The following is a 72,089-nucleotide window of genomic DNA, read 5'->3' as shown; positions in this document are numbered from 1 at the left end:
TGATTTTATCCCTCCTTTCTCCCGTATTGACAGTTTCTCCCTCTCTAAAGAATCATTCTCATCCACATAGAAATCGCTTTATTATCTCCCATCTTAGCTGTTGACCCATTTCTTTGGCTTTGTTTATAGCAAAGCTCTTCAAAATAGATGATATGATATGATATGATATGATATGATATGATATGATATGATATGATATATCTGTATCTATCCCCTAACCTCCTATATTCTTTTTAACATTTGTTCTCCAAACTCTATTGAAAATGCTGTGGTTAAGGTCACCAATGATTTCCATCTTGCCAAAACCAACTATCTGATCATATCATACTTGCCCAATTTTTAAACCATTCTGTTCATTTTTGCTGTTCTTCAAAGCTTTCTCCCCCTGCCCACTTGCTACTTTCTTTCCTGAAACCTGCTTCCTTCAGACCTTCACCAGGCTCTCTCCCTCACTTCAATCGAATCTCTGCTCAGAGAAGCCACCCTGATATCCTAGTGGAAAATAATATCTATCACCATCCCCTGTGTCATCTTCAACCATCACTTCTGAAATTCTGCAAACTAATTTATGTATGATTCCTAGTAGACTCCAAGAGCTTAGGGACTTTGTCAGTCTTGTCCCTTCTATATCCCCAGCACCCAGAACACAGTCAGCCTTCAATGAATAGTTGTTGAATGATGAATGAATAATGGTACAACACTGCCCCTAAGGAGATCATGGTCGAATTGGGGATAGTGATGATGATAGTACATAATAGTAAGTATATATAAGTAAGTATATATATACAGATGTATAATCTTTTAATCTTCCCAATAACTATATGAAGTTCGGAAGTAGGTGGTATCCATGTCTGCTTTATAGACAAGGAGACAGAAGCTTTAGAAGTATTCCATAACCTACAGAGGATTATACAGATGGTCAGCATGAAGAGCTGCAACTCAAGTACATCTGAGTCCAGAGCCACTCTCTTCAGCTTTGAGCTCTTTGACTTTGCAGTCTGACAGCATGTGAAAAAGTCACCCCATCTGTTCAGGTTGCCTTAATGTGGATGTGGCAGTTCCGCCTACTTGTGAACAGTGAACACCCGTTTATGCTTGCTTAGTTGAAAAGAATGCTGACTTTACTCATTTTGCTATAAAAGCAGTCTCTGTGCCACAAGCCAAAATACACAGGGTTGGTAAATATTTTGTACTTGGTTACAAGCAAGGACCAAATCCAATTAATGTTGGCTCAGTGTGATATGGTTGTTCACTAGTTTTAGGAAATATGTAGGTAGGTTCATTTCCAATGTGAAGACATTCTTTGGTCATGTTTCAGCTGAGCGTCTAAGGAAATTAAAACCTTTGGATCCATTTGGGCTTGTTTCTGAGTTCAGCACAGTTTGTTCCGATCATGGTTTAGAGTCAGGTTTGGTGCAAGGCCCTGGCTCTTGGGTTCCATGGTCTGGTTTCCTGTATAACCTGTCCTAGTGAATATGGAGAAACCCCAGGAAAGCTCTGCCCAAGACTGTGTGTGTGGACGTGATCTTAACTTGGGTCAAGCCAAGAATGATAGCCTTCTTCTTGACCAGCCACATATGTAATTTTAACATTTTTAGCAACCACATTAAAAAAAATAAAAAGAGACTAGTGACATTCATTTTAATAATAGATTTTATTTAATGCAGTATGCCCAAAATATTATTATATAAACATAAAATCTATATAAAGAATTATTCAATTTGGTCTGTATTTTACACTTACAGCACATCTCAAATTAGACCAGCTACATTTTAAGTAGCCACATGTGGCTAGTGACTACAGTATTGGACAGTGCATCTCCAGAGAGTAAGAATATATTTTTATTTTTTTGTTGATAAAGATGTAATTATTATTAACTCTGATTATGCCACACATTTGGCATCTTTGCTTGTGAAGGGAAGTTAAAATCTGCATAATTTTGTTATCCATTCAATACTTGAATCTTTTCAAAAGTATCCCCTATAAGAAGTCATTCAATATCTGCTTACACAGTGATAGGGAACTCATCCCCTCTGAAGTAACTTATTCCATCTCTAGCCATCTTTTATTACTGTAAAATTATCCTTTTTATTGAGCTGGAAATTGTCCCATTAGTACTTCTCTTGTGGTTCTACACTTTTGAGCCAGAGAGTGAATCTGATTACATTCATGTGACTGTTTTTATATTTGAAGATGGCTGGCTTGTCTTGTTAAGTCAGTCTTCTCCAAATAAATTGTCTTATTGCTTCCATAATTACTCCTGATAGTTTCAAAACTTCTCAACATCCTGTCTCATGAAAAGATTCCAGATTATCAATGTCTCTCTTAGAGTGTGATACCCAGACTTGAACCTAATATCCACATGTGGGCCCACCCCCAACAGAGCGAGACTCTGAACTCTCAGTCCTTCGTATTATACTTCTACTACAGCATGATCACAACTCACTGCCGACTCTACTGAGTGCCTTGGCCACAAAACACCAAAATGTGGTTCCTGTGCACAACCTCCTTATGTTTTTATGTGTACAGTTATACCTAGACCCAAGGGGATGCCGTAAAATGGGCATGGCCCATGTATCACCAACTTCGGAGAGCTGGGGAGAATAAAAGTGAGGAAAGTGACCCAAGGGATGACATGAGAAAAATTTTAAAATTATTGTTCTTTCTTTTTGCTTTATAATCTGAAATACCAAGATATTTTTGACTATGTCATCCAGTGTATTAATGGACTCTTTCAATTAACTACTCATCATTAGTACATGTTGATGAGTAAGTTTTTATAACTTCATACAAGTCAATAAAAATATTGAGCCTGTTATATCCCAACACAAAGTCTTACAACATTAGGGCTTCACTAATTGGTACCTTTTGGGCACGTGTGTTTGACCATTTTAAAACTACCTAATTTCCATTTAACTGGTCTATATTTCTCCATTGTTATGTCCAGGACTTAAGACATATTTTGTTGCTCTCCTGGGATGGTCTTCTCCTTAGCTTTGCCTGCGAAATTTCTGCTCATCCTTTGTGTTTTATTTTAATTACCACCACTTGTTTCAGGTTAGGTACCATTCCTATGGGCTCCTACAGTGCTGTATACTCCTCTCCTCATAGCAATGACCACACTCTTTCGTGATTTTTCTGTGTTATCTGTCTATATCTCCTGCTAGATTGGAAACTGTGTTGGGAAAGGGATTGACACTGTTCTATCCTAAGTGTCTAGCACAGCATAAAGTAGGTGTTCAGTAAATACACTTTGATTAAATGAATAAATCCTCATGACCACGTGTGGAAGTAATTATTATCAACCTCATTTTACAAATGAGGCCACTGAAACTCAGGGGGTTTAGTAAACTTATTAAGGCACAGAGTGGCGGGTGAAGTGTGGTACAAGGCCCACGATTCTGATCTGGATCTAATGCTTTCATTATAAAACCAATTACACATGCTTTCGATATACTCCTGGATGTCTGAAATTCCTTAACAAATGATACTGCTTTTGGTTTTCCTGGAGATAAGACTTAAAATATAAGTAAGAGAAAGAGAGAAGGCACACTAGACTGACCTCTGGTAACACTAAAGTATTAAATACTGATGCCAGATGATCTCCTAGCAATAGATTCTGACTTGAAGAGAGAGTGAACCTACTTTTCTTGTCATGCAGGTTTATAAATCACTTTTTGTCAGTCCCTCAGTTTTCCACAGTAAATACTTGCTGATTATTTCACTCCCAAGTAGTTAGATGACCAAGGTGTCCATACTTTGTTCTTTTTTTCCTGTGAACCACCGTATTCATAAATTATTTTTTTATTTTAAATAGTATTAATTGTTTTTCTGTTCATAAAAATTAGACATGTTTATCGAGAAATTCTGAAAAAAATATTTTTTAAATCCTGCAGAAAAAAAAATTTATACCTAACAACATATGCTTTTTTTCTCTAATTCAGGATAGTTGTACATTTTCTCTAATTCAGGATCAATCACAACATGTTCTTTTTTTATTTAATACATTGAGAATTTTCCTATGTCATTAAATATTCTCTGCTATGTGGTTTACTCTATATATGTTCCATAAATACATCTAGTCAATTTCTTTTTGTAGGTATGTAGGGTTATTTCCAGTTTTAGCTTCTATAAATAATATGGCAGTACTTATCCTTGGACATTAATCTTTGCACACATGACTGATTAGGGAGAGATTTTTTTTCCTTATCTAATTGGTCATATGCTGTGCCGGCCTTATTAGGATAAGAACTCCCCAGAACTGGGCCCTCACTTTAAAGTGCTTATAGGATTTTGACCCTCAGCAGTAATCAGATTGAAACAAGGATTAGAATTCCTGACTCCTGAATATCTAGATTAGATTTGGCTGGTTGGGGCTCCTTCATTGCTCTCCCCATTTTCCTGTAACATCCCGGGAGCTGAGCCCCAGAGTGGGTCTAAGAGGCCTCCCTGTTTTTGAGTTGGACTCCTTATCTCTGCCAGAAGCACCCCCCCCACCCCCCGCCGTGCCACAATGCCAAACTAAGGAAGAAGAGTTAGTATTGAGAATGAGGACAAGCAGAGGTCATCTCTACCCCAGAGGCAGTAGTGAGAGAGAGAGAGAGGGAGCCCAAGTGAGCAAATAAGCAATACACACATATACCCTCTTTTGAGTCTTTTTCTTTCTTTCTTTCTTTTTCTTTCTTTCTTTCTTTCTTTCTTTCTTTCTTTCTTTCTTTCTTTTCTTTTTCTTTTTCTTTTTCTTTTTCTTTTCTTTTTTTAAAGAAAGAAAAGCAACTGCCTCAATTAATACGGCCCTGGGGGCAGGCTGAATGAGCCTGATCTGAACCAGTAGCTTGTCACTCTGCTGCCATTCTGACCCTTGCAGGGTCCAAGAAAATGCATGGATGAACTCACTGGGTTGAACAACATGCTCAGTGTCTTGAGAACAAACAGACTTTTCTTTGGTGTTAGTTACAAACATCTTTTATTTCCACATATTTCAGTTCAGTTCTCCAAAAAGCAAGGGCTAATCTCCTATGAAAGTTCAGGAGAAAGGCATGAAGCAGCTCCAAGCTGCCTTAGCCACATGCCTAGGGAAGGCAGCTATTAGCCTTGTAGGGGCTCTGACTCCTTCCTAGCCCACCTTGCCCTGTGTCAGGAAGAAGTTACTGTTCAGAGTCTTAGTTTTCTCATCTGCAGAATGGAAGTAGAGCGGTCCATCCAACTAACTACACTAAATTTAGAGTTCTTTTATTTTGGGTGGATTCATTCATATATACAGCAGTGGTTTATACCATGCACCAAGTTGGATACTGAGGACACAATGACACATTTCTGCCTTTGAAAGTTAGTGGGACTCCCAGATAATAAGTGCAATGTTAAAGGGATTATGACAGGAGACGTACAAGTGACAACAGCGCTTAGCATGGCCAGTAACCGCAGACTTGGGTAGGAAGCCATTCAGGAAAGTCATCCTTATGAAGTTGGTATTGACACTGAATCCTCGTGGATGAGTGAGTTAGCTAGTCAAGAGTCAGGGACAAAGAGTTACAAAGAACTTACGATGTAGAGAAAGCCTGGTTCCTTTGGAAAACGAGAGGTAGACATGTACGAATGAAGCACCCTGGGAACCAGTAACGTAATGATCAACAGGGCTGGAGCCAGAGGAGGCAGGGCCAACTGGACTGGGCTGATTTTAATTTATGCATAACTTTCTTGGATAGTTTTATTTACCAGGAAAATATGTGTTATAACACATTTTCAGAGATTACAATAAAGATATTAGGGCAAAATCCATATGCTCAACTTTTCTTATATGTTTCTTTTCCTTGAACTCCAACCTTTATCATTTTATGATTCTCATCAGACATACCTTGCTTCTTTCTGTCCTTAATTGTATGTCTGAACCTTTTCAGTATTATTGCTATACACCAATGACATTGAAAAAATGTTATAGAGAGGAATGTGTTTTGTATGACTTTATGTGCCACCCCTACAATTTGGGGGCAATTTACAAATCATAGCATACCAAAGAGCAGATGTTAGGAGGAGGACATTCTAGTGCAGAGATAAAGAGACTTGCCCAAGGTCACATGGTTCCTGAGCAATGCTTGCTTTGGGCTTTTTCTCCAGCACCCACTCCACACCCAAGCACAGACACAATACCTGATAACAGGGCATGTAGTAATTGTGTAGAAAACACATACTGGTTTCTTAATTGAACAATATGTTGGTATACTTGAGATAAGTCAGGCTGACAATCCAGACATATCCATTCAGATATGATCTATTCAGAGTAGGTCTGTTGAAAGGCAAAGAGAGAGCCCAGGAGAGATGAAGGTATATGGTTTATTAATGTTTTTAGTTTGATTAAGTAAGATCAGAAATTTTAATATTGCCAAGAGGTTATTAAAATTAAAGAATGACTTCATTTTAAAGAACCACACAATACTTTCTCTTGAACATTACATTCTTTCTAATCAAGTAATTTCTCCCCTTGAAGAAAGCATTTGGGAACGGTGACTGCTACAGTAGATTTGGTCACTGAGCTTCAGATTCTGTGTCACCTGTCAGCTTGTGTGCTCTTTGCAGAGTAGGAAGAGCAAGAAATGACAACTTTATTTTAAAAACCACTTCTCCTGGATAGAACTAAATCCACACATGCACCCAACGGCACACACACAGGGACTGTTAAACAGCTTCAAAGCATTTGTGCACTTTGCTCCATCATTCAGTCCCTCTCTCTTTTATCTTCCTTCTTTCAGTGTCATCTGACTATATAAAACTTACAAATATGCTCTAGTCTCACCATCCTGAGTCAGTGTTCCCTTGAATCCTCTAGCTACTTTCTAATTGCTACTCTACTTTCTCATCCAGAGTTCCAGAATGGAGCCACTCCTCAGCTTACTGGAATCCAGCCTGTACACCCAGTGTAATACTAGACAACTACTCCATTTCCTCACCTACTACACTCAGTAAAACTTCTAGATAGCCCATTTTACTACTAATGCTCTCTTGAATTCATTGTTCTTTCTTGCCTTCCCCTCTGCCACTGTCTTACTTCAGGTTTTCATCATCTCTTAACTGGACAATTCTAAAAGTTTCTAGTCATCTCCTTATAATGCTGCTTGATAGTCGTTGGACAGCTGGAAACATTTGGATCTTGTGTATTTTCTCAATGGTCATAAAACCCTGTTATACTGCTGGTGTCCAGGCCAAGGTAATAACAGCCCTGTTTAACATGTGACTATAAAGTAAGGGAGGTTCTTTAATATAGTCATGTTAGCTCAAATTTAATTCATTTAACAAATATTTATTAAGCATCTATTATGTGCCAGGACTGATCTAGAGCTGGGAATACAGTGGTGAAGAGGACAAAGACATTCCTATGGTTATGGGATTTCATGAGGCCGCACTGAGAGACATGGGCAAATGCAAGGGCCCTGGGGTCAGATAGTACCATATTCAAGTGTTGCCTCCATATCTTATAAGTTTGTGCAGTCCATTCATTTATTCATTCACTCATTCATTGATCCATCCATTCATCCTTTTAATAAATACTTACTGAATGTCAACAATATATCAGGTGGTATTTCAGTTACTGGGGATACAGACAAAGCCCTGACCTTTAGGAGCTTATGTTCTTGTGGGGAAGAAATAAGTATAATAATAAATATATACATTCATCATAAGCAAGATAATTTCAGATAATGTAATAACTATGAACAAAGTAAAATAAGGTGATACAATTATGATCTACTCTGACTCTTGTTAAGATGAATCTACTTTAGATTAAGTGGTCAGGGAAGACCTTTCTGGAAAAATGGCACTTGAGCTAGAAGTGGCCAGTGAAAACAAAGAACTAGAAGAAAGAGAAGAGAGAACTATAAGTGCAAAAAAAGTGAAATGAGAAAACACATGGGCATTGAGTAAAAAGAAGGAAACCAGGATGGCTGGAGTAGATTGAAAAGCAGAGATAGTTACACAGATATTGTAGAGGTAGATAGGGGCCAAATTATGTGTGGGTTCTGTAGGTCATGCAAAGACACATTTTATTCTGAGTTGATTAATCTGTCTGAAACGTAGTTTCCTCAGCTATATGAAGAAATCTTATAAGGTTGTTGTAAGAAATTCACATGTTATAATCCTTTCCTGCATTACTCAATGCAATGAACCTTAGTTTAAGTGCTTACCACATGCCTAGGCCAGGCCATGAGAATAAAGAGGTGAGGAAAGCAGAGTTGTTCTTAAGGACATTACAGTTGGTATGAAAGATGGACCCTTCAGAAAAAAATTATAACATAGTATGACAAATGCAACAGTAAATGTGTATACTTCTTCCTTTTCTTTCTTATTCCCTCCATCCTAAAATTTGCAACTGAGTTAGGGACACTAGTACCTCTTACATGAATTACTTCTAGAGCTTTCTAACTAGTCCTCCTGCTTGTAGTTCTGCTCTTCTCCAAAGCCTTCACCATACTGCACCAGAGTGATCTTCCTAAAATTAAAATGTGAATTAATTCGTTCAAAAATATTTACTATGAAAAAGAAATTTACTATGTGTTTACAATGTATCAGGTTCCCTATTAAGTACTTGTGAAATATCCATAAACAAATGTCATTTGTGTGACAAAAATCCTTTCTGCACTGTTCCACACTGCTCTCAGGACATAATACAAACTCTTTCGTTTGGTCTATACAGTCCTCAGGCCTCTAGAAGGGCCCGAGATGATAGTAAAATTGGAGGCTAAATACCATCTTTAAAATTAGAAATTAAACTATCAAACTGTTTTTAAATATGCTCTACCTGAATGCCTTAACAAATACTTCATAAGGGCCTGGAGGGGCCTGGAAGGTCCAGTTCAAATTTGGAACTCTTGGACATCTCAGATTTTGGGGCCAGAACAGTGGTAGTAGGATAACTGAAGGTCTCTCCCTGTTCCTTTTCTCTACCCACCTGCAGCTCCATCCCACATTGCAGAGAGACTTGTGCACCAGCATGTGTATACTCCAGCTTCCATGTCCAAGATCTATCCACTGTCCCTCAAAACAGCTGCTCCATGGCCACCTCTCAGGTGTGCACAATCTCTGGAGTCTCAGGGTGTCAGATATCCAAAGCCTGGTGTAGAAAGGGACATGTCTTTCAGATGGGCAAGTCCTTTTGACTCTCTTGAGTCTCATAAAGGAGTCCTCATACCATTGGGGGATAGTTATGGATGAATGAGGGCCCCAAAGGGACCTTTAAAATATGCAACCCAAGGGAAGATCTCTGCTTGCTCAAATCTAAGAGCAATTCTGCTGACCTTTTTCCTTTGGCTGCTGCTTACCCCTCCACTTCAGTCTCATGTACTATAGCTCCACAAAGTGTTTCAAATAACTCATGGTCCATGCTTTACCTGGGCCTGCATTGTTGCCTCAAGCGTCCTTCCCCAGTCACCCCATTGTGTCATCTAATTCCTGATTTGTTGTTGCTTTTTTTTTTTTAATCTCAGCTTAAATATCCCTTTCTGTGGCTGTCTTTCCCTGTGGACACCTGTGGTAGTTTTAAACATGTGAATGAATTCGTTGACACTGCTATTGAGAAATGGTGTCTAAGACTGCCCCCCACCTTAAATCTCAGAGTTTTGTGACTGTTTTGACCAATAGAAAACAGTGGAAGTGACACCATGTGACTTGTGAGTTTAGGTAATGAAAGGGGTCTACCTTGTTTACTGTAATACTTCCTCTTGGAGACTTGGCATTCCATGTAAGAAATCTGGCTACTCTGAGGACTCCATGATGGAGATACCATGTGTAGACACTTGGAATAATAGTTCCAGCTAAGCCTAACTTTCTAGCAATCTCTACTAAGGCAGCTACATGTGAATGAAACTACCTCGGATTCTACATCTTAGGTTGTCTGCCAGATAAATACCACTGCAGGGTCTTATCTCATGCCTCCCATATCCTCTTAGTTTAATGAAAAGTTTCTCTAAGTATCTTAATGATATGTTTCATTGGCCCTCTTACTTAAATTATTGTGTTTCCAAGACTAAAGGGCATGTTCCCACTGTAGCCCCACAGGCAGCCCATGGTTGAAAAGAGCTAATGTTTAATAGATATGTGACTGCAGCTTTTTGTATGCTGAAGTGAATTTTATAGACTGCTACACAAGAAACCCATAAATTTTTTAAAGGAATATATCTACAAAGCCAAATGCTGACTGGCTCCAAGAAAGGGACAGAAAAGTTACAAAAAGAAAATATTTGGATCCCCGAGTCTCTGTGAGCACACTAAGAAAATTACTCAGCTGCAAACATAGGCAAGAATGACTCAGAGAGAAGACCCAAGAGAGCGAAGAATGGACGTCAGGCTTATGGGGAATTCCTAGGAGCAGGATGAAGGCTTAATCAAAGAATAGACAAGTACCTGACTGAATTTCAGTATTGCTTTGAACCAGTGACTGCTCTGTGCCTTCCTTTTGAACAGGACTATATATTGCAGTGTTCCTATTCTTTCCCACCACTGTGGGGAATAGGGATTGAAAAATGTCCCTTTAAGTCCATAGATCTTCAGATTGAGAGGATCTCTGAGAACTGGACCTGAGAAAACTTCTGTTTATGGATCTAATTTGGACAATGACATCCTGTTCATCAGGCCTGAACTCATCGCTGTAATAGGATGAGGCTTACAAAGGAGGAAGAAGTGAGTATATTTTACATATATGAAAAATGTAAATAATTTATGTTAAGAGATGACTGTGGCAGTTTTAAAATACAGCTACAGATTCTTTAACAGTCCTACTGAGAGAAGGGGTCTAACTCCTCTCCCCTTGAACCTAGCAAGGTAACAGACAAGCTAGTGATGCCATCTTATATCTTATAGACTAATCAATCTTCCAGGTGAATATTACCAAGTGATGTCTAGCAACACCACATGAAAGAAGAGACTCACCTAGCTGACCCCTACCCAAATTCCTGACCCTTCAACTAATGTGGTGTAAATAAGTGGCTGTTGTATTAAACCACTAAGTTTTAGGGTAGTTTCTTACGCAGCAATACGTAACTGGAACATCACTCAGAACTGGCTTTAAATGCCCTGCCTGTGCTTCTATGGAACCCTGTCCTTTTACCACATTGTAGTATAATTATCTGTCCACTTGTCTTTATCACCTTCCTGGAGAAACTTCCCTGAGAATGGGGATGGTATCCCCAGCATGAAGAACAGTGGCTTGCATAGGAGGACCCAAGTTGGTATTTTTTTTCTCTTACTTTTCTTACCAAAGACTTGCTATAAATAAATAAACAAACAAACAAACAAACAAACAAACAAATAATAATCTCCTATCACCACTGTTGTTCAACATTGTACTAGAAGTCCTAGCCCTAGCAATCAGACAACAAAAATAAATAAAAGGCATCCGAATCAGCAAAGAAGAAGTCAAACTCTCACTCTTCTCAGATGACATGATATTCTATGTGGAAAACTCAAAAGATTCCACCCCCAAATTGCTAGAACTCATACAGGAATTCATCAAAGTTGCAGGATATAAAATCAATACACAGAAGTCATTTGCATTTCTATACACTAACAATGAGACAGAAGAAAGAGAAATTAATAAGTTGACCCCATTTACAATTACACCAAAAACCATAAGATACCTAGGAATAAACCTAACCAAAGAGGCAAAGGATCTGTACCTAGAAAACTATAGAACACTCATGAAAGAAATTGAGGAAGACACAAAGAAATGGAAAAATGTTCTATGCTCATGGATTAGAAGAACAAATATAGTTAAAATGTTTATGCTACCTATAGCAATTTATACACTCAATGCAATCCCTATCAAAATACCATCAACTTTTTTCACAGAGTTGGAACAAATAATCCTAAAATTTGTATGGAACCAGAAAAGACCCTGAATAGCCAAAGGAATGTTGAAAAAGAAAACCAAAGCTGGTGGCATCACAATTCCAGACTTCAAACTCTATTACAAAGCTGTAATCATCAAGACAGTATGGTACTGGCACAAAAAAAGACAAATAGATCAATGGAACAGAATACAGAACCCAGAAATGGACCCTCAACTCTATGGTCAACTCATCTTCGACAAAACAGGAAAGAATACCCAGTGGAAAAAAGACAGTCTCTTCAAAAAATGGTGTTGGGAAAATTGGACAGCCACATGCAGAAGAATGAAACTGGCCCATTTCCTTATAGCATAACAAAAGTAGTCTCAAAATGGATGAAAGACCTAATTGTAAGACAGGAATCCATCAAAATTCTAGAGGAGAACACAGGCAACAATCTCAATGACCTTGGCCTCAGCAACTTCTTGCTAGACAAGTCTCCAAAGGCAAGGGAAACAAAGGCAAAAATCAACTATTGGGACTTCATCAAGATAAAAAGCTTTTGCACAACAAAGAAAACAGTCGACAAAGCCAAAAGATAGCCAACAAAATGGGAGAAGATATTTGCAAATGTCTTATCAGATAAAGGGCTTGTATCTAAAACCTGCAAAGAAGTTATCAATCTCAACACCCAAAGAACAAATAATCCAATCAAGAAATGGGCAGAAGATGTGAACAGACATTTCTCCAAAGAAGACATACAAATAGCCAACAGACACAAGAAAAAATGCTCCACGTATTTGGCATCAGGGAAATACAAATCAAAACCACAATGAGATACTACTTCACATCAGTCAGAATGGCTAAAATTAACAACTCAAGAAACAACAGATATTGGTGAGGATGCGGAGAAAGGGGAACTCTCCTATGCTGTTGGTGGGAAGGCAAGCTGGTACAGCCGCTCTGGTAAATAGTATGGAGATTCCTCAAAAAGTTGAAAATAGAACTATCCTACAACCCAGCAATTGCACTAATAGGTACTTATCCCAAAGATACAAAAGTAGTGATCCGAAGGGGCACAGGTACCCCAATAGCCAAACTATGAAAAGAGCCCAGATGTCCATCAACAGATGAATGGATAAAGAAAATGTGGTATATATTTACAATGGAATACTACTCAGCCATTTGCAACAACATGGACGGAACTAGAGGGTATTATGCTGAGCGAAATAAGTCAATCAGAGAAAGACGATTATCGTATGATCTCACTGATATGTGGCAAAGAAGCAAAAACAAAGAAACAAAACAGAAGATCATAGGGGAAAAGAGGGAAAAATAAAACAAGACAAAATCAGAGAGGGAGACAAACCATAAGAGACTCTTAATCATAGGAAACAAACTGAGGGTTGCTGGAGGGGAGGGGGGTGAGGAGATGGGATAACTGGGTGATGGGCAGTAAGGAGGACGTGTGATGTAATGACACACTGGGTGTTGTATGCAACTGATGAATCACTGACCTCTACCTCTGAAACTAATAATACATTATATGTTAACTCATTGAATTTAAGTTTTAAAAAAGACAAAAAACAATCTCCAAGATTAGAGTAAATAGAGATTCTTAAACATGTTTCTTTGCTGTTGTTCTGGTCTCACTAGGCTGGGTAGGCCTGGTCTGTCTGTGGATAACACACTAAAATAAGAAACAGGTCCAGGGTAGTTAGTTCCCCTAGAAATACACATGGACTTGAAACCAAAGTGGATAATTGCTGTGTAGAAACATGTTTTGAGTTTTGCCTCTCCCAGAACCTTTGAAAAATAGGACACACTGTGTAGCCAAATCCCCAGCACCACTGGGTTTGCACATCTCTACTAATCCCATCCAGATACATTGACTTTCACATGGTGGATTTCTGGTTCCAAGACTTTTCCAGGATGAAAACAACTTCTAAAGAGAATTGCTCTTCCGTGAGCAGCAGCCTGCCCGATACTCCCACAGCTTCACAGTCACCCCAGAAATTTTAGGCCTAACCTTCAACCTTCCTGTTTCAAAAATACTCACTTTATTGAAATGCATGTTAAGTCTACCTACTGAGAAAGCCTGGGATCAGCCGGGCTTGAATCCCAGCTCTGTCACTCACCAGACATGTGACTGTCACCAAATTACTTAATCTTTCTGAGCCTGTTTCCATATAAGTAAAAGGAAGTTAATACTAGTGTCTGCTTACGGGGTCGTTGCAAGCATTAGACAAGCTGATGCAAGTAAACAATCAGCCAAGTTCTGACACATACAAGCTCTAAATGAATTAATGTATGCTAGTTGTTCCTATTATTATTATATCCTCCCCTTCTCAACTCTCTCAATAGAAAATGATCAGACTGAAGGGACTGAAATCTCCTCCAGATTGCCTGACTCTGTTCAGAGACATTGGATTGGTCACGATCACCCTGGAAACCTATTATCTTGCTTCTTTTCTTTAGAGGAAAGTGCCAAACCAATGCTTGGTGTGTAAACTGTGAGGGGATCAATATCATAGAGGAAAAAAATAAGTATACCAGGGTTTTTTTGTTTTGTTTTGTTTTTTGTGTTTTTTTTAGTTCATGACCTGCCCCATTTTCCTGTGATTTCTACCTTTACCCTGTCAGATACAGACTTCTGTAGTTACAGGACCGTATTTTCTAAACTACAAAGAAGAATCCATGGTCTCACAAATACAAGTGTTTTCAAGGGGGCAACATGACTCAATATTTTAAATTGGGACTTCTCTAGACAAAATGTAGGACATATGGTGACCATACCCATAGTTCTCAAAGCCAGATGCCGACTGGCTCCAGGAGAAGAAAACCAAAACAATCAGAAACCTCTTCTATTTGCCAAAACAAATCTTGTGTCTCTCCCAATGTTATTCCTGTAGATATCTTTGTTTGAATTGGGTCTGTTCACCAGTTCCATTTCTGCTACCATCTCTGGGGATGAGGGAAAGAAAACACCTTTATGTTCACTCATGTGGCAAGGATTTCTTTTTTCGGTGGATTATAGGAGCAAAGGAAATTGGAAAACCTTTATTTTATTTTATTTTATTTTATTTTATTTTATTTTATTTTATTTTATGTATTAAGTTCCCTCCCCTTTTTTCACTTATAGAGTCTTCTGCTACAGCTTTCCCATCTGATCCTTCACTAAATAATAATAATCATAATAACAATAACACTCATAATAGTAAAAGTTACTATTATTAAACACATTCTGTGTAATAGGCACTTATACATTTGCTCCTAAGTATGAACTTGCACAGTAGATAACATTGTCCCCAGTGATTGGAGAGCATAGTAAACTTGTCCAAGTTCACACAATTAGTAAGTGCTAGAATAGAGATTTGAATCCCAAAATGTCTAATTTACAAATTTTCTCCAAACTGTGTGTTGCCTCTTACAGACTGCCTTTCAGAAATGAGGTTTAGATTCAGTGAACATATACTGAACATCTACCAGGTGCTGTGCTAAAATATTTAGTAAACTATTTCATATCCTCACAGCAACCCCATGAGATAGGAAATGTTATCACCATGTTTGAAGGTGAAATACCAAGAGGTTAAGAAATTTTCTCAAGGTCATCTAATCTGTCATTAGTGGAGCCAGGAATCAAATGTCCTCTTGTGTTGTCGTTGTTTTGATTGCAAGTTCAAAACTCTTTCTAAATCCTGATATGGCCTCTGGTAACAGAAGTACAAAATGGCGTATATTTAGAAACTTGAGCACTGGAAGGATATTGAATGAAGAAAGCAGGCATGAAGGGAGGGGTCCAATCCCTTCACGGAGACCTACACCTTAAGATGAATGAGTTTATCTTTGATAGGTCCTGGAAACAGAGCTGGGTAGTATAGAAGAGAGTGAAAGGGCCAGAAAATTAGGGAAAAGAACACTGGATACCATTTCAGTATTACTTAAGTCTTAGCACTGTAGAAAGCCATTGTCATTTTAAATGATCTGCGTTTTAACCAAGAATATTTCTTAGAAAAATCTTCAAGTAACTCTGAATTTTTGAAACAGAAACACAGAGTAGAACCAAGAAGCAGAGAAAGAAATTGGTATCAATTGGGTAAATGTCAGAAGGTAAAATAATTTTGATTTTGGTCTAAGAAACAGAGTACTTCTTAAGTGATTCTGCTATAAATAAGAAAAAGCAAAGCATTTAAAGTTAAAATCTTAAATAATTTCAAGCTGAAATTCTAGAGCTATCTCACACTTCAGTTTATCTTCTCCAACATTCAAGTTGCTCAAGTACATTCAACTTGGTGTGGAGGAAGAGTGGGGGAAACAGTAACATGCCTATTGTTCATTCTGACCTCAGAGTACTTACTTTTTATTTTCTCAACCAATTCCCATCAACATCAGTTAGAAAGGTACTTAGTGTATGCTCATCAGAGTAAATGTGGAATATACATAAAAGGTAACAGATCAAAACAAAATCTTACACAGTCCCACCATGCTGACACTGTTAAGATTTTGCCATATTTCTAATTTGTTTTTCTTTTTTTAAAAGATTTTATTTATTTATTTGAGAGAAAGTGAGAGTGAGAGAGATCACAGAGGGAGAGGGAGAAACAGACTTGGGGCTGAGCAGAGAGCCCAATGCAGCGCTCGATCCCAGGACCCTGATCACGACCCGAGCCAAAGGCAGACGCTCAACCAACTGAGCCACCTGTTTTTCTCTCTTTGATTCCAAAATTGAGACTATAAAAAATATGTCTTTTTACTGAAAGCATCTCATAAGCATTTTCCCATGTCATTAGTGTTTGAGGACATGGATTTTAATTACAGTAATAAATATGCATCTATATAATGTAGTATATTTAACCAATCCTCTGTTGTTGGATATTTAGATCAATTTTAGATTTTCACCATTATAAATGTGGTGTTCATCTTTGTGCATAATCATTCCACGACCTATACCTCTTTTAACATACCCTTTCTTTATGTTTCTCAGGGTTTTTTTTCCCCTCACAGACGTGACTGGTGGTATGCATATATGAGACTTCTCATAGAGTTATGTCTTAGACTTACCCAAGCTTATATCTGATTTCTAGTGTTTTAAATGAATGTAATACCTTGACATTTTTCTTCTCCTCAAGAAAGCACAGAAGAGTAATGTAAGGGATTTCCATGAGTCCTCTATATTTTATAAAATAATGCTGTTTAAATTTCACTACTTTATTAGTAGCAATAATTTATTTCAAGCATATCTTATAGTTGATTGCACCATCAAAATGGAGAAGTACTCTTTAGCTGGCCTTAGCAAGCACCCTATACTCCCTAAGTGGCTTGGCATGCATTTTCTCATTGGAGACACCACATATAGCTATGATTTCTTTCTGTCTTTAGGGATCAATGGACTCATAGTAGTAAGTTGTAAGCTGCAGACAGAGTTAGATCTTCATTTTGAGCAGGGAGTAGTGTAAGCTTTGGAAAGGATGAGTAAATGAAATGGATACTTCTTGTCCATCCCCATTCCACTTCTATCCAGAGATTCTGATGCTGTGTTCCTGCAGGTGCCCCTTTCCCATGGCCCCTTACTCTAAACCACTGCAATATTCTAAACAAGACTTTTTGTTCTCTCAGACCAACATCTGGGGTCTGAAATTCTAGCTAATTCAGCTGCCTATCTCTTCAGCTTTGAGTAAAGCCAAAACAGATTTTAGGTTGGGAGACATGTGACCATTTAAGGGAACCAAGGAGTAGATGAGTTGTGGCACATGGGTGGTAACTTGATATTATCTCCTCCAGGAAAGGTGTTCTACTTGGAACATTTGTAGGATGTGACCTTTCCACAGTTGAGAAGAGCACTGCCATCTAGGTGTGGTACTGGGAACTCAGCCCATCTTGATGGGTCTGAATATTGTATCTTAGAATAATCTAATCTAGGTAAAAAGTATTTGCCTGCTAGAAGCTTTTTAATGCTGTATTAGTTGACCCCTTTGGCTGCAATGATAGCACTAACTCTTGAAGTAATTTTTTAAGGGAATTAATTTTGTTCACCAAATTATGGGAAGGACAGGGATGCTACTGGACAAGGAAACAACTAGACCCCAGAGACACAGATAATGTCAGAACTCTCCTCTCCAACTCCCTTGCCTTCTTTCTCCCCCTTTCTCTCCAACTCTTACCTGGGCTTATCCACACAGGGACCTCATTCTGTGTCACTGCAAATTAGTTCAGCTGAAAACATGAGACAGAGTGGGACTGGTACTTGCAGGTTTTATACCTTACAGTTTCTACCTCTCAGGAGGACTGCCAGACTATTCTACCACCTCAAGTCCAAAAGTACAAGGAAAAGTTTCATTGGTTACTTTGGGTCAAGTTTTCATGCAAGTACCAATAAATTGCAAGCAAGGAAATACCATAAGAAAAATGTTGAAGAAATTGAGAAGGAAAATTTCTCCTAGAAGTGTTTACTCACTCAATCAGGCTGCATGGAAGCCTTCTATTTTCAAATATTTTGCTGAAAAGGGGAGAGAAAAGGGAGAGAAAAAGAAAGAGAATATTATACAATCCACATTCAAATCACTTAATTTTCCTCGTGGTCATGAATTTCTTCTCTTAACTTTCTCGCACTGAGTTTCACAGAGAGAGAGAGAACAGAGGTCATCTTTTCTGGCTTAGGGAAGCAGGAGCTGGGCGTGTTTTGCAGGGTGTCAGTTTTCTCTGGTGAGTTCCTGCTGCAAAACAGCAGAATTGTTTGGTCTTTCCCACACCCTGGCATTCAGCAGATGGCTACCTTCTACTGCAGCAAATTGAAAATTGTACCCTGATAAGAAACATACATATAAGCAATCAAACCAGGTTTTTATTAAATGAACACAATACTGGTTGGTATTCATTTAAATAATTTTCTGGGATCGTCTATGGACTATGCGTTTGTGCTAAGAGTTTGCAAAGCATGTCACACTGCTACAGAATTCTCAGCTTGCCACACAATTCTGTTTACTGCAGAATCCAAACAGGGTTCTTCAGAACATTGGAGGGTAGATGGGATACTCAGGCCTTCAGTGTCAATTCACTGGGGCATATGATTATGAAAGAAGAATGGATACCCTAACATGTATTCATTTTTTTCTCATATATCTCAAGGTTCCATTGTATGCCCTGATGGTCAGGAATTACCCAGAAAAGCCACAATGTAAAGAAGCAATAGAAATTGGAACAGGAACATAAGAGACAAGTCTTTACTGGTCTGCTCCATTTACACCTGAGGTTTCAACATGAGAAGTGTTAGTTGACATGTTCGCAGTGTTTCCTAAAGAAGCACCTTGTCCAAGTCTATGCTAAGTAAAGTAGGTGTGACATGGATGCAGGGCTCTGATCAGCCTATTTTTGGATCTGTGCTTTGAGTTCTAGGCTAATAAAATTTGTTTGTTTTAACTTTTGCACTTGGTGGAGATATCAAACTAAAGGCTATAGATGCCAGGTAAGTTACATTAAAAAACGTTGCAGATGGGATGAGTAAACCCCATCTAAAACAGAGAGCTTATACTTACTTCCAGTAGGTTATTGTTATTATAGGCTTATCATTGTCCAAACTTCCTTTTTTTTTTCTTTTGAAAGAAACTATAAATTCAGCCCTTTCAAAAAATGATTAAATATGGCCTATCCAAATGTATGGATAGACTGTTTTGGGGCCCCTTCACCCTATAGGTTGCAAAACTTTCTGCCTATTTTTGGAGTTCTGGCCTTTGGACCACATTTGGCATTGAACATTTCTATACTTCCTTTGGTGAACAGAGAGGTTTTCTTGTTTCTGAATAAGGCCACAGCTTTTTGCCTTCCATCCTATATTTTATCTTTCTTTGTGGTGTTTGAACATGGAAGGGACTTCATAGTGTCATTTTGACAAAAACCCTGGTTCATGCTCTTTCAGCTACACAATATACCCATGGTTGGGATACCTTTTCTGTTGTATTTCAATCCATCTCATTTGCAGGGACTGAATTTGTTAAATTCCCTGCTGAAATTCACATAACATATGTCTAAAGCACTCTTTCACTCTCCTGATCTAGCAGCACCATGAAGGGAAGAAATTACATTAATGCGGTATATTTTTTCTTAGTAGACTTATGCTGTTTTCAAGCAATCAGCACTTTCTTTGTACATGCTATCACAACATCTATTTAATAGTGTGTTTTAGAATTTTGCTAGGAATTGGTAGCAATCTCAGTGGCCTATGTTTTCTGAGATTATCCTCCTTTTTTTAAAAGTTAGGACAACATGTACCTGTAAGTTTTTGAAACCTAGTTTATACTCATAATTACTAAAATGATAGTCTTGCATCCTGGGCACAAAACTGGAGGGAAACTAAAATGTGTGGAAATGGTATCCAGACCCAGAAGGATCTTAACAAGTGAAAACAATGAACCCAATTTCATGAAATGCATTTTAGAAAATAAAAGCTTCTATATTTAAGCAAAAAAAGAAAAGAACTATGAAAAGAAATAAAAGATATTGATTGTGCACTATTTAATCTGCTAGATATAACAGATGCAGGGAAGCTCCCCAAAGATGAATCATATAACACTATTCTCAGGTGTGGCCACAGAGGACAAAGAATAAGAAAGAGCCTCCTTGAGCAGAACCTGGTACCAGCTAAGATGGCTGTCCAAGATCTTACCCTCTCATGTCACTGCATGCAGGGATTCCTTGCTATTTCTGTCTAACTTTGTGGGATATGCTGTGGACTAGTAACTTGCATATTGTCTTCATTTCTTTCCTTTTCCAACTAAGAATTTGAATTGTGAATATCCTATTTTCCCTCCATATTGCACACTCTTTTTTTTTTTTTTTGAGGGGGAATGCTTTAATATATTACTTAGTGATGGGTTATAAGTCCATGAGAAGCCACATCTGGCCTTGCCCTAAAAGAATGTTTGTCAGTTGGAGAATCTCAATTTACAGCTAGATGTAGGAACTAGCTATCACTGAGTGTTTCCTATGGCAGAGAGAGTATGTTCAGCCCATGAGGTTCAAGGGGGACTGATTCTTCTTCCTCCACCCCCTCAGTCCCTAAGGATGGATGTTTGACTAGGACTGATAGCCCAGAATTCTCCATGCTCACAGCCACAGTGACTGGTTCAACAGATGTCTACGAGGGACACATCAGCTCCATCACTTTCCACAGGGCTTTGGAACCACTGGACTCAGCTATGCCTCGATAACTCTGGGGGCACTTTTCAGTTAATCCATTCTTAAAAATCAAGATAATTTGAGTTAGGGAGCTATGACTTGCAACTGATAGGTTCATGACTAATACTCAGCTTCTTATATAGGAAATAATTCCTAACATTCAGATTTGGACAAGAATGGAATGGACTAGTTTGAGTGAGAAATGCATTTATTTACTCACTATCCAAAGGGGAACAAATCAAAATCTCACCCAGTACTGTATCTAGTTCTAAGTGTTGTGCCATTTTCTATCAAGGCCCAATGTGGCAACTCTTGGTGCTCAGAGATGTATTCCTAAGGGTTCCTAAATGAGAAAGAATGAATGGGAATGGTCCTTGGGTAAACAATCAATAATGTATGCCATGCCACTAAGCAGAGACTCTTATAGAGACTATCTTACATATTTAAGGTCCCATTCAAAACTGATATGCCTTAGTCCTATTAAATAAAAATAGAACAAAATAACTTAGAAAATACTTTTCCTAGTTTATTTTTCTTAAATTATATCTTTTTGCCATTCTATCTCTAAGGTTAGCAGGTAGTTGCTCAAGCCCCCTTTGCCATTGGACATTAATCTCTCTTCACATTATAAAGAAGTATTGAAAATTTTGCTTGATATAAATTGATATAGTTTGAATTTATCTGACTTTGGTGAGAATTACTACCATAAAGTACAAATTTTTGTTGCGAGGCATCTGTGTAAAGACATTTTAATTCCTGGAGCAACTTAGATAGCAAGAGGTTGAACGTTTCCTTCTGTTACTCTTTTATAAAATAATAGTCATAGTGCCTGTGGCTTGTGAAGTTTTATGAGAAGCCATGAAGGGAAGCTGTAGTATGAAAGGATGCTTATTAAAATGCTACATACATTATGTATGAATCTGCACTTTTTTTGACCTCCTCTCCTGGAACCGTCCCAATCCAGATTACACCAGGCTGCGCTGTGAAACTCGGAGAAATCTGCAAGCCTTTTTAATTGGGGCATTAGGAAGTTTCAAAACACCAGTTCAAGAAAGCCTCTCAAGGCTTTAAGTTTCTCAAAATATATAAGCCAAGTTTTTGTGCGAATGCCATGTTCTACCCTGAGAAAGATAGCTACAGTCAACATTGAGTATGTCAGGCTGGCGGCCTGTCAAAAGCAGGATTGAAAGCCTTATTTTAGAGTCTTTATGGAACCAGCAAAATCAGGAAAATAATACATGTGTGGTAGAGGGTTCTGCTTTTGGATTTACAAACTGTAGATTCTCCACTTACTAGCCTTAGCAGACATAAATGAATAGGTGTTTAGTATAAAGGGAAGATAGAAGTAACATGGAAAGAACAGATGCTTTTTTCAGGCACATTTAAAATTCTCAGAACCAGCTGGTTTGGAATTCTGGAAGGAGCCTTAATCTTTTGATCTGGTGAAAGGCATCTTTGCAGCTTGAAAGGCAGAGAGACAAAAGGGGCCTCACGTCTTCTCTAATAGCTGAAAGCTCCCATTTGGTGAGAAGGGGATGGTTTAAATCAGGCATGCAAAAATAAATTACTGAACCACCCACCTCTTCTCCTACTCAACTGCCTGAGCCAGGAGTTCAAGCTGGCAGGCACCCCCACCCCCCACCCCTCAGAGAACGACTCAGAGAAGATGCAACTACAGTAGGGATTGTTAGTAACTGTAGAAGGGCAGTGAAGGACCAATGCTTGTTGCATGTAAACATGCCCCCACACTTGGGCAATGGGAAAACCTTTCTTGGAGACCTTGATAACAAATGAGTCAAAGACAAGGATCCAATCTCTGAAAATACAATTTAGAAAAAAGCATTTTGACTTTTCTGAAAATCCAAAAGCATATTTGACCTAATTCCTAACATCATTATCTGCTCTGTAATCATTATTTGTCTGAATTTCTATATACAGCTTATATCCTGTTCTAGGTATTTGCTTAGCAAAAGGACTCTTAGAGAAATTCATTCCATATTTTTTTTTCAGTAAGAATTACTGAAAATACCAGGCCTTATCCAAGGTAGCTGGGACAGAAATTAATCAACTCAGGTCTGCCCTGAAGGAATTTAGTTTTTATCTAAAACTAAAACAAAAATACATAAATACATAATACATAAATACAAAAACATAAATACAAAACATAATTAAGAGTTCTGGATAAAAATTAGTAACTGATGCTACCAGTTTTTCTCCTCTCCTTTGTCAACTCTAACTACAAATGATAGTAAAGGAATAGAAAGAGGTATTAATCCACAGGACAGAAACAACAGAACAGACAGTGGCAAATGAGCAATTCTTGGAATAAAGAAAGCAGACAGGAGAGAAGTAGCAGATTGAGAGGAATGGAGGAAATGATAGCCCAAGGGCCTGTGAGGGGAAATAAAAGGAAGGGAGAGGTTTGCCAGCAGGTTGTGACTCATGCATATTGGGGTTCGGGATGTGGGAACACTCTACATGACCACCAGCCCTACTTTAAATTCATGAATACCAACCACCACTTTGAAATTTTCAATATTGAAAATTTTGAAAGTCCAAATAGCTTGGATGATGGCTAATAACATACCAATTGAATTCCATCCATTCTAGGCATAATGGAGAAGAGACGGTAGGGAAGCAGATGAGAAAGGTCATTCATTGGATTGCATGGCAGAATGCACCTGGCTCCATTTGTATGTAAACTGAAAGTGAACTGATTGAGCTTCCAACTTCCAAGTGCCCCATAGTTGCAGCAAGCCCCGGGGGGGGGGGGGGGGAAGGATTGTAGAAAAACATGCTCTCTTCTTAGCACAAAACAATTAGCTAAATATAAATGGGAAGCAAACCAAATAGTGAGGGAGTTCCTGTTGTTCATCTCCTTTCCAGTTCTGGACTATAGTTTCCAAAGGCAACAGGAAGGCAATTTTGCCCCAAGAATTTTCAAACCACATAAACCATTCCAAATTCCCTTTGATATGCACCAACTACCCATAATTTCCCAAGAAAACAGCTCAGCTTGCTTTGCTTCTAGAAGTCATGATGTATATCAGCTTTAAATGAAGATGTACACTCCCACCCCATGAGCCTGTGGAAGACTCTGACACCCTAAGATAAAGGGCCCATAGTTTTGCTTTAAATTTTCCCTTGTGATCCCAACCATAAAATGGGAAACTCAGTGAGGACTGGGACACTGGTTGGAGCTCAGGGGAGAGATGAGAACTGGAGACACAGATTTGGAAGTCCTCTGCAAGCTAAACCAGAGGGGTAGAGGGTAGCCCAGGAGTAATGGATAGGTAGGAAAAGATGTGGAGATGAACAAGTGGAAGGGAATTCGCAAGATTGGCAAGAACATCCTGAGAACACCCAGTAGGGTGGAAAGTCATGGAAAATGGGAAAATGGAGCCGATTGGTACAGACAACATTTTCAAAAATTTTAGTTGTGGTCTCATAGAATGAGTTTGGTAGTTTTCCTTCTGTTTCTATTTTTCTGAAACAGCTTCAGGAGAACAGGTATTATTTCTTCTTTGAATGTTTGGTAGAATTCCCTGGGGAATCCGTCAGGCCCTGGACTCTTGTTTTTGGGGAGGTTTTTGACCACTGCTTCAATCTCTTCATAATTAATTGGTCTGTTTAAATAATCAATTTCTTCCTGTTTCAGTGTTGGTACTTTATAGGTTTCCAGGAAGACATCCATTTCTTCTAGGTTGTTTAATTTACTGGCATAAAGCTGTTGATAAAAGTTTCTAATAATCCTTCCTATTTCATTGGTGTTGGTCGTGATCTCTCCCCTTTCATTCATAATTTTATTAATTTGGGTCCTTTCTCTATTCTTTTGAATAAGTCTGGCCAGTGGCTTATCAATCTTATTTATTCTTTCAAAGAACCAGCTTCTAGTTCTGTTGATCTGCTCTACTGTGCTCCTGGTTTCTAATTCATTGATCTCTGCTCTAATCTTGATCAACTGCTTTCTCATACATGGGTTAGGCCTGTTCTTTTATTCCAGCTCCAGCTTCTTGAGATTACCTTGATCCCCAAACCAGGCAAAGACCCCATCAAAAAGGAGAATTACAGACCAATATCCCTGATGAATATGGAAGCCAAAATTCTCAACAAGATCCTAGCTAATAGGATCCACCAGTACATTAAAAGGATTATCCATCAAGACCAAGTGGGATTCATCCCTGGGATGCAAGGGTGGTTCAACATTCTCCAATTGATCAGTGTGATAGATCATATCAACAAGAAAAGAGTCAAGAACCATATGATCCTCTCAACTGATGAAAGAAAAAGCATTTGACAAAACACAGCATCCTTTCCTGATTAAAACCCTTCAGAGTGTAGGCATAGAGGGTACATTCCTCAATTTCATAAAAACCATCTATGAAAAGCCTACAGCAAATATCATTCTCAATGGGGAAAAGCTGAAAGCCTTTCCCTTAAGATCAGGAACACGACAAGGATGCCCACTCTCACCATTATTATTCAACATAGTACTAGAAGTCCTTGCAACAGCAATCAGACAACAAAAAGGGATAAAATGTATCCAAATTGGCAAAGAAGAAGTCAAATTGTCTCTCTTCGCAGATGACATGATACTCTATATGGAAAACCCAAAAGACTCTACCCCCAAACTACTAGAAGTTATAGAGCAATTCAGTAATGTGGCGGGATACAAAATCAAAGGTCAGAAATAAGTTGCATTTCTATACATGAACAATGAGACTGAAGAAAGAGAAATTAGGGAATCCATTCCATTTACAATAGCACCAAAAATCATACATTATCTCAGAATTAACTTAACCAGAGACATAAAGGATCTATATTCTAGAAACTACAAATCACTCTTAAAGGCATTGAAGAAGACACAAAAAGATGGAAAAATATTCCATGCTCATGAATCAGAAGAATTAACATAGTTAAAATGTCCATGCTACCCAGAGCACTCTACACTTTCAATGCTATCCCGATCAAAATACCAATGACATTTTTCAAAGAACTGGAACAAACAGCCCTTAAATTTGTGTGGAACCAGAAAAGGAAAAACAAAGCTGGGGGTATCACGTTGCCAGATTTCAAGCTATACTACAAAGCTGCGATCACAAAGACAGCATGGTACTGGCACAAAAACAGACACATAGACCAATAGAACAGAATAGAGAACCCAGAAATGGACCCTCAGCTCTTTGGGCAACTAATCTTTGCCAAAGCAGGAATAAACATCCAGTGGAAAAAAGACAGTCTCTTCAATAAATGGTGCTGGGAACATTGGACAGCTACATGCAAAAGAATGAAACTTGACCACTCGCTCACACCATACACAAAGATAAACTCCAAATGGATGACAGACCTCGATGTGAGACAGGAATCCATCAACATCCTAGAGGAGAACATAGGCAGCAACCTCTACAACATCGGCCACAGCAACTTTTTTCATGACACATCTCTAAAGGCAAGAGAAACAAAAGAAAAAATGAACTTGTGGGACTTCATCAAGATCAAAAGCTTCTGCACAGCCAAGGAAACAGTCAAAAAAACTAAGAGGCAGCCCACGGAATGGGAGAAGATACTTGCAAATGACACTACAGTAAAAGACTGGTATCCAAGATCTACAAAGAACTTCTCAAACTCAATACGCAAGAAACAAATAAACAAATCAAAAAATGGGCAGAAGATATGAACAGACACTTTTCCAATGATGACATACAAATGGCTAACAGGCACATGAAAAAATGTTCAAAATCATTAGCCATCAGGGAAATTCAAATCAAAACCATTTTGGGATACCACCTTATGCCAGTTAGAATGGCAAAAATTGACAAGGCAAGAAACAACAAATGTTGGAGGGGATGTGGAGAAAGGGGATCCCTCCTACATTGTTGGTGGGAATGCAAGTTGGTTCATCCACTTTGGAAAACAGTGTGGAGGTCCCTTAAAAAGTTAAAAATTGAGCTACCCTATGATCCAGCCATTGCACTACTGGGTATTTACCCCAAAGATACAGACGTAGTGAAGAGAAGGGCCATATGCACCCCAATGTTCACAGCAGCATTGTCCACAATAGCTAAATCATGGAAGGATCTGAGATGCCCTTCAACAGATGACTGGATTAAGAAGATGTGGTCCGTATATACAATGGAATATTACTTGGGCATCAAAAAGAACGATTTCAAACCATTTGCAGCAAAATGGACGGGACTGGAGGAGATAATGCTAAGTGAAATAAGTCAAGCAGAGAAAGACAATTATATGGTTTCGCTCATTTATGGAACATAAGAAGTAGGAAGATCGGTAGGAGAAGAAAGGGATAAAGAAGGGGGGGTAATCAGAAGGGGGAATGAAGCATGGGAGACTATGGACTCTGGGAAGCAAACTTAGGGCTTCAGAGGGGAGGGGGGCGGGGGAATGGGATAGGCCGGTGATGGGTATTAGGGAGGGCATGTATTGCATGGTGCACTGGGTGTTATACGCAAGTAATGAATCATGGAACATTACATCAAAAACTAGGGATGTACTGTATGGTGACTAACATAACATAATAAAAAATTACTATAAAGTTTAAAAAAATTTAGTTGTGAAGATGAGGAGCAAGATATCAGTGGTATACATGTGAAACTGATTCAAGAGATAGGATGAGAAATCCTCTATCCAGTCTTCTCTTATAAGACAGAGTACTGAAACATTAGAGATAATTTTATGATAGGCCTTAACTTCTTGTCCATACTTACTTGGAAAAAAACAACTTTATTTAAATACAACCCTCTACTTTTTTCACATCAGCATTCATGGAGCTTAGCACCGACATAGAAAAACACAGAATCATAGTGATGAATTTCACTTTAGTCTCATGAATATTAACCTCAAATGAGTTGTTAGTGCTGTCCAGCAACCCTGCAAGCCCTACTTTATTCACTCTCCCTTTCTTACACATGACTGTTTCATGCCCTCTCTTCCCTCCACAAACTTCCAGCCCCTTTCCCCCATCCTCACTGTCAGCGGATGACCTGGCTTCATGTTTCACTGGGGAAAGAGAAGCAATTAGAAAAGAATTTCCACAAGCTCCAGACCACATCTCCCTTTTGGCATGTATACCAGCTCTCTGGTTACTCTAGATGAACTGTCTAGGTTCCTGTCCAACTCCCCCTCTTGAGCTCAGGATCCCATTCCATCCAACCCAGCTCCACCTTCAAGTTTCTCAGGCTTTCTTCCAAAATCAAGCATCTAAAGGGATAAAGCTTGTCAACTCAGGGTGCCTTCTTGACCGGCATCTATTCTGACAGCTTGGTGCCCATACTATGCCAGTTGTTAACTATTTCCAATATTACCCCTGAATATGGCTCCAGTTTATTTCTGTAGCTCCATCTTGATTCATCCTCATCTGCATATTTTATACCCCAGCAATGACAGACTAGTTATATTCCACCCAAACTATCTGGTTTCCTTCCTGTGTGCCATTACTTTTACAGTGTCTCTGCTTAGAATGACATTTCCTATGCTCTACTTTCCCTCTGTGAGCCCAGCTTCCAAACTTTCCCCCTTTGTCTGGCTAATTCTTCAGCAACTGTAATGTTGAGAGTTCAATCATTCATGGACTCATTCATTTATTCCACAAATGCTGGCCAAGTTCATATTAGGCGTCAGGCATTAGGCCAAGTATTGGTGAAGCAATAGTGGCAAAACAAACACAGTTTCAATTCCTCCAAGAAAACTTCCAGACACCTCAGACTGGATTAGGTTCTCTTTCTTTGAGGTCCTTTAATATCCTTTTCACTAAATTTTTCTTCACCTCTCTTATATAATTATTTGTTTTATGTTTTGGTCCCATCTAGTAGGTCTCGAGTTCATTGAGACTGAGAACTGTGCATTATTCATCTTTATTTTTTAATGTAAACATGAAAATGCACAATTTTAATCATCAACAGTGAAAATCTTTTGGACTGTAAGTAAGAACAATAAAAAAGAAGTTAAAAATGTATATCCCACAAATGAAAACAACCTCAGTGTCCATTGATGGACAAATAGAAAAAGAAAATGTGATATATATACAAATGTAGATTGTATATCAAATACACAAATTCAGAAAACATGGTGTCTTCCATACAGACAATATAGAAATTGTCTATATCTCAGTTTCTTCTGTGGAACTTCTCTAAGCACTGTCATTGCTTAATCTGTTAATTCTTCTGGGTATATTTATTACTAATAAGTTTTATAACTTCTCTGAACTTCAGTTTCTTAACCTGTAAAATGGGGAGTACTCTTCCTTCAAAGTTCTGCAGTGAGGATTAAATTAGATAATGTAAGTGCAGCACTTGGCACATTGCCTGGCACACAGCTATTGCTAAATAATTGTTAGTTCTTTTTCCCATACTTAACAGCTAAAGCATTTGTCCAAAACTCATTAACCAATCAGTAAGCTATTTGTGAATATTTACTTTGATTGGCATTAGGCCATTATGGATACAGAGGAGCCTGTTAAGATCCTTACAAACTTACTGGAAAGTTTTAGGACAAATAGAGGACAAATAAATGCTACATTGAGTGGAATGCTGAAGAGTCTCCGATAGAATTTAGGGAAGAGAAATAATAATCAGTGAGATTTGGCTAGAATAGGAAAAGATGGTACCAGAACTCAGTGGGAGGCCATAGAAGAGTATCCTAAGTGAAGAATGAGTTTCATTTCATGTGCCTCTTCTACATTTTTGGCTGTGATGAGAAGGATGATGAGAACCAGCTCAGGTTCTGAGAGAAAGAATGCCCTGATTGATTATTAATGTCTGCCATGACTATGCAATGGGCTTCCCCAAGAACTGATGCAAGTGGCCTATTTACCAAGATTGCCCCAGAACATTGCAGAATGATGAAGAAAGAAAACTATTCTTAGCTGTCCCCCCTCAGGGCTTTTCCATCTTTTATTATTTTTGGTACCCTCAGACTCTGGCTTATAAATCACCTCACTCTCTGACAGGCTGGTTGGGCAGGACTCACTGCATTCTGAAAGCTTGGCAAGCTTGCTGTCACAGTTCTTGCAACTTACAAAAGGCGAGAGTTTTGCCTGGTGAAAAGCTAAGGCTTGTGAGTTTGTTAGTGGCCTCTTGGGAAGCACCATTATAAAGTGTCTGACTATTCCTGTCCTGAATATGCCACATTCTGAAAATTGATGGCAAGAATACTAATCCCAAGAAGGCTTCCTTGGAACTCTTCATGTGGAACAAACTGGGTTACCTAAAGGTAGATGGTGACTGTCATCAGACCTGCATGCTGACAGGCCTGGAACCCTGGATATTCTGCCATCTTTTGAATCCTGTCCTAACAGTCTCCCAAATCATGATATTGATTAGGAAGCCTTTGTGGGGAGGACCAGGCTACCTCACACACAGCTGGAAGGGATCTCAGAGTCTTATTTAGCTCTGAGCCACGGCACTAAAGGAAGGATCTAAAATTATCTTTTAAAAATGTTTTAGAAGATTTTCTATTTTGATATCTTCTTAAAAGATACTTATATTCTGTGAGGAGAGCAGTTGGCCTTCTGAGAAAACTCAGAAGAAAATGAGGTCACAGACCTTGTTACATGACTTTGCAAAGAACTTATATTAATTCATACATGTAGGTAAATATCCTATGTGTAGGGTCTACAGCATATCACATACAAGGAAAAGACTATGTTCCACTTGCCCCTTTGCAGACAGCAATCAGTAAACAATTTACTCAACACACTGTTAGGAATTATCAAGGTGGCCTACTATATGTCACCACTCCCAAGGTAAACCTATAAAAAGTAATGGTCATTGTAAAAAAAAAAATGCTGGATTGCTATGGGGACAGACAGAAAAGAATGTCTGATGTTCAGCTAGGAGGTATGCTCAAGCATGTGAAAGTAAAAATTTACCAGGTGGATGTTGGGTTAGGGTGGTTCTACGTTCCAGACAGAGGAGCAGCTCATACAAAGGCCTGGGTGCATGACGGAGCCCAGCTGGTTTGGCAAGTCTGGAGCAAAGGGTGTAGGGGGAAAGTTGTGAGAGATGGGAAGCACAGGTGTCCCATAGATAGTGGGAAACCTAGAAACCACTTTGTTGTAGTGGTAGATGGCTCCTTTTCTTTTATTCCCTTTGCCATGCCTCCATTTCTCCCATCAATAGTGTCTTCAACATTTTAACGACGGCTGCCTAGCAACCATTGTTCTTTTTCGAGTAACAGCAACCCAATTTTCCCTGTAGAACCATCCATTTCTCACTCTCCTACCAGGTGGTTTGGGTGCAGCTGGGTCTATTTCCTTGCTGTGTGGGGGAGGCTTGTGACCCAGAACTAGCCAATCAGAACACAACAATTTCTGGCCATTGTAACTGGTGTGGGAATGCACATGTGACTCAAGCTGATCATTAAGACCTAATGCTAGGAATTTTGCTGCATTTATGGAGAAAGGAGCACTCTGTAAGTCACAGTATCCTCATTCCATTGAGTATGTGAACTGAAGGAGGTAAGCCTGGAGCTACTATTACTCATGTTTACCACCACTCAGAAAAATGACCTGGGAATGAAACCAATATCAAGGATAACAGAGCTGAGAGATGGAGAAAGACTAACTGCATATATTTTTTTGAGCACCTGGGTCTTACTATGCTTGAAATCACTTCAGCTCCTTGTTTTTTCAGTAACATGAAACAATAAACCATTTTTACAATTAGGTACCTGTTACTTGCAAACAGAGTGCCTTCTGAGATGCTAGTTCCTGTCACTTCAGTGACTCACAATGCCTTGTAGCATTATAAACTAGATTTGACTTAAGGATCTGAGTCTTAGAAATCGTTACCTGCTCCAAGGAGCAGTGCAGTTACTCGGATAGGAAATGTTGGGGCTGCTCCAAATACCCTTAACTACTCTGACTCCCCACCCTATATGTGCTTTTTTAATAAATGTTTTCCAGGCATGTTCAAATGGAAGGAGAATTGTCCAACTCTGGGCTAGAAAGCCTACCTTCAGTGATGAGGTCCTTCTTGAGACTTCATCCAAAACATGGTAGCTCAATAGGTCCTGCTATTTCTACCACACCCTGTGGCAGGTCACCTTAAGTCTAGTTCTCTGATTTCCTGGTCCTATCATAAAATACCACTGTCCCTTCTGGAATGCCTCAACCCACTGGTTGACAGCAGTTATCACTCAAGTCTGTTCAACCACTGTAGCTAAAGAGGTTAGGAAGCTTTGGAATCAGAAAGTGGGGTTAAAAAGAAGGGGGAATGAACCATGAGAGACTATGGACTCTGGGAAACAAACTGAGGGCTTCAGAGGGGAGGGGGGTGGGGGGATGGTATAGGCTGGTGGTGGGTATTAAGGAGGGCACTATTGCATGGTGCACTGGGTGTTATATGCAAGTAATGAATCATGGAACTTTACATCAAAAACTAGGGATTAACTGTATGGTGACTAACATAATAAAAAAAATTATTAAAAAAAGAAAGAAAAATATTTGTTTTCTATTTTGTTTTCCTTGTTTTAATGTTTTTATCATCTTTTCTTCATAAAATTGGTTAAATATACAATTTTTTAATTAAAAAAAAAGGAAGCTTTGGAATCAAACAGAACTCAGTTCAAGTCTGGCTTCACCAAATATTTGCTAGCTGACTTTGGACAATTGCTTAGGTCCTATGAGCTTTAGTTTCCTCACCTCACATAAAATGAAGCTAATAATTAATACCCAATACATGGAATTATTTGGATTAAATAATATTTAAATAACAATGATGATAACAGTATATTCAATAATCTGCAATAATCAGTTTGCAATAATCTGACTTTCACTTACTTTTTCCTTTTTTTTTTTGTTATGATATGTTAGTCACCATACAGTACATCATTAGTTTTTGATGTAGTGTTCCATGATTCATTGTTTGCGTATAACACCCAGTGTTCCATGCAATATGTGCCCTCCTTAATACCCATCACCGGTCTAGCCCATCCCCCCACACCCCTCCCCTCTAAAACCCTCAATTTGTTTCCCAGAGTCCTTAGTCTGTCGTGGTTCACTTACTTTTTCAATCTTTTTTCCATTGTCCTCCCCACTCCATACAAACCCAGTTCCATCCACACAGACCCAGTCACCATGCTTGAATGTGCCTTGCACAACTCTCATCATTGTGTCTTTGGCTCTGTAGTTCCTTTCACCTGGAATATCTTACTGTCCATCTTCAAGACTCAACTCAAATTTACCTCTTCTATAAATCCTTCTTTTACCAGGTCTGCTTCATACTCTTTGATCACTTGGAGAATTTCTGGTTGAATACATTTATCATCGTGTATTGGATTTTTGCTTTCTCTCGTATCTTTTGTCCCCAACTATGTCCTAAGCCTCTTTGTACCCTGCCCCACCCAGTTTCTTACACATAGATGGTATTCAATGATATTTGCTGAACATTTTATCTTCCTCCCAGTCATTTGTTATTGGGTAACACTGGAATTCTAATAAGTAAATTTAAAAAGAAGACCTACCTCCCCAGCTCTACAACTCCCACAAAAGTCTGTATAGCTTAAGTTAAGTCCTGTCTTCTGCTTTTGAATTTGCAATTGGAAACATATGGTGATTTGGAAGCCAGCCATTTTTTTCTTCCTTCTTTTTTTTTCTCTTTCTGAGGAAACCTTTAAAACCTCTCTCTATATGTCCAGAAACGGCAATAAAAATGTCAAGAAATTATAATATTGCTTATTGCAACACCACACACACACACACACACACACGCACACACACACCCATTCCTGGTGTGTTTACAAAGTTCCCAGTTGAAAAAAACAAGTGCTAATTTTAGATTTTGGTTTTTTCCTTTAAGTCATAATAGGAAAAAATACAAACATCAACTGAAACCCCAGTGCACAAAATGTCTTAGTCATACCCACCAGGCACTTTCAAAAACCAATTTTCAAGGGAAAGGATTCTAATTCTTAGCTCATTGAATCATGAATCCTCTTGCCCTGATGAATAGAAGGAATTGAAAGCAGCAGCAATGGAATCTTGTGGTCTAGTCTTGGATGGGGAAGTCAAAAATGGAAGCTACGTCTTACGTGTTGTTTTCTAACACACTCCTACCTTGCTAGAACCCTGTAGTGCTTAAGACTTCTCAGATCCTCACCAGAAGAGAAGGAACAACCTCATTTCTCATTGACAGCAATACCAATCTTTTGACATCTCAATAATCATCACTGTAATCAGTGGTGAATCATGTATTGAGATTTTTACTTCACATGGGAAATCATCAACTGGTACAGATGAGTTCTTATTAATAAAACTCTAACTTTCTAAACACTCTGGTAATAATTATACCAATTCTCGTTGTAGTAATGGAAGACAGAGTGGGGGAAGGAGGGTGAGTGTTTCTTGACTGTCTTACTTTCTTTAGGAGGGATTCCTGACTCCTGGACCACTAGTGTCCCAAAAGCAATGCTGCCTCCTTCAAGGAACTGACATCTTCGGGCCTTTAACATTTGTTCTCCCTCTTCCCTGCTCCCTTTAAGCATGTTTTGAAGCCAAGGCAAATAGAACCTTCAAAAAAATAAATGTCCGTGTGTCATGTGATCATTGGTCCTTTACATCTTTACCGGAATAGGCCTTTTTTTTTTTTTTTAATGGTAATCACTGGGACTTCAGTGATAAGAGTCCTCTATTGCCAGCCAAACCATTATTCAAGAACCAGTCCAAATTTCAGATTATTTGTGAGACCTTCCTTCACCACCTCAGTCCTCTAGGAGCCTTCTCTCCTTCTGGCATATTGAAAACTTACTGATTGTATCTTCATTTGTTATTCCTATGAACTTCTTTATTTTTCATGTGGGCAACGTCTCTTCCCAAACTGGTAGTATCTTGTTTTATTTTAGTGTGGTGTTTAAGGGAAACCTAAAAGCAGACAATCTGGGATTCAACATGGTTCTGCAACTTGCTGGACATGACATTGAGCTAGCTACTTAATCAATGCCTCACTTTTCTTATCTATAAAATGAGGAAATAATAGTATCTACCTCACAGAAATATAATGAGTATTAAAGGAATGAATGGATGTGCAGTGCTTGGAACAAGCCTGGGAAATAGTAAACATTAAATAATGTTATGTATCAAGTCATTTATGCCTCCTATAGCAGTCTATACCAAAATCAATTCATTCATCTAAGAAATATCTATTATGTACCTACTATATTTCAGGAACTATTTTAGATGTTAGTAATGCAGGAGTGAATGAGGCTGACCAAATTATCCCTCATTACTATTTAGATAGAGAGACAGATGATAAGCAAGTGAATAATATAACATAGCAAAATATAATATAACATAATAGGATATGATTTCAGGTAATGATGTAGGTTTTGAAGAATAAGCAGGATAGTGGGCAAGGTGTGACGAGGTAGCAGTGTGAGCCAGAGGGTAGGGACTTATTTTGAGTGATCAATAAACATTTCACTGTCAGATCTGGAGAAAGATGTTCACTGACCATTCATTGGAAAGCTCGAAGCTGTGCACAGCAAGTTCATTTCTGAAAGTCAAATTGGAAGACTATGAAAAATAAAACATAATGGCAAAGTCGGCTTAATCTGTCCTGGGCAGCACATCTCCTTACTTTATCTATCCCTTCTCTTTAATTCTACTTCTTAAAGCATGTCCACTAATCATAGCTGCTCAGAGATGTGCAATGAAATTTAATCAGTGAATTAATCTTCCAGAACTTCCCTTTCATTCCCCATCAGAATTTACTGGTCGTAAGCCCCCTTCCCCCAGAGGCCTCTGGGTCTCTGCATTTCGGGTTTAGAACAGATTTATCTCCTAATATATTCTAGGAATGTTTTCTAGTGATTCTAGGAATGTTTTCTAGTGGCATATGTGTGTAAAGGGGAGGGGGGCTAGCCTGTTGTTCTCCAGCTGTATTCCTGCTTTAATGATGATTTTCTGGAACTATGGTCTCAATTTAAATATTTTATCTACTAATAGGAATTTAAGGTAACAAGACTGGGGAAAGATACCTTAGGTACAGGTAAGACCTTGTGATACCTGCAAAATTTCATAACATAAGCTACAGCCTTATTCGAGGAAGGATATTTTTGTGTTTAGATGTGATTCTAGAATCACTAAACCTGGGCACAAGTCTTGGTTCTGACAATTTTTGCTGTGTGATTTTCAGAAAGTAACTGTTCCTCAGCTTCCTCATCCATAAAATGGGGAGACTAATACTACTTCCCATCTTGGGTTTTTAATGAAGATTAAATGAGTTAATATAGGTAGTGTATTTGGTACAGTATCTGGTATATTTCAAGAGCATAATCATATCTTCCAAAAATCTGCTTACACAAATACAAAGTCTCTCTCTTTTTTTTTTCATGTGTATTCTTTTTTATTGGTGACAACAGTATGCATGATGTATGTTATAGATATGTAGCAGTTGGCTTATCCATTTGTCAATTTAGGGACATTTTGGTAATTTTCAATTTTGGGCATATGAATGAATTTGTTATAAACATTCATCACGTGGACATGTTTGTATTTCTCTTAGGTATTTTTCTTAGGAGTGAGATGGCTAGATTTTATGGGGTTTGTCAACTTTTAAAGAAACTGTCCAACAGTTTTCTCAAGTGGCTGTAACATTTTGCTTTCCTCACTAGTGATGTATGAGAGTTCCAGGGGCTCCACATCTTCGTTAACACTTGGTATTGTCAGTTTTTTTTTTTTTTAATGTTAGCTATTCTGGTGATATAGTGGTCTTTCATTGTGCTTTTCATCTGTGTTTAATTTAAAAAAGAGCACATCTCTTCATGTCATATCATATCAAGATTCATATCATCTTTGGTGAAGTATGTGTTCACCCATTTAAACATTTTTTTTTTAGTTTTCAAAATAACATACTATAAAATGTACTTTGTGTGACCTAAAGAGGGATTAATATACATAGCTGCTCTTTAGAATGGAGCTTCTGATAGCAAATGTGAATATGGTTCCTTTTCTGACCTAACCGCTGGCAAGAAACAGATTCTTTAGGTTAGGCACATTGTAATTACGGTAAATCTGTATAAGCTTTTTCATAACATGTTGTGTTTTGTATGGCGATTTTAAAATATTCAAAAGCGAAGAGTCTGACCCATCAAAGAAGATAGGTTACCAATTAGTGGACACACTCCCTAACTGAGAGAAGTTTGATGAGCAACTTAGGAGAAAGACAACACTGAAGAATGTTCCTTGTGTCCAATAAAGGGGAGGTTCAGCATCACAGAAGAGAGATGGCAGCAGGTGTTCAAGGTGATTTTGGAGAGAAATTTGGTGTTTGTGTTCTGGGTAACATGGTGCAGATGGAGTGGGAGTAAGAGACTTTCTGTCTCTGGACAGTATCTGGGAATGGATGAAAGCACACATAACTAGAACTGGAAAAAGACTGGAAAAACTTGTAATTTTACTGATGAGTGAAAACCGTCATTACCAGTCTCTACATAAAAGGAATCCAAAGTTTTCAGCAGCTAGGTATCTCACTTAGACTGAGATGTTTGCTTTTTCTTTAACAAAACCTTCTCTCATACCAGTCTGGGAGCACCACTCACAGAGAGGAGAGTGCAACGTGAATGGAACCCTTAGAAAATAATTTTATTTTGTTTTGTGAGAATGGAGTTCCCTGGAATTGTGCAAGGCAACAGCCTCTCTTTAAGCTCTTGCTCAAATTACATTATTTGTATTGCTCATAAGAATCGGTCATAGGGAGTGTTGTTTTCTTAGTTGAATGGCGTTTGCCATGAAATGAATTAGAGATTCTAAAAGTGTGGTGTCTGAGCCACCTACATCAGGAAATCATCTGGAATGCTTTTTTTTAAAATCCAGATTCCTGGATTCTACTTGGATATTCTGCGTCTGCGGGGACGGAGCTCAGAAATCTTTCATATGCACACCAGCTTATCTTAAGACACGTTAGAGTTTGAGGTTCAAAGAAATAGAAATTATTAACATCAGGGACATTAGAATGAATTAAAAACAAACCAAAAGGACATGAGTAAGACAGTTAGGCATAATTATTACTTCTTTTCTGAACTTTATAAGTACGCTCCTCATAGATTTTTCTCAGGTCAACTCTACAACTAGTTTTGGTCAGAGAAAGTATTTCTTTTAGATGCACACTTCTGTGTCCTAGAGCCTGGAGTAACCTATCCTTATATGGATTGGTAAGAGTCACTTAAATGAGGAGGCTCCATTGTAAAGGCAAGAATGCAGATTGAAGAGAGCTTAGCCACAGTCTGACACCAAGCAAAGAAGAAAGACTTTCCATTTCCTAAGTGGGAAGTAAACAAACTAAAACAAAGAAAAATGAAAACAAAAAACCAGGAACAAGAGCAAAGCCTCTCTTTTAAAAGCAGATGCTGAGTGCTGTGCCTAAGGACTTCCCAGACTGCCCTCTGTTTTGTTTGTTCAAAGTAGGGAGCACAAATTCTTCATGAAGGAGGCGAAGGAGGGTTAACTTCAGTCCTTCCTAGTCTTGGGATCTGTTATGGATGCTGTGATACATCACCTAGATTTCCCTTTGGGAATGACTGTCTTACTATCCCAGCTGCTGTCAGTGCAGCTGGCTAGAGCCCTTCATCCCTTATTTCCTTGGGGGTATCACCTCTGTTCAAGAGGGCTGCCTGGCTGAAAGCTATGCCCCTTCCAAAGCAACTCACATCCAATGACAGATCCCAATGGGAATATAAAGGCTGGGTTTCCCTGACCCAACCTGGGACAAATGAACGGTGGTTCCAGCTTCAGAACTCCCTTTAGGATTGGCTGAAGCCTCCAAGGAGATGGAATCACAGCTCAATTTCTCCCTGTATTCAATTCTTCCTTCCCTTTTTTTCCCCAGATGTTGATCCCAACAGTACTCCCTAATAAAATTCTCATGCTAATCTCCATCTCAGTATCTGTTTCCTGGGGAATCCACCCATCATTTCTCTTTTGTGCCGTCAGCAGAGGTTAAATCAAGGGTAAGGAGAAAGGGACTCATTTGTATTACTTTTTTGCCATATCATGCCCTGATCCAGGAAGTACATAAGCTTGTTTCTATTGGTCTATTAAAGGCTCTATTCTATTAGGGGAGTTTGACTGAAATTTCACTCTTAACATCAAATTATGTGAATGATACCATCTGTCACTGAAAATCTTATCCTAAAAAACTTGCTCCCCCCCCCAAATTTCACCCTGCCATCCCAGTCACCATGCATATTTCCTAGGAAAATAATGGGGTACTTGTTAGACCTACTAAATTAAAGGTGGCAGGGTTTCTTTTTAATCAGGATAAAAAAGTGTCCATTGTATTGATTGATCGGTTGATTTTCTTAAAAAAAATTCAACTGAGTAAATTTAAAATCTAATTAATTAAGCAATTCATGAATCAGGCAGCATACCATCTAGCAAGTACAGGGGAGCTCTGAAGAGGTGTAGAAAATGGAAGATTTTTATTGGAAGCAAGGTGGCTCAAGAAGTTATTAGCAAAAGAAAAGACAGGATTATTTCAAGCAAGGTCACCTTCCCTTGGAGGAAGGGCAGGAGGTCTTATCAGGCAGATTACCTCATCTTCCGTTTGGTGGGGTTGGAGAAGACCCATGCACGTAACAGATTACCTCATTGGTGGTGATCAGAAAATTCCAAATTGGTTGGCTTAAGATTCCACCCCTGGAGAGGTTGAAAATGCAATTAAGTCTTGGTTTACTTCCTAGGAGCAAGTGACTCCACCATGGCCCTGTAGTGTTATTTTTAATCATTCATTCACTTAACAAATGTGTTCTGGATGCCTACTGTGTGACAAGCACTGATCCGTCTTTTGGGGACCAAAGCTTTGGTCTCTTGGAGTCTACTTTTTAGATAGGAGGAGACAAAAAATACATGTAAACAAATAAGATGACTTGAACTAGTAAGAGAGTATCTGAGTAAAAAGTGAGAATTCTGGGTTTTATTTGAAGGTCAATAGGAGGTCAATAAAGGGTCTTAAGCAGAGGAGTGACTTGATCTGATTTACATTTCAAAATAATAACCAGCTTCTGTGAGGAAAATGGATTGTAAGAGAATAAGAATTAATCAGAGTAACCAATGAGGAGGTAGTTCCAGGGCCTCTACGAAAGGATGGTGTGTGGACCATGGTAAGATATGCAGAGATAAAGACAAGTGCTTGGGGTCAGGATGATTTCAGAGGTACAGAAGACAGGACATGCTAGCAGCTTGGATGTGGTATATGAAGGAGAAAAAAATAAAAAAGAGTCATGACTCCTAGGTTTGCAGCCTGAGCAATTGGGTGGGTTCTGGTGCCATTTTCTGAGACCTGAAGACTGCATTTGAATACTCATATAAATGATTAATCTGTTTTGCCTTGAGCAGCCACTGTCTTTTCCTGACAGAAGGACTGACAGAGACACTGCTGGATTTTTCATCCTTCTAACAGCCTCACCTGCTACCCTGCGATATTGTATATACCATGGAGAGCCAGTCTGTACTTTTGCCAGAATCTCTCCCCACATTTGTTATGCTTCAGTGTTCCAGGACACTTTATTATAAATGAGTAGCTAAAGGCAAAGTGTAATTAGGGACAAGGGTAGTGGGGCATGCAAAATTGGTACCACTCTGAGCTCAGCATCCCTGTCCAGGTGCCAGTTCTTTGTAACACTGGATGTTCAACTACCAAGATGTAACTGCCACCCACCACTCATCCTGATGGGGAGGGGGCAACTTGACCAACCAAGTATGACAGTTTCAAGATCTCAAACTGGGTAATACTTATTCCAACCAGAGACCCATCTTTCTTCAGAAACCAATAAAAGAACAGATGATTAATTGGTTCAATCAGATTCAAATGTTTCGTCTAAGGACAGTAGTAGAAAGTAGTATTTTAATTGGGATTTCATTAGACTGATTGACTAATAGGGATGTTCAGGGTCCCTTATGTGTTTAACATTAAGGTGTTTTATCAGATGAAATTTGCTTCCTTAACTATGGAAAGTTTTTAGATTTTATGACTTTTTTGTTGCTGCTATTGTTTGTAGATGTACATTTTCTCTAGGCTGCAGTTGTTGGAATCTCTTCGCTATTTTCCTATTATCCCTTCACATATTGTGCTCCACTGGGTTTGATTAAGTTCTCTCTTTTTCCATTTCTGTTCAAGACAGTGCGTAAAACTTGGGGATATACATTTCATGGGCTAACTTCACTGCTGGTTTTAGTATATCTTACTACCCCTGTTTTCTCTTTTTATCATTTTTCTATTTTGCTTTTATATCTATATGTTTGAGAACTGCTTGAACATAGCAGAGTTTATATCGTGCCTATATTTAAGTTCATATGTGCATTCATATAGCTAGTGTCAAGAATCCATTTTCTCTTTGGACCTCAAAGAAGAGGTGTTGGGGCAGGGGATCTTCCCAGTGTAAAACCACAATTCTTAAGCTGGAATGTGCTGCAGTGTTCAAGGAAAGAACATGAAATTTTATGAAAACAAGGCATATTTTCTGAAACATCAATTTTATTTGGTGATTTTGAGGCTATTATTTCATATTAAAGTATATTTTAAAATGAAATATTTTCAAGAATTTTAAATTTTAAATGTGAAAGTAATTCACACTTGTGAAAAATAAAGACCATTTATCCCCCACATCTTCAAGCCACCTCTAATTTAGCTTCTTTTATTCATGGTAAAGTAGAAGCTCCATGACCTTAAGGAATACAAACTAACTCTGCTACCTTTACCAAAGGTTTAAAAGTTGTTTGGAAGTCAAAATGGTCTGGATTTGCTGAGATGAGGTAGTTCCCTTGGTCTTTGGAGGGGCTTGAAAGTGTTTGCCAAATTCGTAGGCAAACCCCATGGGTATGACCGGGCAATGGTTTTCAAGAAAGAAGGGTCCTGATCCCTTGTTGAACTTTTTATAATGCAGATGAGGTCATCTTAACATCCAGTCATAACTTAGGACCATAACTCCACCAGAAACACAAATCAGGAAATGAAGATAATCTCTAAAATAAGGATTTTAACAATCATTTGCAGGAGTTAGTTATTCTCCTTATGTAGTTATCCTTTAAGAGAAAGGTTGCCTTAGTTTGGGTTCCTTCCAAAGTGATCTTTTACACAAGCATTTGGATGCTAGTAGTTTATTTCAAAGGAGATCCCAAGAAAAGTGTAAGAGATTGGAGAGCTAGTCAGTGAAGATAGAAAAGCCAAGAAAGGGTGTGCCAATGAACAAGTTACCACTAGAGCCGCTGGGACTCAGCCCCACTGGGAGAGACTGTAAGAGGCTGTGTGTTAGTTTGGTCCTTCAAGAAGCAAATCCCATGATAGAATTAGATGTGCAAGAGATTTAGTGGACACAATGCCTATGAGAAATAAAGGAGGGGGAGCTGGAGGAGGTAGGGAGAGCTGTCAAACCACAATAGACGTCTCGCCCCCGTGAAGGACAGAGACAGAAAAGGAGAGTTAAGTAGGATGAATATATATAGTACTATAATGCAGACAATTCCAGCCAGCCAATAGAGAATCTGATGTCAAAGTCATCCATCAGAGGAGATCTGCATCTCTCAGAAATGGGCCTGGCTGTGTCCCTGCAGCTCCCAGCCATTGGCCTGAGGCTAGTGTGTATGAATTGTGATTTCAGCATAAATGCAGTCTTTTCCCCCAGAGGCATATCCCCCAGTAAATCCCTTGCAAGTTTTATCTTGCCTTAATACCTGCTTTTTAATGGACCTAAATAAACACAAGTGGTACTGAGAGTTGTCGATGAAAACAGTAAAGTGGGGATTTGGGATTGGCATACTCATTGTTCACCAGGCAGAAGATGCCATCCCGAGTGGCAGGCAGGGCATGGATACCCCATGGATACTGAGAATAAGGTAGCAGATAACAATTTCACCAGTGATGGCATGGGAGCATGTTCTAGTGGAAGAGATTACTATTGTAGGTGCAATCATCCAGATATTTTATGGAGAAAATTGCTTGCAAAGACAGCAGAGTTGGCTGGTTACTGCTAAATTGTACTGATAGTTTGCAGAAGAATAATGAGAACCTGAAGGTCATTGGCAAGTAGTTAAAGGCTAAAGGTAAGTTCCAGATGGTCTCTTTGGTAGCTCACAAAGAAGCACTCATCCCCTGAAGTAGAAAAGTAGACATAGCTGAACAGCAGAGTGAAGATCTGATAGAGTCACAGAGCTCAAGGAACACCTGCATGCTCAGTCAAGGCACCTCTGTTATTTTAAGGACCCTGATGGGAGAACTTGAGAACCTGAAACACGGAATAGGGACATCTGGATAAACGTGCTGAGGATGTCAGTTCTGCAGACCCCTGTAAATCCTCAGAATCTACAGAGGTATTTCATTCTTCCCTAGCAAGAGCTAGTAGTACTGCATTGGAAGATGCTTCAGAGGTCTCTTCCTTGCAAGGCAATAAGTGTCCCCCTCAAGAGTTGCTCCTGCCTCCTATTCTGGCTTATATCTGTGGTTAAATTCCAGTATAACCCAACTGGGAACACACTGGGCCTCATAAGGAAGGTCAGAAATTCTATAATCAAGAAAGTTCTTGAATTAGCTAGTATGTACCAGCAGGAACAAATATAGTACTTCTAGGATAAAATTTTGAAAGTACTTAATCAAGAGAACTGGAATATAAGACTGAAAAACAATTCATTGATCTGGGGTCACCTTATTGGGACATGGGGTTTAACACCTGACAAAGACCCCAGAGAATGGAACAAACTTGCTGCTTTCATGCCGCTTAGAAGCTTAGAAAAAGTGATGACTAATGCTGAGTGAAGTACGAGGGCCTGATTTGCCCTGGTAGAGGGTAGAGACAGGAATAAAGAGGCTGAGAAAAGTGAGAATCTGGCCTGGATATATTTTGAAGGCGAAAAAGTCCGCCAAAGGATAATGCTTCACAGGAGGACCTAGAGGACACATATTTCACCAAGGCCATCAGGAATGCACAGGTGAGAGGGTCACCTGCACCACTGAGAAGTTCAGCGGTGGCTGTCCTCTGCGGGTCAGGGCTGATGGTTGGAGAAGCAATCACAGAGCTTTGATATCCATGGAAATGATGTGGTCCCAGAATAATAAGGGCCAGGTGGTAGCACTTAATGATGAGAAGCCGTGAGGTGATGATTACCATAATGACAAGCCAGGGGGCTTGATATACAAGGAGTTGTTGAGATGACTAAAAGAGCTTAGCATCCCGAGGCGCAAAATAGATGGGCCGTCAACAAAGATTCTAGTAAACATTTACAACCAAAATCATAGGAAAGAAGGAAGGGAGGGAGGGAGGGAGGAAGGGAAGAGGAAGAAGCAGAAGACTGAGGTTGTTCACTCCAATAAAAATTTATGATTCCAGAGCTGAGCTGATTTTCAGATCGGAAGCTCATTAACTGAAGAGGAGGCTGAGTCCCTAGGAAGCAGTACCCTACGAGACCATGGCAAATATAAATTATGATGATTCTCTGAGACTGCCCCCCAAAAGACTTATGGCTTATTTATTCAGGTGACTGTACATTAGGGAAATGGAAATACCCAGACGTTTTGAAAACTACTGGACACAGTCTGAGTTGACTTTGGTAGCTAGAGATACAACATGCATCATAACCCCCGGTTAGGAAGGGGGCTTATGAGAGCCAAGTAATGTGGAGGCCTGGCTAAAATCTTCCTCTTGGTGGACTCAATGGATTCAGGGACCCACCCAGTGGTCATTTTCCCAGTCCTGGAGTGTATATTTGAAAGGTATATACTTTATGGTTGGAATAACTCCACTGGGTCTTTGGCTTGTAGGGTAAGAGCTATTACAGTGGGGAAGAACAAGTAGATACCTCTGAAACTGGCCAAGATAGTAAATCAGAAGCAATAATGCATCCCTGGAGGCATGGTAGATATTAGTGTTTCCATTAAAGACCTACAAGATGCAGGGGTGGTGGTAATCATATCTCTACTTGATATGCCTGTCTGGGTCCTGAGGAAACCAGATGGATCCTGGAGAATGAATGATGTCATTGGCATAACCAGTTCACTGAAGGTACAACAAAATAGTAACCTCAAATGCAGCTGCTACGTTAGGCATGTGTTGTTAGCTAGAGTGGATTAATAAGCCTTCAAATCCATGGTATGTAAGATTGATTTGACAGATGTGTTGTTTTCTATTCCAATTAGAAAAAGGATTAGAAAGACTGCGTTCATACAAGACAGTCAAAAATATTCATAAGGTCTATTAGATCATCTTGTTGAAGTGACAGGATTTTGCCTCAGGGCTATGTTAACTCTGCCATCCTCTGTCATGATACATTCAGAGAGATCTGCATGACCTGAACATCCACCCTGTAGATGATCCCTGGTGTCATATATTGATGACCTCATATTGTTCAGATAGGATGAGCAAAAGTGACTACTTTGCTTATATGAGACACATATACTCCAGAGGATGGGAGACAAACCTTGTGAAGATTCAGGCAAACAGTCACTTCAATAAAGTTTTTAGGGGTCCAAGGATAAGGGGTATCACCTCCAAAGGAAAAGCAAATCACTGCTTCTGTCCTCTACCATGAAGAAGGCAGCATGGCACTATTAGATCTCTTTGGAATCTGGAGGCATCACATTTCATACCTGGGATATTGCTCCAGCCCACTTACTGAGCCTTCCAATTTTGAGTGGGGCCTGAAGCAAGAAGAGGCTCTGCAGCTGGTCCCAACTTGATCAAGTAGATCATCTAATGGTTGTAGAGATGTCTGTGGTGGAAAAAGGCCTAGTATGGAGCTTATGGCAGTCTCAAGACAAGAATCACAACACAGGGCCCCGGAATTCTGGAGCAAGGCCATGCCATCTGCAGTGGAGAATTATATGCCTTTTGAGAAACAGTGTCTGGAATATTGCCCTGGTACAGACAGAACACATGACTATGAGGTGCCAATTGACCATGCCACTGGAGCTGCCTATTATGAGTTGAGTTCTGCTGGACCCACCAAGTCATAAAGTGAGATAGGCACAGCAGTAGTTCATTGGAAGATGGAAGTGGTACATTCACAGTTGAGCCTGAACAGGATCAGTGGACTAGAGTGGCTGCATTAGAGGTAGTGCAGGCTCCCACGTCACCCATCTCAACTGCACTAACTCCCACTTGTGTCCGTATTGGAGCAGGGGTGTCCTATACAACCAGCTTCTGGAGCAGGAAAAATCCCAAGTCTAGTATATGAAAGGGTCAGTGTGGCACATAAGTGCAAGCCAAAAATGGATGGCAGCTGCATTATGGCTACATTCAGTGATGGCCTTGAAGGATAGGGAGACCAGAAAATCTCAGTGGATAGATCTGAGAGCAATGCATCTGGTCTTCCACTTTGTGTGAAAGGGGATGTGGCCCAAGGTAAGAATGTGCACAGATTTTTAGACAGTGGTCAGTGACCTCACTATTTAATTAGGGGCCTGGAATGAAAAAGACTGGAAGATTGGAGACAAGGAGGTCTGGGTACATACAGTAGGCATGCAGCATGAAGACTTTGTTTTACATGTTAACATCTGCCAGAAAGCATCCACTATGGAAGATACACTGAACAAACAAATAGACAAAATTACTCAGTTAGTTGGCATTAGCCAACTTCACTATGAGTCACTCCAGAACTGGCACTTTGCACACATAAATGGAGTGCCCAGTCATGCAGACAAAGCTATGTATGAAGCCAACAATGTGGATACTCACTGAGACCACTAGCTCCTACTACCTCTGAATGTGCAACCTGCCAGCAACAGTAAACAGTACCAAGCCCCTGATACAGCCCTGTTGCTTAAGGAGACTACCTTACTGTCAAGATGACTCCATGGGGCCTTTTTTATTCTGAAGGGACCAATGGTTCTTCTGCACAGGGATAGATACATTTTCTAAGTATGGATTTGCCTTGCTGGCCCAGAGTCTCAGCTAGCACCACTAACCAGGTCTTATGGAACACCTGATCCACAGATGTGGACACCCATGTAGCACAGTATTCATCCAGAGGTCTTTGTCACAACAAAGGAGCTGCAAGGGTGGACATGCAGTCACAAGAACATAGTTCAGAATTGTCCCATGAAGGGAGAAAAAGCTGGGGTATTTTATACCAACTCCCGTCCCTAAGTGGTTCAGGGTTGTTCCTGGGGCACCAGCTCAGCCTGCCCTACTTTTGGACTGAGCATGCTGCTGTGGTCATTTGAATGCCCTCAAGCAAAGACACACAAAGAAAAATGTGCATATACTTGGAGACTCTTTACCTGTGACTTCCAGGAAAGGTTCAGAAGGTATGAGCAGTGCATCAGACGTTTTTTCCTACATGTTCACAAAGTCTTAGAGTAATTGTTCCAGGGTGGCAAACTTAATTAAACCCCAAGTTGGATATGCGGAGAAAAGAGATCTTTGTAGTACCAGTAACTAATTTGGCTTTTTCCTGAGCCCCAACTCATTAATGAGTGGGAAAAAATTATTAGCTAAATGTGTAATCTTGTTTAAGTCTAGTCTAATTCAATAATTTAAAGCAGTACCTTTCAGTAGTATTCAGTCTTTCTTCAACAAAAATAGCCTCTACCTCACCTGCTCAAGTGTCCATGCAGTTAGGGAGAAAAGTTGACATCTCATGCCCCTGAAGTGATGTCCCTTGTCCACCTTGGCACTCCCTACCCTACTGGCATTTGGGGCTGAGGCCTGAGGCTGGATTAACTTCTAGTCTGATATCTCTCTCCCAAAGATTGTGCTCCAAGGTTACCTTAGCCTCTCCACGGCTCCTGGAGGGACTGATCTGAGGGTTTGCTGTGACCATCACTCACCATCCTACCACAGCAATCCCTTCAATCAAAGCTATTGTTTGGCCAAGGATCCTCCAAAGAAACATCAGGGCCTCACCCTGCCTCACCATCCTGCATTACCCTTTGAAGGGGCTGTAACCCAGGCTGGTGATAAGCAGCACTGCCCTCAGTATTACCTCACTTTTCTACAGCACTCCCCCTCCATCATCCTCCATCCCTCAGATATATATGGGTGCCACTGGACGCCTACCTTCTCTCTTCCTTTCGATCACCCCTCCAGGAGGAATGTTCCCGTAAGTTATATTTTCCTTTTCCTTCTTCCTGCTTCCATCTGTCTGGCTAAGCCTTTGGTGGCAATCAGGCTGGGAAAACCCTACTCATGGATACCTTCGGGCTTGAGTTCTGATGGCTTAAAGTTCAAGCTAAAGATATTTGGAAGTCTTCTCTCAACAGCCTGCTTCCAAGTTTTCCTAGTTTGACTGTTCAATCCTATTTTTGTCAGAAACTGAAGATTAACTCAATGTTTATCTTTTGTATTCCTACTCCAGCAAATCCTAACCTCTCCTAAGTAGGTGGATACTGAACAAAAGCAAAGGAGAAATAACATTTTTAATCAAAAATTATTTCTCTTATTATAATTACTTAAGAACAATGGCTAATATCTATGAACCTTAATTTTTCTTATGTAAAACAAGAAAAATATGTCTTTATTCAATGAGGTTGGAACATCTCAGAGTTTTCTGAGGTCTTTCATAAGAGACTTTGGCTTCAAAGGAATTTAGGGCGTGGAGCTGGCTGCTTTGGCTCTAGGCCTAGAATCCCAAAAGTTACATGTTTGGTTACCCCTTTAGGTGAGAGAGAAAGAGAAAGAGAAAATGACACCGAAGGCCTAAACCTATGCCATCTTTCACTAGGGTTAAAGATGCTATAGGGTATATCTTTGTCTCCCTAATTGACTGCCATGGTAATCCCTGGCTACATGGTGCTCCTATTCTAACCAGCCTAGTGGATCATATGCAGAAAGCTTTATTTCTGGCAGGTGCAGATCCAGATTTTGTAAGGTCTAGAGGTTTTACAGTTTGAGGGCCTCTTTAAGATGAGAAAAAAAAGAGAGAGAGAGAAAATTACAAATACAAAATTAGGTCCAGTTTGTGAATATCTACTTAGATTGAGATAAAACCTACAACAATTTGCAATTAAAAAAAACTGACAAATACCACGAGCATCAAAAATAAAAAAGCATATTCGATTTATAATTATATTCTGAACACACATTTCATCGTAATTTTTTTTTTTTTTTTACATTTTTGGCTATATCCTTTTAATTGCCTCTTCATGAGACAACAACCGTGTGATATTATTTTCTATAAAAAGAACAGAAAAATAATTCAGCCTGTCCTGTAGCAAAGTTTTCTTCGGATGGTTCAGGAGGGGAGGAATATGCAGTTGGGGGGCCCAAGGTCATACTGCTGTAAAACGTTCTCTGGCATGGGAGTATGTGGGCAGAAAAGATACAAGGAAGAGACTGTAACTCACATCCATTTATCCCACCCAACGCAAACTAAGGTTACCCCCAACTCTCCTATGCTGGATCTCTGAAATGCCACAGTCACCCCAGCTGAAGCACGTATGTGATGAAGGGGAGGTCAGAGTGGAAAGGGACAGGATTCTTAATCTATTGGAAATATGATGTCTTACTTTCCAAAATTTTATAAAATCAAATGACCCCAGAACATCCACAAAACTCCCTTGGAAGGGTCTTGGGCAATTTAGGTGCCCAGACCTTGAGCTTCCTCTTCCTGGAAACTAACTGCTCTCTGGAAATATGGTTATGTATTCAATCTCTTCAGTTTCCGGATTCCTAATTCAGGACCTAATCTGAGGGCTAATTTTTTGGGAAGTTTTTTCTGATCCTCAAAGCCCGCATGGGTTTCCTCCCACAGGGGCTGTGAACAACATTTTGTCCATTATGACAATATACTGAAATTGCCTGTTCAATTTTGTGTCTTAACCTGCATCTCTCACTCTCTCGGGGACTATGATCCTTCTTTCCATATTCCCCCAGGGACCAAAAATCTTTGAGGGCAGGAGCCGTATTTTATTTATCATTGTATCCCCATCAGGTAGCACATAGTCTGGCATACAAGAGATGATCAAAAAATACCTGATGAATTAATAAACAAATGGAACAATGGAAGGAGGGACAAAGCATCTATTTCAGTGATTTCCTAAGGAAGAACTCACTTCTTAACAGAGACCACCCAATAGGGAAACAATAACAACAACAACAACAACAACAACAACAACAACAACAACAACAACAAAAACAAACCTCCTGGAATACAGAAAGCTCTTCTCTGTGATAATTTCCTCTTTCCTCTTTCCAGACCTCCTTCTGTAACTATCTGACAGGGGTCAAAGAATTCCTGTAATGCTGCCAGTATATAAAACCCATGGCCTTCCTAAAGAAGAATCTTTCAGATCTTTAGAAATTTTAACCATGCAGTCTATTCCTGCCCACTGTGAATTGTAGGGAGAAACAAATTGTAGTGTGGGGGATGAAAGGTTTGAATTCTATTCTGACATAATCTCCGTCATAAACTGCTGCTATTGCCTTTTAATTTTTAATTCTTGGAATATCACCTCCACCTGTGATAATGTTAAGCATATCTTTGAAGACTGTAAGTGTAATTAGGGAGATAGGATGGCACAGTAATGGTGTATATCTCTGGAATCAGAGATTTAGATGAAAAAGAAACATGGCTTCATTGTTTATTATCTGGCAGCAGGGGCTGAGAAGCTTTGGAGAAGACCGAACTCAGCTCTTCTCACTAATGATACTAACCATTACCTGTCTTACCATGCAAAGCTTATTATCTTTTATGCTGACAATGCTCTGTGGATTTTACATTCACAACTGTCTCTGGACTGGCTTTGAAACAGTCCTTTTGTTCTTTTTTTATTATGTTTTTTAAATTTTAATTCCAGTATAGTTAACATACAGTGTTATATTAGTTTCGGGTGTACAATATAGTGATTTAACAATTCCATACATCACCCGGTGCTCATCGAGACAAGTGCACCCCTTAATCCCCATCCCCTATTTCACCCATCCCCTTACCTCTCTCCACTCTGGTAAACATCAGTTTGTTCTCTATAGTTAAGAGTCTATCTCTTGGTTTGTCTCTCTTTTCCCTTTGTTCATTTGTTTCTCACATTCCACATATGAGTGAAATCATATGGTATTTGTCTTTCTCTGACTGACTTATTTCACTTAGCATTATACTCTCTCGTTCCATCCATGTTGTTGCAAATGGCAAGATTTCATTCTTTTTTATGGCTGAATAATAATCCACTGTATATATATACTGCATCTTTTTTTAAATTTAAATTCAATCAGCCAACATATCATGTTTTTGATGTAGTGATTCATTAGTTGCATATATACTGCATCTTTTTTTTATAATAATATTTTTATTATATTATGTTATTCACTATACAGTACATCCCTGGTTTTTGATGTAAAGTTCCATGATTCATTAGTTGTGTATAACACCCAGTGCACCATGCAATACGTGCCCTCCTTACTACCCACCACCAGCCTATATACTGCATTGTTATCCATTCATCTACCAATGGACACTGGGCTGCTTCCCTATCCTGGCTGTTGTAAGTAATGCTGCTATAAACATAGGGGTGCATGTATCCCTTTGAATTAATGTTGTTGTATTTTTGGGTAAACTCAGGAGTGTGATTACTAGATCATAGGGTAGTTACATTTTTAACTTTTTGAGGAACCTCCACACTGTCTTCCACAGTGGTGGCACCAGTTCACATTCCCCCAACAGTGAACCAGGTTCCTTTTTCTCCACATCCTCACCAACATTTGTTGTTTCTTGTGTCTTATATTTTAGCCATTCTGACAGGTGTCTGACGTGGATCAAAGTATTCCTGTATTTGCATTTGATTAGCATTTTCCTGATGATTAGTGATGTCGAGCATCTTTTTATGTGCCTGTTGGCCATCTGGATGCCTTCTTTGGAGAAATGTCTGTTCATGTCTTCTGCCCATTTTTTCAATTGGATTATAAGGGTTTTTAGCGTTGAGTTGTATAAGTTATTTATATATTTTGGATACTAACCCTTTATCAGATATGTCATTTGCAAATATCTTCTCCCATTCAGTAGGTTGCCTTTTAGTTTTGTTGGTTGTTTCCTTTGCTGTGCAGAAACTCTTTATTTTTATATAGTTTGATATAGTTGACTATATCAACAAACAACAAAAAAATAGTTTGTTTTTGCTTTTGTTTCCTTTGCCTCAGGAGACATATCTAGAAAAAATGTTGCTATGGCCAATGTCAGAGAAATTATCGCCTGTGCTTTCTTCTAGGGTTTTTATGATTTCGTGTCTCATATTTAGGTCCTTAATACATTTTGAATTTATTTTTGTGTATGGTGTAAGAAAGTGGTTCAGTTTCATTCTTTTGCATGTGGCTGTCCAGTTTTCCCAGCACCATTTGTTGAAGAAACTATTTCCCATGGATATTGTTTCCCGTTTTGTCAAAGACTAATTAACCATGTAATTGTGGATTTATTTCTCAGCTTTCTACTCTTTTCCATTGATCTATGTGTCTATTTCTGTGCCAATTCCATACTGTTTTAATTACTACAGTTTGCAATATAACTTGAAGTCTGGAATTATGATACCATCAGTTTTGTTTTTCTTTTTCAAGATTGCTTTGGCTATTTGGGGTCTTTTGTAGTTCCATACAAATTTTAGGATCATTTGTTTTAGTTCTGTAAAAAATGCTATTGGTATTTTGATAGGGATTACATTAAATCTGTAGATTGCTTTGGATAGTATAGTCATTTTAACAATATTTGTTCTTCCAATCCATGAGTTTGGAATGTATTTCCACTTCTTTGTGTCATCTTCAATTTATTTCATCAGCTTTTTATAGTTTTCAGAGTATAGGTCCTTCACTTCTTTGGTTAAGTTTTTTCCTAGGTATTTGATTATTTTTGGTGCAATTATAAATGGGATTGTATACTTAATTTATCTTTCTCCTGCTTCATTATCAGCATATAGGAATCCAACAGATTTCTGTGAATTGATTTTGTATCTTGCAATTTTACTGAGTTTATTGGTTTTTAGTAGTGTTTTTGGTGGTCTTTAGGGTTTTCTATATATAGTATCATGTCATTTGCAAATGGTGGAAGTTTTACTATTTCCTTACTAATTTGGATGCCTTTTATTTCTTTTTGTTGTTTGATTACTGTGGCTAGGACTTCCAGTACTATGTTGAATAAAAGTGGTGAGATTGGACATCCTTGTCTTGCTCCTGACCTTGGGGGATAAGTTCTCAGTTTTTCCCCATTGAGTATAATGTTGTCTGTGGCTTTTCACATATGATGGCCTTTATTATTTTGATGTATGTTTCCTCTAAACCTACCTTGTTGAGGGTTTTTATAATGAATGGATGCTGTACTTTGTCAAATGCTTTTTCTGCATCTATTGAAATGATCATATGGTTTTTATACTTTCTTTTATTGGTATGACTTATTGGATTGATTGATTTGTAAATATTTAATCCCTTTTGTGGGAACCACAAGCCCACCTGATATGGTGAATGTTTTTTTTTTTTTCTTAGTGTATTGTTGGATTCAGTTTGCTAGTATTTTGTTGAGGCTTTTTGTATCTGTGTTCATCAGAGATACTGGCCTGTAGTTCTCTTTTTTATCTGGTTTTAGTATCAGAATAATGCTGGCCTCATAGAATGAATTTGGAAGTGTTACTTTATCTTCTATTTTTTGGAAAAGTTTGAGAAGAACAGGTATCAACTTCTTTAAATGTTTAGTAGAGGGGCACCTGGGTTGCATAGTCTATTAAGCGTCCAACTCCTGTTTTCAGCTCAGGAGCTGTTGTAATCTCAGGGTTGTGAGATTGAGCCCCAAGTTGGGCTCTGCATGCAGTGTGGAGTTGGCTTAAGATTTTCTCTCCCTCTCCCTCTGCCCCTCAACCCCCCCTCAAATAATAAATCTTTAAAAAAATGTTTGGTAGAACTCACCTGTGAATCTGTCTGGTCCTAGACTTTTTTTTTTTTTTGGAGTGTTTTGATTACTCATTTAATATCCTTGCTGGTAATTGGTCTGTTCAAATTTTCAATTATTTGCTGATTCAGTTTAGGGAGGTTATATGTTTCTAGGAATTTATCTATTTTGTCCAATTTGTGGGCAAATAATTTTTTACAATACTCTCTTATAAGTGTTTTTATTTCTGTGGTGTCAATTGTTATTTCTTCTCTTTAGTTTGTGATTTTGTTTGAGTTCTCTCTGCCTCTGTCTTTTTTTTTTTTTTTTGAACAGTCTAACTAAGAGTTAATCAGTTTTGTTGACCTTTTCAAAGAATCAGGTCCTGGTTTCATTTTCATTGATCTATTCTATTGTTTTTTTAGTTTCTATATCATTTATTTTTGCTCTAATCTTTATTATTTCCTTCTTTCTGCTGGTTTGGGGTTTTGTTTATTCTTCTTTTTCTAGCTCCTTTAGGTGTAAGGTTAGGTTGTTTATTTGAGATTTTTCTTCCTTCTTGAGGCAGGCCTGTATTGCTATAAACTTCCCTCTTAGAACAGCTTTTTCTGCATCCTGATTTTGGACCACTGTGTTTTTATTTTTGTTTGTTTCCAGGTAATTTTTTATTTCTTCTTTGATTTCTTGGTTGACCCATTCATTGTTAGTAGCATATTTAACCTCCATGTATTTGTGGTCTTTTCAGACTTTTTTCTTGTGGTTGATTTCGAGCTTTACAGCATTGTGGTCAAAAAAGATGCATGGTATGACTTTGATCTTTTTGAATTTGTTGAGACTTGTGTTGTGGCCTAACATGTGATCTGTTCTGGAGAATGTTCCATGTGCACTTGAAAAGAATGTGTATTCTGCTATTTTAGGAGAGAATGTTCTGAATGTATCTGTTAGATCCATCTGGTCCAGTGTATCATTCAAAGCCACTGTTCCTTGTTGATTTTCTGTTTGAATGAATGAATGATCAGTCCATTCATGTAAGTGCGGTGTTTAAGTCCCCTACTATTATTGTATTCAATATATAAATAATAATTATTATTACTTCCTTTATATTTCTTATTAACTATTTTATGCATTTGGGTGATTCCATGTTGGATGCATAAATATTTACAACTGTTACGTCTTCTTGTTGGATTGTCCCCATTATTATTATAATAATAATAATAATTATTATTATTATTATAATAATAATAATTATTATTATTATTATTATTACTTAGTGTCCTTTTTAGTCTCTTGCTACAGTCTTTGTTTTAAAGTCTGTTTTGTCTAATATATGTATTGCTATCCTGGCTTTCTTTTGACATCCTTTTGCATTATGAACATTTCTCTATCCCCTCACTTTTAACCTGCAGGTGTCCTTAGGTCTGAAATGAGTCTTCTTGTAGGCAGCATGTAGATGGATCTTTTTTAAAAAAAAATCCATTTCTTCACCTTATGTTCTTTGATTGGAACATTTAGTCCATTCACGTCCAAAGTAATTATTGATAAATATGTATTTACTGCCATTTTTTTAACTTGTTTTGTAGTTGTTTTTGTAGTTTTTCTCTGATCCTTTCTTCTCTTGCATTCTTTTATGTTTTGCTGACTATCTTTAGTGATATACTTGGATTTCTTTCATTTTATTCTTTCCATATCTATTGCTGCTTTTTTGTTTGTTTGTTTTAAAGATTTTGTTTATTTGAGAAAGAGAGAGAGAAGGAGCAGGGGGAGGGGCAGAGGGAGAGGGAGAAGAAGACTCCCCGCTGAGCAGGGAACCAGACATGGGGCTCGATCCTGAGACTCCAGGATCATGACCTGAACCAAAGGTGGATACTTAACTGACTGAGCCACCCAGGTGTCCCTATTGCTGCTTTTTGACTTGCGGTTGCCATGAAGTTTGTATATAACATCTTCTGTATATAGCAGTCTATATTAAATTGATGGTCACTTAAGTTTGAACCCATTCTTTACTCCTTCCCCCTACGTTTTAGGTATATGGTGTCATATTTTACATCCTTTATTTTGTGAATCCCTTGACTGATTTTTTATTATGTTCAGTTAGCCAACATTCATTAGTTGCATATAACACCTAGTGCTCATCATAGCACGTGCCCTCCTTAATACCCATTACCCAGTTACCTCATCCTCCCACCCCCCTCCCTTCTGTAACCCTCAGTTTGTTTCCTGGAGTCTAAAGTCTCTCATGGTTTGTCTCCCTCTCTGATTTCTTCCCATTCAGTTTTCCCTCCTTTCCCCTGTGGTTGTCCACCCTATTCCTTATGTCCACATATGAGTGAAACCTTGACAGATTTTTACAGATATGCCTACTTTTACCACTTTTGTGTTTCCTGCTTTTCTTACTCTTACTCATAGTCTTTCCTTTCCATTCAAAGAGTCCCCTTTATCATTTCTTGTAGGGCTGGTTTAATGGTCATGAACTCCTTTAGTTTTTGTTTGTCTGAGAAACTCTTTATCTTTCCTTCTATTCTGAATGATACTCTTGATGGATAGAGTATTCTTGGCTGAAGATTTCTTTCCCTACCATTCCCTTCTAGAATGCAATCTTTCTGCTGAAAACTCTGCCAATAGCTGTATGATTTTTTTTTCTTCTTGTATGTAACTGTCTTCTTTTCTTTTGGTGCCTTAAAATTTTTTTTCTTTATCTTTACTTTTTTTCCATTTTAATTACTGTGTGTCTTGGTGTGGACCTCTTTGGGTTGATTCTTTTGGAGACTCCCTGTGCCTCCTGGATCTGGATATGTGCCTCCTTCCCCAGATGAGGGATTTTTCAGCTATTATTTCTTCAAGTAAATTTTCTGCCCCCTTTTCTTTCTCTTCTGCTGGGATCCTTTTAATGCCAATGTTATTATGCTTGATGGAGTCGCTGAGTTCCCTAAGTCTATTCTCATTTTATATACTTTTTTTTCGTCTCACCTGCTCAGCTTGATTACTTTTCATTTCTCTGTCTTCCAGGGTGTGGAAGGTTTCTCTGCTTCCTCTAGCCTGTGGAGATTGGGGCCCAACCTGACTGGGTCACTTCAAAAATTGTACATGGGCTGGAGGTGCAGTTTTAATAAGTTTTGGGAGTCCTCCCGGGAAGGTGACCAGCTGTTGCTGCCAGGTGAGGCCCTGCTAAATGCCTGGTCAAGGGACACATGTTGGCAAGGCTTAAACATGCCTTCAGGGGAGGGGACTCGCAGCACCCTGACAGAGGCATGTGTGACTGGAAAGGGCAGATCTGCCAAAGTGCATGTGAGTGGGCCTTGGTGTAAGCAAGTTGGGTGGCAAATGTTGGTGCTGTGCTTGTCCTGCAGGTGGCTGTGTGTTTATACTGAAGGGGAGTAAGGGAAATGGCACCTGCCAGCTCCTTTGTTCCAGGAGGGGTCTTCCTGCTATTCCTGCAGCTCTGGGACAGCTCTGAGATGAGTAAATACCTCTCCCTCCCGTATGCCCCAGGCATTTTCCTTAGTGCAGATTCTAGGCTAGATCTCAGTGGTCTGTTTGCCATGTTATCGCTTTAAGGGTAGGTTCTCAGTTCCTCTTGCCCTCTGGGCCTTCCTAGATGTGAGCCCACTAATTTTTGAATTCTAGGCTTTAAGTCTCACTATTTATAAGAACTCATGAAATTTAGCTCCTCTCGCTTTCAAAGCCAAAATGTTATGGGGATTCGTCTTCCTCATGTGGGCTTCCCCAGTGTGATTGTCTGTTTCTCACCCTTCTTCGTACCCCTGGCTCCCTCCCAACCGCAGACAGGCCAGGGCTCTTATAGCTCACCACTGCATCTCCACCCTTCCTACCCTCTTTGATGTGGCCTCTTCTCTACCTTCAGATGTGAAGTTTGTTCTGCCAGTCTTCAGGTCATTTTCTGTGTTATTTACACTGATGTGAGTGTTATCTAGTTGTATCTGTGGGACGAGGCGAGCTTAGGGTTGTCCTACTCTGCCACCATCCCAGCCTCTGGCCAGTCCTTTTGTTCTTGATATATTTCTATGATTAACAACAGTTTATCGAAGGATATTCATGATCACCCTGGACTTTTAATGACAAATATTGAGGTTTTGTAAACAAAGCACAAAGGGGTGAGATTTTAGGGTGTAGTGAAAATATCTAGAGTCAGAAGGACCTGAACTGGATCTTGATTGTTTCACCTTGGGCAAATTTCTGAGCCCTAATTTTCTCATCTATAAAATTTTGATAATAAAAATAACTACCTAATGAGGTTGTGAAAGTTGTGAGATAATAAAGGTAAAAGGTGATTTGTAAAATGTAAAGTGTAAAAAAAAAGTTAGCTTTGATTTATGATGCAACATTACATGCTGTGTATTACATGCCCACGAAAGCTATGTAAAGGTTTATTGGAAAGTTTTCATTATTTAGAAGATGTAATCATTTTGTGAGATGAAAGGGGTGTCTGATGAGTTCTGACCTGATGAAGGCTCAGTATACTCAGGGAGAGTGTCTCCAGTTGAGGAAAAAGGCATTTGAGTGATGAAAATGATTGGGATAGTATGAAAAACTCACCCAGTTCCCTTAAAATAGAAATGAGCATACATTTTTAGAAGAGAATGTAAGAAAAAATTGTGAAAAAAAGGTCTCTTAAACTTTATCAGGAACCTGTGCAAAGTGGATAGATTAAATAAAAGAGTCATATGTTTCTTGCTGGCCATTAGCATGGTATTTGCTGTTGATACAGTAATATAGTAAGTTTAATGTGGTTTATTTGTCTAAAAAGGAACAACTTATCTTTTATTTGGAACATAGAAGCAAGCTGAATCCTGATCTGTGTTATTTCAGTGTCTGGTTGATTTGTACTTGAGGTTTCCGGAGCAAAAACTTTGTTACTAAATACCTGGCACAATTCCATTGCAAGGGTAGGGATGAAAAGGTGGAGTGAAATCTCTTGGTTGGTATTTCAGAAGATATATTCAGAATTTTATCTTCTGAAATATAATTCAGTTCAAGAAACATTTATTAAGATTTAGTATATGTCAGGCACTGTTCTAGATTCTGAGAGTATAAAGATGAATAAAGAATATGTTCCTTACTTTGTTGTTAATTTTGTTCTTACAATTTTCTTCTATTCTTCTGACCCTCCCTTCTTTTAGTCCACGTTGCAGTCTGCCTTTCTTACCTCATGGAAGGAAGGTCAGAGCTGAAACACAGAGAGAAAGAAGTTAGCCTTTACATTTTAGGAAATGAAACCTCAGGGGAATTGAAGGACTTGGGATAAACAACAGAAGAGCACTTGCTGACTGGAATTCCATCCATCCCTCAGCTGTCTTATTGGTTGCTATTCCCATTAATGCCTTGCAAAGGTTACAATAATATCCAGAGTATTGCTAGCTGACTGGCTGATACCATCCATGTCCTGAAACTCTGCTCTGTCTCTATCAACTTACTCATATGGAGACCTTTTTTCAACATCAGGACACAAAAAAACTTCTGAGTTGGAAGCTGGGACTCAACATCTAGGGGAATGGAAGTAATATAGAAAATGAGGCAAGACTACTACCTATCTCCCCAGTACCTGTTGTCTCTTTTTTCCTTATAAGAATAGACACCCATACCCAGCCCCACACACAGCAACACACATATCTGCCCAAAGTTTAAGCTTCAAACATGATTGCCCAGCTAGAGAGCTAGAAACTGTATTTCTTAGATTCCCTTATAGGTACATAAGTCCATGTGGGGGCACCTGGGTGGCTCAGTCGGTTGAGTGTCTGCCTTCAGCTCACGTCATGATCCCAGGGTCCTGGGATCAAGCCCCGTGTCTGGCTCCCTGCTCAGTGAGAAGTCTGTTTCTCCTTCTCCCTCTGCCCCTCTTCCCCACTCGTGTGTGCATGTGTGCTCTCTCTCTTTCTCTCTCTCAAATAAATAAATAAATAAATAAATAAATATATTTTTTAAAGATTCTATTTTTTTTAATTTATTCAACAGAGAGACAGCCAGCAAGAGAGGGAACACAGGCAGGGGGAGTGGGAGAGGAAGAAGCAGGCTCCCAGCAGAGGAGCCTGATGTGGGGCTCGATCCCAGGACTCTGGGATCACGCCCTGAGCCGAAAGTGGATGCTTAATGACTGCACCACCCAGGCGCCCCATATAAATAAATTAAAAAAAAATAAATTCATGTATTTAGGATGTGAGCTGAAGTTGTACCATTTTAGGGCTTTGATATGGATTTAGAACATTGGGCATGTACTCCTTCATTCATCTTCCCCTTTTCATGGGCTATAACACTAACTTGGCAAAACCCAGATTCAGCCCTGTGGTTAGAGCAACACCTGAGGATGGCAGAACAAAAAGGAGAAGAATTGGGTCTTCACTGCTGGACTCTTACCTTCTCCTTTATTTAAGTCACTGTGATTTTTGGCCTTATTTTTGATAGAAGCCTAGCGTTTACCCCAAAACATAAAGAAAAGCCCACTTCACCTGTACTTGGGTAGGAATGAATGGAATAAGCCTGAGGTCTCTCCTAGAGGTACTGACAGCTTATTAGAGGAAAGACACAGACACATGGGAACAAGGGAATCATCTCCCATGGTTGAAAACCCAAGTAATGTGTTATAGGTCCAGAGGGTATGGCACATACCATCAGGTGTGGTATGCACACATCAGGCAGGGGTATGGCAGTTTGAGTGAGACCCAATAACTCTACCTTTCACAGAGTTCTGGGCAAACATAGGCAAATTTGTGCTGATTTGGGCTTTCTTTTATTATTATTTTCCTTTTATTTCATTAGCACTGTTTCTTCAGGCAAAAAACAGTAAAATTAATTTGATATGATTGTGATCTAGGCATGCCCCATTCCCACACAAGAGTATATGATCACATGCGGATGTTCTCAAACAGTCTGAGCCAAGAGTTGAGCCCATTCTTGTTTCACTCTCAGAAGGTAATTGAATTTCCATGTTCTTGTGAAGAGAAAACCAGCTTTGTAAAGTGCTGAAGGTTTTACCATCCAAAACTGGATCTCAGAACTGAATATTGTTGTTGGCAGAGCATGAGAACATGCTCAGTCACAAGAAAATGAAACATTTCTTGTGTGAAAAATGTGTCACACTCTTAATCTCCTTTTTCACCCTCTCTCCCACCCCAGCATTGAATAGTGTATGATGATACATTTGGCTGGTGGTTTTATCTTTGTACATGATGATGTTTTGAGGCTTAATCCAGCTGAATCCGGAAGCAGCCTGCTGGCCTCTGAAAAATTTTTGTTTTTTGCTACAAATAACCTCAAAAGCTTAGTAGTCAATAGAAGGCATTGAGTCCCCCATTCTCCAAGCAAGTTCTTAAAAATAAATGGTAATGAAACATAGAGGGAATAATTAGTGCTCAAAATTTCACTCTCCAAACCTACTTGTCTCTGAATTTTGAGGGAGGGTACTAAAATACACTCTCTCTCTTGCTGCTTTCTGCACTCACTTTAAACAAAACAGCAGACTTTACTGGAAATAATTATAGTTTTATACTAAGTTGCAAAGTTTGTACAGGGTAGTCCCTTGTACCTTCATCCACTTTCCCCCACAGGTTACATTTTACATAACTGTATTACAATATTAAAACCAGGAAACTGACACATTGCAACCATGTGTGTGTGTGTCTATGTCATTTTATCATCTGTGTAGATTCACAATCACTACTGTGATCAAGATACAGAACTATTCCATCACCACAAAGACCTACTTGGAGCTACCCCTTTATGGTCACTTCCACTCACCTCCCTCTAGTTCCCTGAAATCCTGACAGCCGCTAATCTGTTCTCCATGTCTTTCATTTTGTCCTTGTGAGACTATTATATAAATGGAATTGTAGATAATTTACAATGATTAATAGGTTAGGGCTTAAGTCTGCCATTTTATTTTTGTTGTTGTTTTCTGTTTGTTTCCTCTATTTGTCATTGCTCTGGGGTTTTTTGTTCTTCCTCTGGGTTATTTGAACAAATTTATAATTCCATTTTGATTATCAATAACATTTTTTGATATTTCTCTCTGTACTGATTTCATAGTAGCAGCTATAAGCATTATATTATACTTGCCACAGCCTACTGATCTTGACATTTTACTAGTCTGGATAAAGTGTAGGAATGTTACCTCCCCATAAGTCCTTTTACCTTCTCCCATTTACAATATAATTGTCTTAAATCTTTCTTTACATACATTAAGGACCACAACAAATGATGTTATAATTTTTTGCTTCAATCATAAAACACAATTTAGAAAACTCAAGGAAGCCTATTGAATTTATCCATTTTTAAAATCTTTCTGTTATTCTTTCTTCTTCATTCCAAATGTTTGAAAATTTAAGAAAAAATCTTTTCCTTTCTGTTTCAAGAACTTCCTTTAGCTTTTTTTGGGAGGGGTGGTAGATCTGTGGTGAGAAATTCTTTTGATTTCCTTTATCAGAAAAAGTGCTGATTTCCCCTTCATTCCTGAAATATATTTTCACTAGATATAAAATTCTGTGTTTACAATTCTTTTATTGCAGCACTTGAAAAGGTTATACCACTTCCTTCCAACCCCCATGGTTTCTTATGAGGAATCCACTGCCATTGGAATTATTTTACACTGATAGGTAATGTGTCATTTATTTCTGGGTGTTTTTAATATGCTTTCCTTGTCTTTAGCTTTCAGAATTCTGGGTATGATGTGTCTTGATGTGGATTTCTTTTGATTTATTTTCTTTGGTATTTGCTCAGCTTCTGAGTCTTTAAGTTTATATCTTTTGTCAAATTTGGAAAATTTTCAACCATTCTTGATATATGTATATATATGTATGTATATGTATGTATATGTATATATATATTCTAATTTTGCTAAGTTAACCCTTTAGGTTTTTTTCCTATGATATTGGCTTTTTAATTTACTTTTTCCAACTTTGTTGAGATACAATTAGCATATAATATTTCATAACTTTAAGGTGTACAACATGTTGATTTGATACACTTACATATTGTGATATGATTATCACTGTAGTGCAGCCATTATTTCTTGGAAAACTTTTTCATCCCTACCTCTTCCTGCTCTTCTTGTATCTGATGACATAAATGTTAGACCTTTTGTCATAGTCCCTCAATTCCTAAGTATTTTTTTTCATTTTTTTCTCAGTTTCTTTCTGTTTGTTCAGATTGAGCAATTTTTATTGTCTTCTTCATTCAAGATTATTGGTTCATTTCTCTGTCCTCTCCATTCTGCTGTTTAGCCCATCCATTGACTTTTTATTTGGTTATTGTAATTTACAGTTCTAAAATTTCTATTTGGTTCTTCTGTATATCTTCTGTCCCTTTACAGAGACTATTTCTTCATTTGTTTCAAACATGTTCATAATTGTTCACGGAAGCATTTTTTATGATGGCTTGTTTAAATTTATATTTAGGTAATTCCAGCATCTGTGTCAACTCAGTGTTGGTGTATGTTATTATTACTTTTTCTCACTCAAGTTGGGATTTTCCTAGGTTTCGGTATGATGAGTGACTTTTTTTTTGAAACCTGGATATTTTGAGTATTTGGTCGTAAAATTCTGTATCTTATTTAAGTCTTGATTTATCAACCTTCTTCTGACACTGCTTTGGCAGGGGAAGGTGGGAGGGGCTGCATCGTTACTGCCATGTGGAAGTGAAAGTCCAAGTTCCCCTCTTGGCCTTCTCTTATACCACCACCCCAGCAGGGAGAGGTAGGAGTGCCTTGTTACTGCTGGGTGGGGTCCCCATGTGGCCTCTACTGACACGTGGGATGGGAAAGGGCTCATTATCACTGGGTGGATATGAAAATCCTGGCTCCCCACTCTGTCTTCTCTGACAGCTCAGGGTTAGGGGCAAGGTAAGAGTGCCCTGTTATAAGCGTGTAAGCATGGATGGAAGTCTAGGTTCCCCACTCAGCCTGTATTGATGGGAGTTTTTTCCATGGTTTTTTCCCCTGGGGGAGGATCGTTTTTGTTTTTTGAGTTTTCTGTTTTTTGAGAGTGCCCTATTTCTGGTTCTTTAACTAGAGACAGCAGGTTTTTCTTGGGGCTTTTGTTGTCTGCTCCTACTGGCATCTCCAGGTGGCTGGCTTCTTCAGCTTTATGTTTAGGATACATGAGGCAAAAAGAGAACCCAAAAAACTCACTATCATGGTATACCTCTCATCCAAGGTTTGTAGCCAGACCACCTTCTTTGCTCCACCTTTGAAAATTACACTTGTTTTATATATAATGTCCAGTGTTTGTGACTGTACTTAGCAGGGGAAGCAGAAAGAAGTGTGTCTACCCACCTACCTTTTTTGCCCTTAATATTTCCATAGCTAATAATGATAATGGCTGCTATGTTTTGAGTTGTATCTACATGGCCAAGACCATACTAATTTATTTTAATTCTCGCAGTAATCCTATGAGGAAAGTACAATAGTTACTGATGCCATTTTATACATGAAGAAATTGAAACTCAGAAATAATCATGTAAATATTTAGAACAATGCCTAGAAATATAGTAATAAAGGTTTGGAAATATTATTACTACTTTAGAGTTGTTAACTCATTTGATGGACCCAACTTGTAAGTGGAGAATTCAAATTCTAACCCAGGACAGTCTAAGATTATGTTCATAAACTTTAGGTTGTAATTTCTCTCATTTTGAGTGCAAATATCTGCATTAAACCATTTCTGCTCCATCCCAATCTATATCTTTATCCATCTCCTTGATTTCATTGCCACTATTATCTTCCCTTCATTTTCTTTAAGCTGTAGTTTCCAAGTTGCTTTTCATTTATAATCTAATAATAACTAGTATGTATGTAGTCCATATATGATTGACAGAGTAATTTTATATGTATTATACTTAATATTTATTCGAGACCTCATAACAACCTTGTAAGCAAGTATTATTGTCACTCTAAAACTGAAATTCAGAGAAATTCAGGGACTGGCTCAAGGTCACATGGTTAGGAAGTGGTCGAGACAGGACTCAAGCTTGGTGTTATTTCTGCCACCCGGTGCTGCATCTGTTACCCACAGTTCACTTTCATATCCTCCACATAGCTCTACATGCTCATAGCTTACCACCTTTGGACCTCCTAGCAGATTATAAAGGTCTTGGGAGGGGGAAGAAGGGAGGGAAATGGCCCAGAAATTAGGAGATGCCTCTGTGCTTTGATACAGTTGATACACCGAAGTTGTATTGGAAACACTGCCACATAATAATACACCTTTCTCCTGTTGCTTGTCTTTCCCACAGACTCATGTTTTTAGATCTTGTGAAGAACGGAGTGATGGGGTGCATGGAGGAAATAGAGATGGTTCTATCTGCAATAGATTCTAGTCAGCAGAAGAGAAACAAAGGGAGACAGGATCAAAAACAGAGGGCTGGAAAGATATTTACAAGACTTATTTGCTAGGTATTGGTTACCAAAATTCAGTGCTCTGTATGTGTGTGTGTGTGTGTGTGTGAGAGAGAGAGAGAGAGAGAGAGAGAGAGAAAGACGGCGGGGGGGGGGAGGCATTAATGACAGTGATGCTCCTGGGTTTCTAATTTGAAAAACTGGATGGGTCATTTTGTTCATAATTGAGGTCAGGGAAAAACAGTTTCAAGGAGGATGGAGTAGTGCTTAGGAGAATGCTAAAGAGAAAAGGAAAATAAAGATTGTATCAAGATAATTGGATTCGAAAATTAGAAGGTAATTAATGGCTTTACAGAAATACCATAGGTGGTATAGATGCAGATAGAAGCTGACAGAACAGGGGGGTGACATGGGCACGTTGGGAAATTATTTGGAAGTGAGAAGGAGAGACTATTCATGCAGTGATGCTGTGGCATGCTCATGGGATTTGGAATTGGAAGATCCATTTTCAAAACCTGATATGGCTTACTTGCTTATGTAGCCTTTGGCAAATTACTTTACCCATCTGGGTCTGTTTCCTAGAACATGAGCAATAGTTTGCTCTGTTCATTTTCCTGTGATCTATTTCCTCATTGTGTGTCACAGGATAAATCATGTCATGGAATTGAGGCTTTTTTTCTTCCCTTTTTTAAGTGACTCCCCCAACCCAACAATGGCACCTTCTCATTGAGATCTGCTGGAATCAATCTGACATTTGATCAAACCATGGTTAAATGATGTGAGAATAAGTAGGGTTTTTTTTTTATAACTCTATTATGATTATACATACAGAGGCTGCACATAAATATATTGCTATATCAAATTGGCCCCTGAGTGAAAGTTAAACCTTGTCACTTGATAAGGTAATGCACATAGTTAATAGGTGTAATGTATTTCTAGAAGCATTTGTGAGGGGAGCCTGGGTGGCTCAGTCGTTGGAATCTGCCTTTGGCTCAGGTCATGATCCCAAGGTCCTCGGATCAAGCCCCATGTCAGACTCCCTGCTCAGCGAGAGGCTTGCTTCTCCCTCTCCCACTCCCCCTGGTTGTGTTCCCTGTCTTGCTGTCTCACTCTCTATGTCAAATAAATAAAATCTTTAAAAAAAAAGAGCATTTGTGATTCCTTCAAAAAATATTAAATTAATGTGAAGTTTTTTATCTTGCATTTTCTTACATATTAAACATTTGTTGAGTACTAACAATGTGCCAAATCCGGTGTTACTTCAAGTTTATCTTGTGCATAAATATAGGATCAATTTCCATTTAATTTCAGGTCAAGATACTATGTAGATACTATATTTTATATTTCTTTTATATTCCTATTTCAGTTTAATTTAATAGTAATAAAAATGGCCCAATTTATTTCTAATCTTCACTCTAACCTTGGGAGTAGGTTTAATTGTCTCTATTTTAATAGATGAGAAACTGAGCTTTAAAAAATGACAAAACAAATTTAAACACCCATTATAGAGCTAAGCATAGTAGCTGTTGAATAAATATGTGATTAACGTTATCCTGTAACAGTGTCTTCACTGTCTTAAGATTTGTAGAGAACTGAGTGTGCTCTCATTGCAGGCATACAAACAAGCCTAAACCAACATTTATGCAATCAGAGTTTCCTAGAATGTCCTATATCTCTGTCCTATTTCATCCGTTTATTCAGTTATTCGTCCATTTTTTTCTATTCAGCAATAAGAGCGAACTAGTCACTATGCTAATTCGTATGTCTGTTGGTCCACAGGTACTGTGACTGCATAGGTACATTCTGGCTGCATCTGTCAATACAATACTGCAAACGATAGTAGGAGCACCTATGAGAGTTGTGTAGCAATGGGTCCTAAGCCTGAGATACCCTGGAATTCTCTCGGTGACTTGGGTACTAGAATAAGATCTTCATTACTAATCAAATCTTAGTCCATCGGGTCTTCCTAAAGCCAGACTTTATTCTTAGGATTTCAACTGCTATTTTGGGTTCTGCTCCCTCTCTTTAGCAGCTGCACCTCAAGGTACTACCAAAGGTTGACCCCTCTGCAATGTTCTGCCAAGCCATATTGGAACTTAAAGCAAAAGGAAAAATCTGTTATACTAACCCTGTCTTTATTTATGCTCATCTTAATTTGGGGGGAAGGGTAGCATTAACCTAGATTTTGAATCAAGGTGCCCCTTAAATTTTTGCTCCCAAAGCTAGTGCCTCACTTGCCTCAACCTAGTCCCCACCCTGCCTTTCTGCAAGAGGATTAAGAACAACTTAGGCCACATTAGCACAGAAAATGGCAGAGTTCCAAAAATGTGTTCTTGAACTGACCCTCCCACATAGTTTGCATGGGAAACAAAGTCCACAGAGGGGTCATTCTTTACTTAGTGTGCTCAACCCTCAGTAAACGCTATTCTTCTCCTTCTGGATTTCAAAGCCCTGCTTAATCCCTATAGATGGAGCCAGATAGTGCCCGGAAGAAATAATGTAAAATGGCCTCACTGGTTTCAAAATTAAGGAAATAAATTCAGACAACTGTGTGTGCAGCGTTGGCTTCTAGAGGCTGACTAGTGGCAAATGTGCCCACAGGAGCTATCCCAGGAAGGAGGACCCGTCCTAAACCTTCATCTCTGTAGGGTTCCTCTCAGAGGCAGCAGTCAAACATAGAGAATGTCTACCTGAAGCCTCCATTAAGTCCTTCTGGTCCTGCCTGGAAATGGTCCAATGTTTCCTGGGTCTGATATGCCTCCTTCAGGTGAACATGGGTAGCCCTTTGATCCTGGGCTTGGTTTTCTCCTTGAAGCTAAAAAATGACAGAACCCTGAAAGGAGGCTCTTTTTTGCAAGGTTCCATCCATTCCAGAAAACAGACAGAGCTGGAGCTGGCTCAGAAACTGTTCACCACACTTAATTACTGGAAGGAAGAGATCCGATTTTGTAATTAGTGATCAGGTCATACCCTGATAGAGAGAGGGATGGATAAAGGAATTCACAGATATTCTAGAGTTCCCAATTGTGCCAGCAAATTTGCGTTTTAAAATTCTGTCCTTTTTGGAGTACCTGGCTGGCTCGGTAGAAAGAGCGTATGACTTGATCTCGGGGTTGTGAGTTTGAGCCCTGTGTTAGGTGTAGAGATTACCAAAAATAAATAAATAAAACAAATTTCTCCTTTTTTGTCCAACTTTTTGTTGGATCTGATGATAGGTAGCTAAAGAAAACTGGTTGATTTGGACTTGACCTCCCCAGTGAGAAGAAGCCTTTCTAATATTTCCACTTCTGCTTCTTATTCTCGGTCACAACTCAAAGCTGAATCCTCTATAAAGGATTCCTTATTCAATCCTGATCTGAATTACTTCCCTCTTCTTTGGTGCTCACACAGCACTTTTCTTAGATATGCTGAAACATTTATTTCTGTTTTGGCTTAACGGTTTTTGGATTATGGATTTATGGTTACATTTTATCACTTTCTAACAGCTGAGCATAGGCAATTTGCTTAATCTATCGACCTCAGTTTTCTTATTTGTAAATGGGGATATGTATTATATTACCTGATTATTGTGAAAGACCCAGACTCTAATTATGAATTCACCAATTTCCAGTTTGTCTTGGAAATGTTACATAACTTAACTTCTCTACACCCATTTTATCCGTCTGCAAAATGGGAATAAAGATTGCATTTCCCACAGAAGTTCTTATAAAAATCCAAAGAAATAATGCACACAAAGTAAAATATATTAGCTGTTAACTTTTTATTGTTGTTATTGCTGTTTTCTTGATTAGACTGTAAGTTCCTAGAGGGGAGAAATCTGTTCTTATTTACTCTTCTTTTTTTTTTTAAGATTTTATTTATTTATTTGACAGAGAGACAGCCAGCGAGAGAGGGAACACAAGCAGGGGGAGTGGGAGAGGAAGAAGCAGGCTCCCAGCGGAGGAGACTGATGTGGGGCTCGATCCCAGATCGCCAGGATCACGCCCTGAGCTGAAGGCAGACGCTTAATGACTGAGCCACCCAGGTGCCCCCTTATTTACTCTTCTATCATCCAGAGACTTTCCTAGCTGGTGGCCAGTAAATGCTTATGGGATGTTGAATATTTTCTGCACTTCTACCTCAGTTAGTTTATATTATTTGTAAGGGCTTTATCATGTTTAGCTTTGTATTGGAATTTACTTATGCATTTTCTCTTCCCTTCTCTTTTGTAATGTGCTTTTATGCAAAACAATCACTCAGAAAATACCACATAAATAAGTGAAATAATACCAATGAATTCAAAGTCTCTTCACAGTACAGAATCACATCTTTCTTGATAACTGAAATGCTGCATTTGAGATTGACAAGGTAAATTTCCCCTTTTGAAAAGAGACAAGTGGAAATCAGCAAGTGAGCAAAGAACAAGTAGAAGCCCTTCTCTTGTATAACCTGGACATACTCGTGCCACACGGATGGGCCACGTGCAAGCCCATCTTTGGGTGCCTTAGTCCTGCCTTCTTCATCCAAAGAAACAAAGCAGGCAGTTAGAAACAGGTTTCTTTTTGTTTCAAATGATGTCATTTAGGTCCAGCATGAGGGATCTACTGTCTGTTCTCATTTTTTCTGCTCTGAGGAGCACTCTTGGTTCCCCTTGACACGGGCACAGCAGAGGCTGAGGGCTGGGAGGGAGATTGAAAGGGCTGATATACCACCAGCTCTAAAAACACATGACAGCAGAAAGCGAGGCTATTACTAATGCTGATCAGCTCGGAGGCAATGCAATCAAAACCTTCAATTACACCTGGGTGATTTAATCAACTCCCTGTCAGACTTGGGCTGGAACTCCTCTGGTACTGTACAAATACAGTAATTACCATGCCAGCTTGCAATAAGATATCATTTCAGTGGATTAGAAAACACATTCTGTTGTCAATTACCAACAACCAATGTATAGGCCCTGAAACAAGCAATATTTTTTAATTGCTGCTTTTGTGTCATTATCACAAAATTACTTCTGTTATGAGGCATTAAATCATCTCAGCAATGTTGGGAGTAGGGGCGGGGGGGGAGATTAAAGTTTTCACTCTGTTCTTTCCTGATAAAACAGGAATAGAAGCATAAAACTTGTATCCTGCTGTGTTGGATTTTGAAATAAAAAACAACCAAAACCCCAAGAGATTCTCAACTATGCAAATAATCATAAACAAATCCTGAGGCTACATGAATGGATCAAAGTGTAGGAAACCAGGAGTCAGATTTATTTTGACCTGCACTTTTTTTGTGCTCTGGGCCTTCTTTTTCTCTCATTTATTTGCCTATCTTCAAGCTTCATTTTGTAGACGTGTTTACTTCTTTTGAAGGTATGTTTCTGTTGACACCAGATGTGGCCATGGTCACTGGAGATCTGCAGATTTGGAGGATTTGAAAATTTTCAATTCTACCAACCCCCTCCCAAGCCCATTTGACCAGTCCAGAGAATAACAGTAATTTGGCCTGGCCAGCTCCTCTCAGCTTGTTCACAGATGTCCTAGGATCATTCTCTTTTTATGCAAAGGGAACATCTGACATACCCCTGCTGACCCCCTCCACCCAGCTACCCCATTCCAGCCTTAATAAATCTTGCCAGAGTTAGTTCTAAAAGGAGGCACTTTTATTCTTCTAGACTGCAGGGCATGGGCAAAATTTTATTATTGTTGTTATTATGATTATGATTATTATATTTTGCAGTAGCAAACCTTTTATAGCACTTCATTTCAGGCAAGGTTTTAAATGCTTTACAAATATTATGATAATCCTATAAAGTTTGTATTACTGTTGTTCCATTTCACAAATGAGAAGTTAATGCATTCAAAGTTTAAAGCTTTGGGCCACAGTAATGTAATTGGAAGGAACACTGGATGTATCCCAGGAAGAACCAGGTTTGAATCTTGACACTACCACTTCAGCTGTGTCATATTCAGCCAATTATGTATCCACTCTTAGCTTTAGTTTCTTTCTCTTTGAAGAGGAGAAAATAGTAGTAATAATATTTATTAAGCATGTCATGCGTTCTTCTACACATTTTACATGCATGAACTCATTGAATCCTCACAATGACTCCCTTAGGTAGAAACTATGATTATTCCTGTTCTACAGATGATGAAGTTGAAGTGTTGGGAGGTAAAGAAACTTGCCCAAGGTTACACATCAGGGAAGTGTTGGAGCTCCTGAGGCCCCTCCCTCAAACATTACCTTAGAGTGCTTCCTCATTAGCCAGTCCTCCTAACTATTGACCATCTCTGGTTACATCCTCGCCATGAAGATCCAGATCTATATTCCAACATCCTACTATGCATCACCACCTGGACAGTGTCACAGCCATCTCAAAGTTCACATGTCCCAACTTGAAGCCATTATGATCTTGCCCCCAAACCTGCCCATCCTTCAATACTTCCCATGTCCTGGAATGAATACCTCCATCTACCTGATTGTCCAAGCTAAAAACCTGGGCATCATCCTGGAACAGAATCTCTCACTGGGACACCTGCTATGATTTCCAATTGATATTTCTGATTTTAATCACATCACCTTCAGTTACACACAGATACCTCACCAGCCACTCTCTGATCCTGGTCTGTCATTGACAATGTCACTGCTCTGTCTTCAGAAGCTTGAGATTATTATCAAGATAAACTCCTATCATCTAAATTCCTTGCAGACCACTTAACTTATTTTTTAATAAAAAGGCTGTACCTTTTCTTCAGTGTCTGCATTCACCTTCCTGGTTCGGTATCATGTATATCTGTACCTCAGGATTATACAATCCCGCTTATCTTCATGGTCAGCTTTCCTTCCTTGCAGTTGGGAAACTCTTGGGAAAGCAGACTGCTACAGTCCACTAGATAGGACCACAGCTCATTTTCTGACTTACTCAGGTACCAGCCAACTAGGGTTTGAAAGAATTATAAAAGTAAAAAAAAAAAAATAATAAAGGATTAGAGTCAGAATGAATGGGCCATAAAATTTTAAACTT

Source organism: Ursus arctos, unplaced genomic scaffold (genome assembly GCF_023065955.2).
Source record: "Ursus arctos isolate Adak ecotype North America unplaced genomic scaffold, UrsArc2.0 scaffold_22, whole genome shotgun sequence".
Taxonomy (NCBI): Eukaryota; Metazoa; Chordata; class Mammalia; order Carnivora; family Ursidae; genus Ursus; species Ursus arctos.
Note: the sequence above shows the minus strand (reverse complement) of the source record.